Source organism: Capricornis sumatraensis, chromosome 15, assembly GCF_032405125.1.
Source record: "Capricornis sumatraensis isolate serow.1 chromosome 15, serow.2, whole genome shotgun sequence".
Classification (NCBI taxonomy): Eukaryota; Metazoa; Chordata; class Mammalia; order Artiodactyla; family Bovidae; genus Capricornis; species Capricornis sumatraensis.
Window position 1 is genome coordinate 79,703,292 of NC_091083.1, and position 60,948 is coordinate 79,764,239.

At 44.9% G+C, this 60,948-nt stretch overlaps 1 non-coding gene across 1 annotated transcript; it reads right to left on the reverse strand.

Moving 5' to 3' along the window:
* Positions 1 to 49,275: 49,275 nt before the first annotated feature.
* On the reverse strand, positions 49,276 to 49,348 carry TRNAK-UUU (transfer RNA lysine (anticodon UUU)). Its single transcript has one exon. It is a non-coding gene; the product is annotated as a tRNA-Lys (tRNA).
* Between the last annotated feature and the right edge of the window lie 11,600 nt (positions 49,349 to 60,948).

The following is a 60,948-nucleotide window of genomic DNA, read 5'->3' on the forward strand; positions in this document are numbered from 1 at the left end:
AACTCCCAGAGTTCACTCAGATTCACGTCCATTGAGTCCATGATGGCATCCAGCCATCTCATCCTGGGTCATCCCCTTCTCCTGTCCCCAATCTCTCCCAGCATCAGAGTCTTTTCCAATGAGTCAACTCTTCGCATGAGGTGGCCAAAGTACTGGAGCTTCAGCTTCAGCATCATTCCTTCCAAAGAACACCCAGGGCTGATCTCCTTCAGAATGGACTGGTTGGACCTCCTTGCAATCCAAGGGACTCTCAAGAGTCGTCTCCAACACCACAGTTCAAAAGCATCAATTCTTTGGCACTCAGCCTTCTTCACAGTCCAACTCTCACATCCATACATGACCACAGGAAAAACCATAGCCTTGACTAGACAGACCTTAGTCGGCAAAGCAATGTCTCTGCTTTTGAATATACTATCTAGGTTGGTCATAACTTTCCTTCCAAGGAGTAAGCGTCTTTTCATTTCATGGCTGCAGTCACCATCTGCAGTCATTTTGGAGCCCCCAGAAATAAAGTCTGACACTGTTTCCACTGTTTCCCCATCTATTTCCCATGAAGTGATGGGACCAGATGCCATGATCTTTGTTTTCTGAATGTTGAGCTTTAAGGCAACTTTTTCACTCTCCTCTTTCACTTTCATCAAGAGGCTTTTGAGTTCCTCTTCACTTTCTGCCATAAGAGTGATGTCATCTGCATATCTGAGGTGATTGATATTTCTCGCAGCAATCTTGATTCCAGCTTGTGTTTCTTCCAGTCCAGCGTTTCTTTCTGGCATAGTTCAGTTCAGTCACTCAGTCGTGTCTGACTCTTTGCGACCCCATGAATCACAGCACGCCAGGCCTCCCTGTCCATCACCATCTCCCAGAGTTCACTCAGACTCACGTCCATCAAGTCTGTGATGCCATCCAGCCATCTCATCCTCTGTTTTCCCCTTCTCCTCCTGCCCCCAATCCCTCCCAGCATCAGTCTTTTCCAATGAGTCAGCTCTTCGCATGAGGTGGCCAAAGATAACAATAAGAGACAGTAGAAGTTTCAAATTAGATATCTGACTTTCATACAAAGGTGCCAGACAAAACAGGAAATGACCAAAAACCAAGCCTTGAAAAAACAGACGACAGGGAAAGACCTGAAGAAACTAGGTTTGATGTGACTGGAGATAAACTTTGAAATAATTATTATTAATATATTAATTTAGAAAGATGTACAGTTGAAGTAGTTTATCAGAGAAATACAATTTATATAGAGAATCAGATGAACAGTCTAAAATCGAAAAATAAGAGTCAAGATTAAAAACAGAGATTGGTATAACAGCAATTTAGACAAGGAAGAAAACAGGTTTGTTGAAAATCTTCATCCTGAGGCATGGGGGAAAAATTCATCATATGGGGGAAAAATAGAAAATATGGAATATAGTGAAAAGGTCTAAAATCTGTGTAATCAAAGTTTTTAAAAGAGAGGAAAGGGAATATATTGCAGAATATGAAGAGATACTGAAGTTTTTTTCCCCAAAGATGATAAAATACACCAAGATGCAGATTCAAGAACTCCCAGCATGATAAAACCAAGGAAATAATACACTTAATTACATTGTAATGAAACTGCCACTTGCTAAACACAAAAGGGGAAATCCTAAACATAGCCAGAGGAAAGCCGCACATCTCCTCAAAGGAGAAACAGGAAATACTACTTCTCTATTGAGAGCCATAGGGTCAGACGGCAAGGCAATAGGGAGCAGAAAGAAACCAACTACCAACCCACAGTTTTATAACCATCAAAAATATGCTTTGAAAGTGAAACCGATATAGAGGCATTTTCAGAGAAGCAGAAACAGAGAATTCTTTTACCAGCAAATCTGCTCTAACATAAACCCTGAAGGGAGTCTAGACAGAGGGAAAATGATTCTAAATGAAAGAGCAGAAATGCACGAAAGAATGGAGAGCAATAGAAATGGTCCTCTGTGGGCAGATTTATTGAGTACACAAATGAGTAATAATTACAATGTCCTGCTGGCTTTATGATATATGTAGAATTAAACTACATGATGTGACAAGTTGTGTCTGCCTCTTTGGGACCCCATGGATTGTAGCCTACCAGGTTCCTCTGTTCATGGGATTTTCCAGGCAATAGTATTGGAGTGGGTTGCCATTTCCTCCTCCAGGGGATCTTCCTGACCAAGGAATCCAACTCACATCTCCTGCATTGGTAGGTGGATTCTTCACCACTGAGCCACCTGGAAAGCCCCCCAAATTACATGACAGTGATGACATAAATATCCAGAGGGATGTTAAGTGGAATTACTGTATTCTAAAGGTCTTCATTCTTTGGGAAGTGATAAGGTTCTAGCGTCAGACTATCACGAGTTAAGGATATATGTCCTATTCCCTAATATATGCATTAAAACAATAGTGAAGGCATCAAAATGAATGACTGAATTGAAATTTACTAAATAGAATAATAACAATATGAAAGGAGGCAGGAAAGGAGAAGAGTGATACACATAGAAAACAAATAGTAAGAAAGTAGATTTAAATCATAAGATTACATTAAATAAATGAATTACATTCCCAAAGAGAAGGACCAGTCTTATTCTCATCTTCAGAGAAACACAAATAATTCTCAGCTTTGTGAACTGTGTCAAAGTTAGTTAGATGTGCTTTTAAGTCACTCGAGGAGCTTGTGGAAATGTCTGATGCCCTGTGACCGACATCAGTATTTAGGGGTGAGATTTGAGAAGCTGCATTTTTATTAAGCCCCTAGACTGTCTTTGGGGCTTTCCAGGTGGTGTTAGGGGGAAAGAACCTGCATGCCAGTGCAGGAGACGTAAGAAATGAGGGTTTGATCCCTGGGTCAGGAAGATGCCCTGGAGGAGGGCACCAGCAACCCATGCCAGTATTCTTGCCTGGAGAATCCAATGGACAGAGGAGCCCAATGGGCTACTGTCCACAGGGTCACAAAGAGTCAGACACGAGTGGAGTGACTTAGCATGCTTGCAGACTTGTCTTTGAGAGAAATAACCTGTTGTGTAAATGTGATGCACGAATGAGGACAAACTGACAGCACGTAGTTTAGTTCTTGGAGCACACCCAGTACATGTGATGAAGTGCCTACAAAATGACCGTCTCAGTGAGGACCTTTGCCCTCGTGCAGATAGCCCAGAGTCAGAGGTCTGCCCTCATTTTAATCATTCCAATCTCAGCAGCTCTGCACAGACCAGTTGCAGGTAGGATCCAAAGCAAGCAAGTGTCCATTCACATGCTCGGATATTTACTTTCAGGTCTAGCTCTAGTAAAGAGAGTTACACCAGGCTGGCTGCATCTGGTCCAGGACACCGGCTCCCCTGGGCTGTCTGTGCGCTGGGCCAAGGCCCTCCTGGACGCGGATCACAGATGGGGGAGGCGCTGTGGTTTCAAGGCCAACAGCAGCTGGCCTGTTCACTGACTCCTGGTCTCCCCAAGAGTCCTGGCCCTGGTCAAGCAAAGGTGAAATGGGGAGTTTTTCCCGGAGCAGGAAGGGTCCTGCCAGTCCTGTGGTGTGAAGGCCTCTTTCTGTGACAGCCCCTCCGTGTGCTGGCTGTGTTCTCTGGAGTTACAAAGGGGGACCTGAAAGGGGTCATGAAGGCCACACGGGGGGTGATTGAAGACCTGTCCTGCCTCGGGCTGCCTGAGGGACATGCCCATGGCTTTGAGGGTCTCCTGACAAGCCCTGTGGTCTTGGAGGGGCAGCTTCAGAGTTCCCGATCAGCATTGTGGCCCAGAGTCCCAGGACTGAGCCCAGGAGGCGGTGGTGGCAGGGAGTCTGGCCACTCTAACATTGCTTATTGCACCAAAAAAGATAAAAGAAAAAGAAGAAAGGATACAGGTAGTAACTTTTCCCTTTTATCTTTTTCCATTTTTACGTTGTTAGACTTTTTTTTAACAGTTTTAGCTTTATAAAAAAAAATTGAGCAAAAATTACAGAGAGCTCCCAGATATCCCCTTTATCCCCTCCTCCCTCTGCTTTTCCTTGCTATTAACCATGACATTAGTGTGGAACGTGTTACAGCTGATGGGCCAATATTGGCACGTTATTGTTCACTGAGGTCCATAGCCGACATTCGGTTCATTCTTTGTGTTGTATATTCTGAGTTTTCAGTCATAAAATAGCATTATCCACTTGCAGTATCGTACAGAATATTATAGTTTCACTGCCCTAAAAATCCACTGAGCTCTGCCTATTCATCACTCCCTCTCCCCAAACCCTGGCAGCCACTGATCTTCAGATCTACACTCTCCACAGCTTTTATCTTTTCCAGGATGTCATATAGTTGGGATCATACAGTATGTAGTCTTTTCAGATTGGTTTCTCACTTAATATATTTTTTAATGTTTCTCCATGGCTTTGCGTGGTTTGATAATATTCCATTGTCTGACTGTACCACAGTTTTTATCCATTCACTGTTAAACGGTATCTTTTGCTTGCTTCCAAGGTTTGCCAGTTATGAACAAAGCTGTAAACATTCACGTGCAGTGAAGTTTTCAGCTCTTTTTGGGTAAATTCATGGAGTACAACTGCTGGATCGTATGTTGGGAGTGTGTTTAGTTTTGTAAGAAACTATACCCAACTGTCTTTCAAAATCTCTTTTGCCTTTTTCAGAACTTTGAAATTAATCTCTATTGTACTTTCTAGACCCCCACAGTGCTTAGAGGGCTTCCCTAGTGGCTCAGATGGTAAAGAATCTGCCTGCGGTGTGGAAGACCTGGGCTTGATCCCTGGGTTGGGAAGATCCCCAGGAGAAAGGCACAGCTACCCACTCCAGTATTCTGGCCTGGAGAATTCCATGGACAGAGGAGCCTGGCAGGCTACGCAGCCCGTTGGGTTGCAAAAAGTCGGGTGAGACGGAGCAACTTCTGCTTTCACAATTTTAGAGATAGGCAATTAGAACAATTTTAAAAAACAAAACAAAAAACTGGTGGCACTGGGAACGTCATTGTGAATTCACAAAAGTCCAGGAGAAAGAGTAAAACTCTAGAAGCCTCCAGAGGGAGGGAGCTGATCTCAAGCTCAAGACCAGGGACTCAGAGCACCTCCCTGGAATGAAGTAGCACCTTTAAGCTTGGGAGACTTACTCCCAACAGGGAGGGTGAATGACAGGCTGTGTACACAGCATGCTGCTGCTGCTACTATGTCGCTTCAGTCGTGTCAGACTCTGTGTGACCCCATAGACGGCAGCCCATCAGGCTCCCCTGTCCCTGGGATTCTCCAGGTACACGGCATAGGGCAGAATAAAGACCTTTTGGACCTGCAGGGTCACAGACCTCTTATCTGAGCCCTTTCTCAGGAAGTTATGGGAGGAGGATGTGCTCCACCAGCAAGGGGTGGGGCAAGAAAGCGGATGCCACGGGACACCTCGACCAGGATGTGTGAGATCCTTTCCAAGGGAAGGGGCAGAGGCCCCAGGTTGGATTTGGGGCACAGAGGAAATTCAGAGTCATGGCTCTGAAGAAGGTCTTGAGGGCAACTGTTCCCAGAGGGATGTGGCCAAGAAAACCATAAATCGCCCCTTGCGTGATGGTGTGACCATTCTGAGAGGTGGGTTTAGGCAGGGCAGAGAATTTAGGGATAGATTAGTGATTGGCACATAGAAAGCTAAGGAAGTGGGAGAAGATCAAGGTAATTACTCATTATAGAGTGGGGGGAAAAACCCAAAAATTTTAAAGAGAGGCAGTTAAATTTCTCATCACACAGCTCATCTGGGATTTTTTAAAATGTACTATGAGGTTTATGATATGATTCTACCAGGTTGATGGGAGAGAGTGAAGTGTGAGTAGGGCTGGTCTAAGAATGAAATCCTGAACATTTTTCTTTTTGCTTTAGGATTTTTGCCATTAAAAATTTTTTTTGAGTACAGTTGCTTTACAGAGTTGTTAATTTCTGCTGTACAGCAGAGTCAGTCAGCTATATGTAAATATATATCCCACTTAGGTCGCCGCAGAGCACTTGAGTTCCCAGTGCTATACAGTAGCTTCTCAGTAGTTATCTCTTTTATACAGAGTAGTGTCTATATGTCAATCCCAACCCCCGCTTTTGCCCCTTCATAATTTTGTTTCCTAGTAGGAAGGTAATGAACAAAGAACAAGTGACCGGGTAAGCACTATACTTTAGAAGATAGAGGTAAACACTCACAGAAACACTAAAATTGCTGAAAACTGTTGTTCCTGGAGAGTAGAAATCAGGTGAGGGGCTGGGTAGGGACCTACAGTTTTTATTTATCAGCCTCTAATCCTCTACAGCTTTGATTTAAAAAATATAACTTAAAAAAAGGTATTTTTTGAGTAGATTTTACATCTGTTACCAAACCAAGTTCATTTATTTCACTTGGTGTGCAGCAAGCCAAAACACTGAGTCATCAAGGTCTGTAGCAAAACAACATAAAATAAATAAAGCGAGGGGAGGTTCTCGCAAGGCAGCCAAGCGAGGACACCCAGAGGCAAAGAGCTGGGGTATTTATGGGATAAGGAATAAAGCAGCAGGGCGAGCTGAGCACGGGGAGCGTGGGGAGCGGTGATTGAAAATGAGAAAAAGGTGCAGCCACCACTGTTCTGCGCAGGTGGAACGAGGCCAGAGGCCTCTGCGCAGCCAGAGGGCATGAGGCTCAGACACCGGCGCTTGCCCAGCTGGAAGGCCGGCGGTCCCGTCCAGCCTCAACCAGCTCAGCGTGGACTAGGCACAGCTGGCTCCAAGTTCCTGGAAAACATCTTGAGCAAACACCGTATTTAGGTTACAGGCAGCTTGGAGGACAAGCAAGGTTTAAAACGACCTTGTTTAGTGAAGGCAGGTGTAACAGATTGAACCCTGAGTTTCACAGATAAAGAAATGCTTCACCATTTTCCCAGTTTCTTTCTTACTCAATGATATGTTTTCGAGATTCACGTTAGAAACCGTTTTAAACTTCTGTTCGCTGCGCAGTATTCCTTTGTAATGTTACTGCCGCCTGGTTTGATAATAGGCATGTGGGTTGTCCTCAAGTTTTCCCTCCTACGGGCGAGTCTGCTACAAGCATCTTCCTGAGTGTGTTCCCCAAGTTAGATTCCTCAGACTGCCTTTGCTGGGTCAGAGGGATTAGCTGCTTAGTTTGTTTTGTTTTTTTAATATTTATTTATTTGGCTGTGCCAGGTGTTAGTTGGGGCACTCGGGATCTTCCATCTTCATCGCGATCTAGTTCGTTGACCAGGGATTGAACCTTGCCCCCTGCACTGGGAGCGTGGAGTCAGCCACTGGACCTCAAGGGAAGTCCATTGCCTCTTAGTTTTAATAGATAATGCCAAATTGCCAAGTACTAGTCCAAAACAGCCATAATAACAGCAGGTTTTTTAAAAAAAATAATGTATCTGACTCAAGGTTGATTTTCTTTTCTTTTCTTCCTTGTTTTTTTAAGCTGAGAATTTTCTGGTTGATCGCATCCACCATGTGTCTGCTCAGCCTCTCTGTGCCCGCAATTTCTCCCACAAACACGGAGTGATTGCTCAATTCTCCAGGCCCTGGCTGTGACACCACATGGTGACGGAGGGTCCAAGCCCTGTCTCAAGAGCCCAGAGCTGGGAAAGAGATGCGCGAAGGGATGCTCAAAGTACAGGGCAGAGAGGGCCGTGGGGAAAGAGGTGGAGCTGTGGGCTCACACGTCTCAGTGACCGGCTGGCCTTCTTCTCAGGACATCTTCATCTTGAACTGTCTTCCTTCCAGAAGCTCCGTCCGGGAGCCTCTGAGCCACTCATCTCTCCCTGCTCTCTCTTGGTCCCTCCCCAACCCCAATCTGGCAGAAAATCGCACAGCCTCCTCCTTCAGAAAGATCCAGAATCTGTCTGCTTGTCAGCACCACAGTAGTCCTGACCATCCCTGCCTCCGCTGTGTTCTTGTAGATGCCTTCTCCCTAATTCCTTCCTTCTCACCTAATTCTTCCCTGGCTACCTACAGACTGTGCCTCACTGGGCCCCACAGCTGAGTCATATCTCTCCACTCCTAGCTCAGAGTGGCTAATGGCTTTCCATCTCCTCAGGGTAAAAGGCTATGATATTGCAAGCAGTTATGGACTGAAGGCTTGTGTCCCCCCAAGTCCATAAGTTGAACCCCTATCCCTAACAAATGGCATCTCTGGGAGGCGATTAGGCTTAGGGGAGGTGATGAGAGCAGGGCCCTCACGAATGGGAGCTGTGTCCTCCTGGAGTCCTGAGTGAGCTTGGGTCCCCCCAGGCCCCCTCCAGGTGAGGATATAGGGAGAGGTCGGCAGTCTGACACCCGGAAGAGGGCTCGCGGCAGAACTCGCCCAAGCTGCTTCCCTGACCTCGGACTTCCAGCTGACAGAACTGTGAGAAAGAAGTGTCTATTGTTTGTAAGCCATTTGCCCTTGGGGCTTTGTCCCAGCAGCCCAAGCTGACCACAAGCCAGGGGGCTGCAAGGCCCTGTAGAATATTCTTCCTCTCGCATTCTCTACCTGTCCTGGAGTCCGATGCCAGGCTAGTGACGAAGAGAGACAAAGAGAGACACTCTAACGACCAGAACACGAGAGGAGTTGCTCCTCAGACATAGAACGGCTGAGGCTCAGAGCAGAACATTCTTCTCAGCCACCAGGTGCGTGCAGTCCCTGCTATCATAGTCACGGCCAACGTTGGTATTCTCCAACAGGCAGCAGGTGGGATGTCCCTGGCTTGTTTGGAGTTTGATACTGAATTATCATACTGTTTTGAGTGGCATTTTTATATCCAGGAAGCAGGTTACAACAACTTCTTGTCTCCCCAGGGGGAGGGAAACACAGAATGACTCCCCTTGGTCACCCGACTGGTGAAATGAGGGTGGACTCGACTCCGTTAAAGACAGCCTTGGAGAAGTCAGTCTGGGCTGGATGGAGCGGTGTGCGGCTGAGAGGGCCTCGACGACGCTCCCAGACGGGCAGGTTCGCCTGCTTTAGGTGCGGGGTCTCGGCTGGCAGGGAGCAGAGACAGGGAGGCTGAGGACCAGGGGGCCTCCCGACAGGCTGTCAGGACCAGCCTTCTTAGTGTGTTTCAAGCTCCAGGCATGCAGACTGCAGACAGAAGACAGAAAGCCAAGCAGAATTTTTCAGCTTCCGGCTGCACGTCCAAAGGCCCCACATGCTTCCTGCCTTTCTGTTTTCTTTCTTTGTTAGGGAATGTTTTGTGTTAAGTAAAGCCGACTTCCAGCGATGTGGATATTTTAGACTTTTTTTTTTCAAGTTTTAGTTTTAATTTCACAAGTTATACAAAAACACATTCTTATTGAAATTGAAACAGTTTGGAAGTTTACAGGGTAAAAATATTCTCCTTTCCCACAATTCCTGCCCCCCTTCTCATACGAAACACTGATTATTTCCATATGAATTCTTCTAGACTGATTCCTATGCATGTACCTCTATAAATATTTGCATGCAAATATATACATGGGTGTATGTAAGACATGCATACGTATAAATGTTACTGTTTACTTAATTTTTCACAAAATAGATGTCTTGGATATAATTCTCTGCAAGTACATCCTGACCTATCTTCTTCTTTTAAATGACGGTGTAATCGTATACAGAATGGATAGGCCACATTTGACTTGACTGCATTGTAGTTATGTGGATATTTCCCATTTCTTTGTGTATTGATTCATTCATTTACTTTTGCTGCTATACATAACACTGTAGAGAACATTTATCTTTAGAGAGCATATATCTTTAAATTTATAATGTTATCTTTGTTATGCAATAATTTTTAAACAATGTAGTAAATGGCCAGACAAACTTAACTCTAATGGATTTAAGCAAAAGTAAAGTGTTTTGATTGATGTAACTGAACAACTCAGGTAGAGCTCCAGGTACCAATGCATTCAGGGGCTTAAGCAATGTTATTGATATTTCATTTATTTCAGCTCTGTTTGTGAGAGTGTCATTCTTGGGCTCTCTGGGGTGGTAGCTCTGGAATCATCCATATTTTTAGTACACTTAGAATAATTTGACTAGACTAATAAAACCCCTATCTAGAAAGTGGCTTAAATACTAACTAGTTCCCTCCCCACACCCAACTCCACCCACATACCGAACACGAAGACTAAAGTTAGTTCCAAGTGACTAACTCAGGATCGAAGGTTCTGGGTATATTTTTTTTGTGATTCTCTCAGTCTTTCTGATACAGTCTCCCAACAGCTGCTGTCTCTAAGTATGTTTATTCAAGAGCAGCAGCCGATGAAAGCAGGTAAGGCAATGTGTGGTCAAGGACATCTCTGTTTTTCCAGAAGGGCCAAATCTTTTCCAGGACCCTTCCTACCTCCCCACCAACACCCCACAATAGATGCTCCCTTGGATCACCGGCTAGGACTTGGTCTATGTACATATGTGTGTACTCACTCACGCCTCACTCTTTGTGACTCCATGGACCATGGACTTACCAGACTCCTCTGTCCATGGAATTTTCTAGACAAGAGCCACTGTAGTGGGTGGTCATTTCCTACTTTCAGGGGTCTTCCTGATCCAGGGATTGAACCCACATCTCTTGCATCTCCTACACTGGCAGACAGTTTTTCTATCACTGCACAACCCAGGGGTCATGTGCCCACAACTTGCTGCAAAGGAGGATGGGAAAGCAAGTAACACATTCTCTGCCTCTAGAGAAAAGCTAGGCTTTGCTGGCTGGAATAAGGAGTGGGGGAGCTGCTGGGTGGACTTCCAGCAGTGCCTGCTCTAGAGAACATCTCTCCTGCTCACTCCCCTTCCAGGGACAGGAGTCACTCTACTTGGACCAACTCTTGTCCTGTGCTCATCCTGAACCACTTCCGGGTGTGGAGGATCTGCCATCTGATTGGCCAGGCCAGGTCACATGCTCCACTCAGACACGGTACACATTCTGAATCCCATGGATGGAGAGTGGAACATGATTGTTTATATATCAGGGTACTGTTACTAGAAGATGGGAGTGGGTGTGCCGGAAACTCAAAATGGGAAATTTACACTGAGAAGTTACATAAGTGTATAGGAAACATTGTATAATGTCTAATAAACATGTATGGTGTCAGTTCTGAGAGTGAATTTCTGGTGAATGCTGAACTTTTGCTAAACTTTCCATCCTCTCATCCTCTCTAGATGAATGGTGAAAAGGACTTGATAACGAGCTCTTTCCCTTTCCATCTGTGTTTCCCTCGTTCTCAATCCTCCCACCTGTGCCAGTTGCCCCTTTGGAAATGATTGTCTTCCAAGTGAGAATTCAGGGAGCTCAGGTCTAGACCAGAGTTGTTGGCTAAGCTGAGTGCCCACTAAAGCCACAGGTGTCTTTAAAGATCTCACTTCCAGCCCATGTCCCCACAGAGCCTCCCTAGAGGTAGGTGTCTTTGTGAAGGTGAGGATATCTCATCTTCCATTGGACATTCTATTTCTGTGGTCCTAAATGGAAGACATCCAATCTTGGTTTACACTCTCTACATACCTATTAGCAGCTTATGAAGAATCAGAGGGACACAAAGGCTTGAAATTAGTATGTTCCAGCATGAGCTTGGCTATGTAAGCGATTAGAATGTTCACGGCTTTTAAGTGACTTGGCAGTCTGTCTATAACACATCCGGTAGCCTGAGAAGGAGTGACGCATGGACTAAGGCCTGCATATATTAGTGATCCATTGATTGTTTCTGGAAGTAGGTAACCTTTGTGAGCAATATGAGAGACCAGCTCAGACCTGACCAATCAAAGCAGCCGTAAGAATCCTGCCTGGTCCACAGGCCGGCTCCATCTTGGGTTCCTGGGGAGGAAATAAAAAGAGAAAGGATTTAGTCACCAACGCAGGGAATGTGCAGACATGCTGGACAAAGGTTGGGCACTGTTCATTGTGCTGGTGGTTTGTGACTTTCCCTAACCCCCTCCTGGGTTAATTGCAGGGGAGCAAAATGCAAAGTGACATTGGGGCTCTGACACCTGCAAGGTGACTGTCCTGCCATTTCCTGCAGCTGCGGATCTAGATGCAAGGGAGGAGGCATGTCTGCCATCTGGGCAAATACGGGGTGGGGTGAGGGAAGCTCGGGCTTATCTCTTCTCAGTAAGGAGGGCTTGTCTCTGTGAGCTCCTTCAGGCCAGGTCTGAGGACTCCCCATCCTGGGCTGACAACTGGGCTGGATTCAACAAAAATGTCTGTAACACAGCCTGTGGCCCACTCTCTCCATGGGGAGAGTGGATGGCAGTTACCTGGAGCTTTTGCATTAAACTGGGAGGGATGGATTAGTGAGTGGTATCGTGTATTTAATCTTAAGACATTTCAGAACTTTTCAATGACATTTTCTTTAGCAGTTCATTTTCACTACTTTAAAAAGAAAATGATCTTGTAGGAGGCATCCTGTGTTTAAAAATCTAAATTTGAAAACCACCCGCACACATCAGAGATGTGGAGAAAGAGGCTTGTTGAAGCCTTGTTTGTTTTACAAAAAGCATCAGGAGATGCATCAGTTACCTATTATTGTTGTAAGAAATTACCCCAAACTTAATGTCTTAAATACAAATTCATTCTCTTACAACTGTGGAATCGGATGTCCAAAATCTAAAATGGGTTCGCTTGATGAGAGAATCTATTTCTTTGCCTTTTCTGGCTTCCAGAAACCACCTGCCTTCCTTGGTTCACAGCCTACTCCCAATCTTCATACCTGAAAGTGTAGCCTATTCTAACCTCCATCAACCTCTGTGGTCACATCACCGGTTATGACCCTGACCCTCCTTCCTCCCATTTAGAAGAACCCTTGGGATTATACTGAGCCCATATAATAATATCGGAGTAATCCAGATTAATCTTCCTGTCTCAGAAACCTTGACATGATGACGTCTGCAAAGAGCCTTTTGCCAGGTAAGGTAGCATATTCCTAAGTGGTTAGGACTGTATTATTTGTGGGTATTACAGGGGTTAGGGGTGAACAGCTCTGGGGGCCTGTTCCGTTGAACACAGAGGAATTTGCATCTGTCAGGACAGACAAGATGCTGCTGCAGAAACAAGCAAATCCAGCTATCACCGGAGCACGAGAAGGAGCCGCCCTCACCCACGTCCCTGAGCAGGGGTTATATAGAGCAGACCCCCAGCCTGCCTGAGAGAGACATGCAGTGTAAGGGAGTCAGCCTTCACCATTTAAGCCCCTGGGATTTGGACAGACTTGAAGAGTATTATGCTAAATGAAATAAGTCAGACCCAAAAAGACAAATACTGTTTGATAGCACTTAGATGCGGAACCTAACAAATAAAACGAATTAGTGAGTATAACAACAACAACAACAACAAAAACCCAGCAGATAAAGAGAGCAAACACTACAGTGGTCACCAGCAGGGTGAGGGAAGCAGGGAGGGGCAAGATAGCATAGGGGTTTCAGAGGCCAAACTGCTACAGAAAATAAATAACCTGCAAGCATATATTGTACAACACAAAGAATACAGTCTATATTTTATACTAACTCTAAATAGGATATAAACTTTGAAAATTGTGAATCACTGTTCTATACCTGAAACACAACATTGTATGTCAACTGTACCTCAGTAAACAAAAATCCACAGTGGAATAGCAGACAATACTCAGAGGAATAGTCCCTAAGTCATTACCTTTTTTAAATGTTTAAAATTTTGCAATATGAACAGATAAAAATAAGCTCAGCAATGTGTTAAAGAGTTAGACAAGAACAGGCTGATTAGGAAATGCTGAAAGAACACCACTATATTTAAGATGCATAACCAACAAGCACCTACTGTAGAGCGCAGGGGACTCTGCTCAATGTTACGTGGCAGCCTGGATGGGAGGGGAGCTTGGGAGAGACTGGATACTTGTACATGTGGGGCTGAGTTGCTTTGCTGTCCACCTGAAACTATCACAACATTGTTAATTGGCTATACTCCAATATAAAATTAAAAGTTAAAAATAAATGAATGAAAAAGTTTCCTCCAAAAAACCCAAATTGATATTTATTGCCAAATTGCCTTCAGAAATAGTGTACAAATTAACATGCCTATGAGCAGTGGCTGAGTTCCCTTCACCACAGAAAACACTGGTGTTACCTTTCTTTCAATATTTGCCAACTGAATTTCCAAAAGTTTCTTACTATTTTAATTTGCATTTCTTGGTTTAATTTTAGCATTGTAATATTTACTGGCCTTTTGATTTATAAGAGTTGGATATGTGATAAGTATATTCTTTATTAAAAACCATTTATTCTGCAAATATTTTTCTTTTTTGTCATTTGCTATTTATCTTTGTAAAATTCTTGAAGTAGGATTTAAACTTTATAGTTCATAATAATGGAGAAGGCAATGGCACCCCACTCCAGTACTCTTGCCTGGAAAATCCCATGGATGGAGGAGCCCGGTGGGCTGCAGTCCATGGGGTCACTAAGAGTCGAACATGACTGAGCCACTTCACTTTCACTTTTCACTTTCATGCATTGGAGAAGGAAATGGCAACCCACTCCAGTGTTCTTGCCTGGAGAATCCCAGGGATGGTGAAGCCTGGTGGGCTGCCGTCTATGGGGTCGCACAGAGTCGGACACGACTGAAGTGACTTAGCAGCAGCAGTTCATAATAATAATAATAAAAGAAAAATTGAAAATGTCAAACTCTGTTAAGCTCTGGTATCCTTATAAGATCCTTTTAAGAAAAGCTTACTGTGAAGAGTTTCTATAATTTCATAACTCTGGAGAAACAACTAATAGAAATGGTGTCTTCCTCTTTCAAAAGAAATAAGTGCTTCCACCCCTGGCCCCACCCCCTTCCTCTCCAGCATTTGGGATCTTGGGAAAAGTACACATCTCAGGACCTGTGGAGAATTCCTTCTCCACCATCACACGTAGTCTGTGTCGTGTGACCTGGTCTCTGACTCAGGCTGGGACAATGGCCCCTCGCTGTGGCCGTCCTTCAGCAGTGGATGCTGTGCTTTGGCTGAGCTGGGCCCATAGTGTTTCCATCCGGCCTGCCTCTGGGTGGGCCTGTCTGGGTTAACCAGTCTTCCTAGCCTCTCTGAGCTGCTGGGGCAACAACCTTTCCAGCCCTGTATGCAAGGCTCAGGGAATGGCCACAGCTCACATCTCAGACCTCAGCCACTGATGATAAAGAGTTATGATAAGACTAATTCCCATAGAAGCAGACAGGCTGGTGGTGGTGGAGCTCAAGCCTCTCATCAATGCTGTTCTGCTTTTACAGTGTGGGGAGAGGTCAGAGGTTACACAGCTGGAGAGAGAGCAGCTGGACGGAGCTTGACCGACTCCGCCATGAATTTTCCCAAACCCGAGTCTTTCCCGCTCCCACCCATGCTGATCTTTCGCTCTGAAATTAATAAGTAAATAATGGCATCAGCCCGAGCTGGTTGGAAGCCCTCTGCTCTATTTTCCAGCATCTGTTTCATAAACCGCTGGACGTCCACATTTAGTTTTCCTTATTGCTCTTAACCTCTCCTTCCAATTATGCAAAATGTTCCAGCAGAGCAGCGCTTATTACAGAGTCCGACTTTGGCTGACATTTGGCGCTGTGGATCTTGGCCTTGACTGACAAAGGCAGTGACTTCTCACACTAGCCTCATTTTCTCCAAACTGTAAACGACCCCACAGCCAGACAGGCCTCTGGGGGACCTAGGAGCTCCAGTGACTGCTGGCCAGGCAAAGAAATGCTTATTTAAAAAAAATAAAATTCAAGGCTGAGGAAAGTGTATTAACTTGGTTTCTTCCCAAAAACATAAAGATTGGGAGGTACTTAAAAAAAAAAAAGGGTTTCATAGAACTCTGCGGTTTTGACTTTTTCTGTTCTATGGGCATTTTTAAAGTTCATGCAGCTTATTTCACTTGTCATTCGGGGCTTCCATGATCACTCTGTTTTTTCCAGTGAAATCCTGGATCCCTCATTCATTCATTCATTCAAGAAGTTACTGAGCGTCAGTGATATGTCAGGTACTGTTCTGGGCGTGAAGTATGAAGCGGGGGCTCAGTGAGACTCCTGACACTATGGGGCCCACCTCTGGTCAGGGATGATCAATAACAAGAGAAAATGTATCTGGAATGAACCAGGAGGTAACAAGTGCTAAGAAGAAAAGTGAGGCAGGGAATGGTGGGGTTGAGGTGAAAGGGGGCTCCTCAGAGGACATTGACATGAAACAGTGACCTGAAATCCATGAAGTAGGGACACAGGCTAATATCTGGGGGGAGAGTGTATTCTAAGCAGAGGGCACAGCAAGTGCATAGGCCCTGAGGCAGGAGCCTACCTTGCATGCTTGATCAGCAGGGTGTGAACAGTGTGGCCAGAGCAGAGTGAAGGGAGGTGAGCAGGCAGAGAGAAAAGGCCAGAGAGATGGGGAGACCAGACCACAAGGAGCTATTGTGATGATCTAGGCTTTATTTGTATGAGGTGGAATTACTTTAGAGACTTTTGAAAGGAGGAGAAGGTTTTCATCTTGTATGACTGTTACAAATGACCACAAGCTTATCAGCTTAAAACAACACAAATTCATTATCTCATAATTTCTGAGGGCCAGGAGTCATGCCCATTTAAGCTGGGCACTCTGCTCAAGGATTCATAGGCTGAAATCAAGATATTGGCTGCCTGAGGCCCATCCAGAGGCTGCCTTAGGAAAAGATCCATTTCCAGCCCCCTGTAGATTGTTGACAGAATTAAGTTCCTTGTGGCTGAAGGACTGAGGTCCTTGTTGTCTTGCTAGTTGTCAGCTAGACACTGTTCTTAGCTCCTAGAGGCCTCTCTCAGGTCCTGGGCCATGCAGCTACCTCCATGACTCCTTTAGGAAGATCCTAGTTCCCTTTGAGGATTCACCTGATTAGGTCAGGCCCATCCACATACCTTCAGTTTTGATCCATTTAAAATAGACTGATGAGTCACCAAATCAAGCAGGTGAAATCCTATGGTATTTCCAGTTTCTACCCATGCTCTAGCAGAAAGGATTACATACCAGGGAGCAGGAATCTTGGGGCCATCCTGGAAGCCTGCCTGTGATGGTTTGACTTGTAGTGAAGGATCACTCTGCTGTTGTGTTAAGAGTAGCCTGGGGGAAGGGCTAGGGCAGAGGGCAAGAGCAGACGCCAGGAGGGCAGAGAGGACACAGTTTTAATAGGCCTTTGGCCAAGGCGCGAGCCAGGGGTGAGGGCGGGGTAGCAGAAATGACAGAAGCCTGGTTGAAATGGTTGTAAAACAGGATGTTTTTGTAAAATGGATTGAATGTGAAAGACAAAGCCTTGGCTCAGGTCTCCAGGATGGCTCTGACTTTGCTGGTCTGAGCAACTTGAATTTTGAGCTGGGACGGCTTATCAAGTAATGCACAGGTTTCCAAAGAAGTAATTTTGAGTTTGCGGAATTAATCATAGACACATTGTCCTGATTTGAGGTTTCTTCATAAGAATAACAATTATCTATGCAGATGAAACTTGTCTCATCGGGGTCCCATGTTGCCACTTGCATATTTTGCTTTTTATTTTTATTTTTTGTTGACGTATAGTTGGTTTCCGGTGTACAGCAACGTGATTCACGTTGTCTATTCTTTTCCATGATGATTTATTACATGATACTGGGTCTCGTTCCCTGTTCTGTGTAGCAGGACCTTGTCATTTACCTATTTTATACATAGTCATGTGTATCTGCTAATCCCAAACCCCTCACTTATCCCTTCCCAACCCTCTTCTCATTTGTTAACCATAAATTTGTTTTCTACGTCTGTGGGTCCGTTTCTGTTTGTAAATAAGTTCCTTTGTATCATTTTGTGGCATTCCACATTTTTGACTTTCCAGAAAACAACATAGAAAGGAAAATGAGATCTTCTGCAACTTTATCAGTTTTTTTTTTTTTTTTCAGTTATTGGTTCCTAAAAAAAAAAAAAAAAAATTGTAGCACAGGGGAATCAGTGACAATAATTTGTGGAGGAGTTACAAATCGGCAGGAATTGGCCCGCTTTTACTGGTTTTGACTTGAATTAGATGGAAGACAGATGAGGGGAATCAGGCTGTTCTGTAGCAGAAAGTATTACAGTGTCACATGGAGCAATAAAGGTGCAAAAATTGAGCAGAAACATATGTTCTTCAGAAATTAGCTGTTAGCTATGCGCCTTTCTCTTGTTGATGTTATCGGTATGAAATCCAATATTATCCCAGGGAAAGGAAACAAGGCCACTTAACTGTTGGATGACAAGCTGTCTTACACTTCATCAAATCCGCTCGTTAACTTGACACATGGCTTGTACAGCTCAGAAAAACAAGAGAAATTGTATCTCTGCTCTCCCTCGTGGTGTGTTACAGAGGAGATGCCAGTCGGTGTGCTGACCACAGCACGTGTGGCCGTTCAGTGTAATGGTCTGTATTTCCCCAAATACAGAAGACAGAGAAATGTCGCCAGCGCCAGGCTGCTGGACTCCAGTGCCCAGGGCCTCTCGTCCCCCAGGACTAGGACATGTTCCCGGGCAGAGGAATGGTATCTTCCTCCTTTTTGCTAAACGATGCTCCTGTTTGAAGATGAAAGTTGTTGAGAATGCACCCTGGTGATCCACTCCACATCACCAGCAGGTCTTATCAAGAGTGGGTATTGCCTGAAGCCTCTCCCTGTATTTTCTGCTCCCACCCCCGTCTCCCCCACCATCCCCTCGCCACATCCCTCACTCCTGGGAGCTTTCAGTGGGAGGGGTGGAGGGGGAGGCTGAGCCTTCTCTTTGTTCCATCCCCGCTGTCTCTTCCTGACCCTAAGATGGGGGCTTTCCATCTCTAAGCCTCTTGGACTGAAATTCTCATCATTGAGGGACAGAGAGTAGCTCAAATATCAAACCACAGATGGCCTGCTGTTTTTCCTTGAAGTGCTGGAATTTTTCAGGAAATGCCGGAGGAAGGGAAGAGGTCAAGTCAGTTGTGCTCAGCAATCCGTCATCGCCAGGTTTTACTGAACAAAAGCAAACACAGAAAACGTGCTCACAATTCAAAGTGGGCAGCTGGGCTGACAGGTTTCGCCTGAGGTCCCTCCTGCAGCATCGGCTGCTGCCACTGTGGTATCAGGTGCTTCTGTCTCCAAGGCAGAGCGCATGGCCCTGTGCCACCTTGCCTTGAACATTCCTGGAATCCTCCGTGTCCAGCCTGGGGCTAGCATGCAGGATGCTCGGTCCTGAGAGGAGTGAGCATATGTCCTGGTCTGAGTGGTCTCCGTGAGCTCTGTTTGCCTCCTTTGTTTATTAATAGCAGCCTCTTCCAACCTTACTTTTCTCTAAGCCTCAGAAAGGCCATCTAGATAACTTAAGCAGGGGAAATTCCTTGTAAGATACAGAGTGCCTTTATGGAGGGGGAACTTCTTGCCTGTGTGATAAACCAATCATTTGTAGGTGGGGTGGGGGGCCCTCAGTTCAGTTTGACCAGCATGGTCCTCATTTATGCCTGTTGTTCTGGTGTCATAGTGAAGAGGGATTTCACTCTCACACGTGTCCTGGGCTGGACAGTAAGTTACATGGTCATCTTAGGTCCAAGTCAGGACCACTTGCTTCCCGGGGGGCTCAGCGGTAAAGAATCTTCCTGCAATGCAGGAGGCACAGGAGACATGGGTTCAATCCCTGAGTCAGGAAGATCCCCTGGAGGAGGGCCTGGTGTCCCACTCCAGTATTCTTGCCTGGAGAATCCCATGGAAAGAGGAGCCTGGCGGGCTACAGTTCATAGGGTCATAAAGAGTCGGACACGACTGAACAATCTTAGCAGGCATGCATGCAGGACCAGCTAAATTCAGATATAAAATGCAGTCATCATCAGTATGTGTAGGTCTTGGCTTAACTCTTGGGGACAAGATGGTTGTAAAATGGCCCCATTTTACTGAGGTCCTCAAACACTGGGCTAAGGTCACCAGTCTTCCCGTAGCTTTTGCAAAAGGCTGAGATGAACTCTGATTGGATCAGCTTGGTTCATGTGCCTACTGGAAATGAATTCCTGTTGCCAGGGCAACCATGCTAGTGCTGTTCAGGTTTAACTTGGATCAGAGTTACTGCCTCCTGAATCTGGGGTGCCTCTCCTGTGTGACGGAGCAGGACCCTATAAGACCTTCCCCGGACAGACCCCTTTCCGTATCCTCTGTTCTAGCTCCTATCTGAAGTACCTAGATAATAGCATCTGCTGTACACTTCCTGAGTTGTCTTACAGATGCTAAAACCCTCACTAAAATGGAAGACATTAACTACTTGATGACCATGAGTCTGAAGCCCCCAGACCCACTGGGGTCTAAGGACTGATAAGATTACCCCAGGACACCCCCCTGCTACCTCACCATCAACCAGTCAGAGAAATGTGTGTGAGCTTATCACCTACCCTGGGATGCCCCTACCTCACCTTGCCTTTAAAAATACTTTTTGGGAGTTCGGGTGTTTTGAGTGCTAGTTGCCCTGGCCTCCTAGCTTCATGCCCTTCAATAATTAACCTCCGATTAAAATAAATAAATTTATTTAAAATTAAAATAAAATAAATGCTGTACTTTCCTTCACACCCCAGTGCCAGTTGATTGACTTTACTGCACATGGTTAAGTGGACCCAAGTTTGGTATAGTAACATCTGCACATCATATCAGTTGGACCTGGGAAGCTAGAGTTTTCTAAAATTATTGCCCCTCACATGAGTCCTTTTGAGGTGAAGATTTTTGTCCATTTTGTCCAATGCTGTTTTTCAAGCATCAAGAACAGTACCTGTTCATAATAGAAGCTCCAAAAGTGAAGAGGGACTAAAAAGCCTCCTGATGAAAGTGAAAGAGGAGAGTGAAAAAGTTGGCTTAAAGCTCAACATTCAGAAAATGAAGATCATGGCACCTGGTCCCATCAGATGGGGAAACAGTGGAAACAGTGTCAGACTTTATTTTTGGGGGCTCCAAAATCACTGCAGATGGTGACTGCAGCCATGAAATTAAAAGACACTTACTCCTTGGAAGGAAAGTTACAACCAACCTAGATAGTATATTCAAAAGCAGAGACATTACTTTGCCAACAAAGGTCTGTCTAGTCAAGGCTATGGTTTTTCCAGTGGTCATGTATGGATGTGAGAGTTGGACTGTGAAGAAAGCTGAGTGCTGAAGAATCGATGCTTTTGAACTGTGGTGTTGGAGAAGACTCTTGAGAGTCCCTTGGACTGCAAGGAGATCCAACCAGTCCATTCTAAAGGAGATCAGCCCTGGGTGTTCTTTGGAAGGAATGATGCTAAAGCTGAAACTCCAATACTTTGGCCACCTCATGCGAAGAGTTGACTCATTGGAAAAGACTCTGATGCTGGGAGGGATTAGGGGCAGGAGGAGAAGGGGACGACAGAGGATGAGATGGCTGGATGGCATCACTGACTTGATGGACGTGAGTCTGGGTGAACTCCAGGAGTTGGTGATGGACAGGGAGGCCTGGCGTGCTGCGATTCATGGGGTCACAAAGAGTTGGACATGACTGAGCGACTAAACTGAACTGAAGTATCTGTTGAATGAATAAATATTGAGAAACAAATGGCAGGTTTTCTTGCTGCAGTCTCTCATGTGAAATATGATACACTTCATGGCAGCAAATGCTCCATGAATGCTCACAATAAAGGTAAGCACAGTGATCTCCCCCAAGATAATCATCCTTTGGTGCTGGAAAGACATATTTGAGGTCACTGACCCGTGGCCTATGTCTCTCGTACACTGATGACATTAATGCTTTTAATATCTCCAGTGCGGGACCCAGTCGAGCCATGTTTACAGGAATTCTAATGCTGGACTCAGTCAAGTTGTGTTTATAGGAATTCTGATGCCTGCCTTACAAAAGGGATGTTTCTTCTCCCAGCAAAGTCAGGGTCCTGGGCTTGAGAACACCTAGAGGAAGCCGGGTCTCCCACAAGCCTCCACAGGATAGAGTTACTTTTCAGATATCTCCTTCCTTCCTGTGTGAAATGCACATGAAGGGAGGATTTCCTCAATTGAGCTAATGTTGATGGACTCTAGTTCCCCTGGGAGTTTAGCTGAATCATTTCCTAGAAGCTCTCCTAGGGTGGGGATTACATCATTCACTTCCTAGCATAGTTCCTGGCTTTCGGAAGGGGCTGGAAAAGGTGGCTTTGTGTCTAAGAAGGTGAGTTCTTCTAGCTGGGATTGGTCCATCTCTCAGAAGATCCATGCCATGGTGCCATCCCCAGGGTAAGGACAGTGAATGCACTGGGAAAGGGGCTGCAGTTGGGGCTGCCAGGCTTGGATCTGCTGCAAACCCTCCTACATGTCATCCTTGGCACACTCCATTGGTGGCTATAACCATCAGATAGGATCCTCGGGTTGCTTTGGAGCAGGAATCTGTGGAAGGATGTAGGGTGTACTCTGGGGACAAAAGGAAGGGTGGGGGACCAGGCTCTGGAAGGATAAGACTAGGGTCAGCTATGGGGTTTAGGGACCAGGGACTACTGGACAACCTCTTTAGGGCTTATGTTTTGGGGGTGATGACCCATCATTTTTGTTTCTTATGTTACTCATTTCAAGAGAGAATTCCCCAGAAGTCTGAACTTGAGCCTCATGGCCACCCTCTGACCAGAGCACCTTGATCGTCCATTTACCAGGATTGCAAGAAAGTGGGCATGGAATCCTTAAAGGGAAATGGAGGTCCCAGGTGCAGAAAAGCCCCAAGTATTGGAAGCCTACCCCAGCCAGTTTCCACAGGTTACCCATCTTGAGATTTCTGCAGCCTGGGATGGGCCTGGTGCTTAGTAGGTCTTCACTAAGTGTGGAACTTGCCCAACTTACTTCCTGTGCCACCAACCGCCCCCCTCCACTGAACACAGAGGCAGAATTGCTCCTTTCCCCATCCACCCCACAGCACCTGGTGGTTATTTCTCTTAATCCAATTAAAGTACTTTGTTAGAGCTGATTTCATGTTCTTGCTTCTTTAAGTCAAATTGGTATCTAATTTATTTGTTTCCTTGGTAGCCAGCTGAGCAGAACAGAATGGAAGCCCAACAAATGTTCATGGAATGGATGAATGATTGGGTACATGCGTTCAAGGGGCAAAACCCATGGTCAAACCATCATCTTTGAGATACAGGAGAAAACTTCATATGCTTTAAGAAAAAAATATCCAAAACTTGGAAGCAAAGTATAAAGATGATTGTGAGACCTTGCAGGGTCAGGGTGGAGGACAGTGTATAAAGCCCATGGACAGGACGGCTGACTTTCCAAGGAGATGAGACTTTGCCTGACTTCCTGTTAATATCGGGAAGGGCCCAGACAACCCTGGAAAGTTAGAGATTAACATGCAGAAAAATTGTAAAGTACAATACTTTTCTGAAAGTACTAAAGATAACCCCAAAGTTATAGGCTTATTGCCAGAGAAATACTAGTAGTATTTGTGTCTGACTTAGCAAATGTTGATCTTCCCAGGTGGCTCAGATGGTAAAGCGTCTGCTTACAATGCCTACCATGTGGGAGACCCGGTTTCAATTCCTGGGTCTGGAAGATCTCCTGGAGAAGGAAATGGCAACCCACTCCAGGTATCCTTGCCTGGAAAACCCCATGGATGGTGGAACCTGGTAGGCTACAGTCCATGGGGTCGCAAAGAGTCAGACACAACTGAGCGACTTCACTTCACTTCACTTAGCAAACGTACTGTGGCATTTCTTCTTTTCCATTGGCTACATAGAATCTTTGCTCTCATAACCTATTTTGTATAAAAATATGTGAACTGTGAAATTCCAGATGTTCAAGCTGGTTTTTAAAAAGGCAGAGGAACCAGAGATCAAATCACCAACATCCGCTAGATCATCGAAAAAGCAAGAGAGTTCCAGAAAAACATCTATTTCTGCTTTATTGACTATTCCAAAGCCTTGACTGTGTGGATCACAATAAACTGTGGAAAATTCTGAAAGAGATGGGAATACCAGACCACCAGACCTGCCTCTTGAGAAATCTGTATGCAGGTCAGGAAGCAACAGTTAGAACTGGACATGGAACAACAGACTGCTTCCAAATAGGAAAAGGAGTACGTCAAGGCTGTATATTGTCACCCTGCTTATTTAACTTATATGCAGAGTACATCATGAGAAACGCTGCGCTGGATGAAGCACAAGCTGGAATCAAGATTGCTGCAAGAAATATCAATCACCTCAGATATGCAGATGACACCACCCTTATGGCAGAAAGTGAAGCAGAACTAAAAAGCCTCTCGATGAAAATGAAAGAGGAAAATGAAAAACTTGGCTTAAAGCTCAACATTCAGAAAACGAAGATCATGGCATCTGGTCCCATCACTTCGTGGGAAATAGATGGGGAAACAGTGGAAACAATGTCAGACTTTATTTTTTGGGGCTCCAAAATCACTGCAGATGGTGATTGCAGCCATGAAATTAAAAAACACTTGCTCCTTGGAAGGAAAGTTATGATCAACCTAGATAGTATATTCAAAAGCAGAGACATTACTTTGCCAACAAAGGTCTGTCTAGTCAGTTCAGTTCAGTCTCTCAGTCGTGTCCGACTCTTTGTGACCCCATGAATCGCAGCACGCCAGGCCTCCCTGTCCATCACCAACTCCCGGAGTTCACCAAAACTCATGTGCATCGAGTCAGTGATGCCATCCAGCCATCTCATCCTCTGTCATCCCCTTCTCCTCCTGCCTCCAATCCCTCCCAGCATCAGAGTCTTTTCTAATGAGTCAACTCTTCGCATGAGGTGGCCAAAGTATTGGAGTTTCAGCTTTAGCATCATTCCTTCCAAAGAACACCCAGGGCTGATCTCCTTTAGAATAGATTGGTTGGATCTCTTTGCAGTCCAAGGGATTGCCAAGAGTCTTCTCCAACACCACAGTTCAAAAGCATCGTTCTTCAGCACTCAGCTTTCTTCACAGTCCAACTCTCACATCCATACATGACCACTGGAAAGACCATAGCCTTGACTAGACTGGTCCCATTACTTCATGGGAAATAGATGGGGAAACAGGGGAAACAGTGTCAGTCTTTATTATTTTGGGCTTCAAAATCACTACAGATGGTGATTGCAGCCATGAAATTAAAAGATGCCTACTCTTTGGAAGGAAAGTTATGAATAACCTAGATAGCATATTCCAAAACAGAGACATTACTTTGCCAACAAAGGTCCATCTAGTCAAGGCTATGGTTTTTCTAGTGGTCATGTATGGATGTGAAAGTTGGATTGTGAAGAAAACTGAGTGCCAAAGAATTGATGCTTTTGAACTGTGGTGTTGCAGAAGACTCTTGAGAGTCCCTTGGACTGCAGGGAGATCCAACCGGTCCATCCTAAAGGAGATCAGTCCTGGGTGTTCCTTGGAAGGACTGATGCTGAGGCTGAAACTCCAATACTTTGGCCACCTCATGTGAAGAGTCAACTCAATGGAAAAGACCCTGCTGCTGGGAGGGATTGAGGGCAGGAGCAGAAGGGGACGACAGAGGATGAGATGGTTGGATGGCATCACCGACTCGATGCACATGAGTTTGGGTGAACTCTGGGAGTTGGTGATGGACAGGGAGGCCTGGTGTGCTGCGATTCATGGGGTCGCAAAGAGTTGGACACGACTGAGTGACTGAACTGAACTGGCCATCCTATTAGTCCCTTATTTATTAGTTATGTAGATTTGACCAAGGCTCACCATCTAGTTCATGAGAATTATGTTTTCTATCATTTTGAGATTTGTGGTTTGATACACACACATACACAACACATGTCCCTAGGAAACTAGACTCTTTCTCTTCTAAAGTGGAATGGTTTTCATTACATTAAAATAGCAAGTTCATGCCAGAAACACCTTTTCCTAGAAAAACATCTGGAATTTATATTGTGCCTTTTCTCTCCCAAGCATTGGCTTCCCCCTCCCAATTTCTCCATCAGGGAGTCAGGAATTTAACAGTGCATTTTTCATCCCTCCTTTGCCAGTTTCTAAAAGTGATGTAACTGTGGTCAAGATGGGGGCTAAGATACCTAGTCTGATAGAATACCAGGCGAGTGGACATCGGTCATGATTTGTGGTCTTCCAGAAGCTTCCGAAAGCCCTCTACGTTGTGGGACATGCCTGCCCATCCTCAAAGAAGAAGCCAGAAACCCACCTTCCCGGTCGCCCTTACAGCCAGAGAGTGGGCACATGGCACGGATGCCACTGATCAGATGAAGACAAAGAAGATTCAAGGCAGAAGAGAGAGACAGGTGAAGCTGCCAGCCTGCGAGTTCATTATGAGCAGGGGACTGCAGAGCCATGGGGCTTTCAGAAGCTGCTGGGGAGCCAGAGGGCCGCACCCTTGTCTCTGTGCTCGGGGTCAGCAGTGGGAGCGCAGGGTCTGTGCCCAGCACCTGCGATGAGCCTGCCTTGTCCCTGGTTATAATCTCCAATCTGATTCTCTTGCCTGGCAGTTCTGGGAGCCACTAAATAGATCTCTAGTTGACCAAAACATGTAAAGGAGATTCAGAACAAACCACCCTCAAAATATGCCACTTTATCATTTGGTTCTTTTGAGGTGAAGACACTTAAGAAACCGCAGATGCAGGAAAGGCTGGCTGATGTCCCATTTCTACCTAAACATAAAACTTCTCTTGAGAAAAGGTGCCCTCCCTCTGCCAGGAAGCGAAGAGTGATCTTCTCACCAGTGACTGCGAGTTGACACCAAAATGGAAAAGTGCAAGCAAGCCTACTGAAATACCAGGATCTTCCAATACTTTTTCCTATATATTTTGTTTCCTCCTTTGTTTTTTTAATTGAAGTATAGCTGATTTACAATGTTGTGTTAGCTTCTGGTGTACAGCAAAGTGATTCAGTTTTATATATTTCTTTTTCATGCTCTTTTCTGTTCTGGTTTATTATAGGATGTTGAGGACAGTTCCCCGTGCTGTACAATAGGACCTTGTTTATCCATTTTCTATGTGATAGTTTGCATCTGCTAACCCCAAGCTCCCACCCCGTCCCTCCCCCACCCACCCCCTCCTTGGCAACCACAAGCCTGTTTTCTATATCTGTGAGTCTGTTTCTGTTTTACAGATAAGCTCATTTGTGTCCTGTCTTAGATTCCACATATAAGTGATATCATAAGGTATTTTGCCTTTGTCTGACTTACTCAGTATGATCATCGCTATGTCCATCCATGTAGCTGCAAATGGCATTACCTCATTGCCTTCTTCGGCTGTGTAGTATTCCGTTGCACACACACGTACCACATCTTCATTATCCATTCGTCTGTCGATGGACATTTAGGTTGCTTCCGCATCACGGCTATTGTGAACAGTGCTGCTCTGAACACAGGTGTGCATGTATATTTCTGAATTAGAGTTTTGTCTGGGTGTGTGTCCAGAAGTGGGGTTGCAGGAACATTCCATATGTTTCCTAGTCACTGTCCCACAGTGTATTGCCCCAGCCCAAGCCACTTTGTCTTGTCATAACCCCCAAGTCACTCTTTGTTTAATAAGGATATGAGCTCTGGAGCCTAACAGCTTCTTCAGGTTTTTTATTTTCCTTTTGAAGACTCCCATGTGTACATGAAAATGTAAAATAAAATTTGTCTGCTTTTCTTTTGTTAATCTGTCTTATGTTAGTTTGATTCTCAGGCCCAGCCACAGGCTATAAGAACATAGAAGGAAGCTTGGCCTGCCCTACGCTAGAGTAGATTCTGTTGATTGCAGTTCAGACCCATACCTGATCCAAACTGTGAATAAATGAGGTATGGGAACCTCAGAGATGTTTGGATCACAGACAGCTGGGTAGAAGGACAGGAATCTTCCCTGAGCACGTTCTGGAATATCAGTAGTTTTCCACAAGGCTGAGAAAAGCTTTGCAGTGCCCATGTATTCCTTTGCTGACAATGATTATAAACTTTTGTCCTATTACATAAGCAATATCTCAACTCTAATTATTCTTGAAGTTCCATCCAGCTCTTTGATTTCCTGCATCTATGATACTTCTTGACAAAGGCATACAGCTGAAGGTTATCTGGAGTCTGACTTGTATTCCTCTTAGAAAAACAACAGTGAAATCTCTAGGGATTAGCATACTCACCAACTGGCATGCCAGCAGGAGTTGCAAATTAAAAAATATATATTCAAAAATTTGATGATCAGGAAATTACTCCTGAGATGAGTTTTCTTGCTACTGACTTCAAAGGAGGTTTTGTTCGGATGAGGAAATGAAAATGACACATTATAACTTGATGGTTTCCATGAAAATTGAAAAGCAGCAGAAATATCTGTCTTTTTAGGTCAAGGAAGGACCTACCTGGAAAGAGAAATGTATACACTGTCACATCATGGAGTGGCTTGTTATGGGGAGTAGAAAAATAGGGATAATGTTTCTTGACCTTTGCTGTGGCTACATGTTACAGAGACCCTCAACCCTTCCTTAAATAACTTAGAGGCTTATTTTCCCTCTAAAAAAAGTCTAGAAGCAGTTAACATATTGGCTAGCATCCTGGCTTCATGGTAACACCAGGGACCCAGTCATTTTCTGACTCTCCACTCCTGCATGTTGGCCCCATCGTCGTGCTCTCAAGACGGCTGCCAGAGTTCCAGCCAACGTGACAGGCAATGGAAAAGGGCACCCACCTGCTGAGTCAGCTTCTTTAATGAGTTTCCCGGAAACTTGTGTTGAGTAACCATTGGCTAAATCTGTGTCACACGAACACCAGATGCGAAAGAGCCTGCGAATTTCTAAAATCTGGGAATAAAACTTCTCCAAATAATATTCAGAGTTCAGTTAATAAGGAAGAAAGATGTCTCTTTACATAGAGTTTTCTTGAGGAACTGGCAGAGCTTTTCTCTTGACTTGTGCCTTTCCTCCTTGCTGGTGCCCCCTTTATCATCTTCAACTTTTAAAAAATGTATCTTTTGAATTCTGTGAGATAAAAGGGGCGGCAGAACCAATTTCTGCCCCACTGTATTCCTTCCTTCCATCCCTTAACCGTTTATATTATATAGGATCTGGGTTACAGAGACTCCCTTGGTCTCTTATCTAAGAGACCACAGAACAATCATAAATTCTGCAGGATTTGAAATCTTAGAGCACTATGATGGAAGATCAGACTTAGAAATCAAGCACTTCCATTTAAAAATTGCATTTCCATATCTTCTGGGATGTGGCTCCTGTACATACACATATAGTTATATAAATGAATATTTTTAGTCACCCAAATTGAACTAAATACCCATATGAATGGTGCTAAGTGGCTGGAATGCCATCAGAATGGACACTATGTACATTACATTTTATCCCCTGACCCCCTCCAAAAAAACAATCAGTTCACTCAAGAATCGAATATGCATATCTTCTTTAATGCTCCAACTTTAACAAAATGATACCAATTATCTTCCAAAGGGCTTCTGATCCAAGCCACCTCATGCGAAGAGTTGACTCATTGGAAAAGACTCTGATGCTGGGAGGGATTGGGGGCAGGAGGAGAAGGGGACGACAGAGGATGAGATGGCTGGATGGCATCACCGACTTGATGGACGTGAGTCTGAGTGAACTCCGGGAGTTGATGATGGACAGGGAGGCCTGGCGTGCTGAGATTCATGGGGTCACAAAGAGTTGGACACGACTGAGCGACTGAACTGAACTGAAACTCAATTTAAACCAAATGAGTTTTGGAAAAATAGTTTTATTTTTAAAACAATCCTACAAAGGAGAAAAGGAAAGATATTCCCATTTGAATGCAGAATTCCAAAGAATAGCAAGGAGAGATAAGAAAGCCTTCCTCAGCGATCAATGCAAAGAAATAGAGGAAAACAACAGAATGGGAATGACTAGAGATCTCTTCAAGAAAATTAGGGATACCAAGGGAAAATTTTATGCAAAGATGGGCTCAATAAATGACAGAAATGATATGGACCTAACAGAAGCAGAAGATATTAAGAAGAGGTGGCAAGAATACACAGAAGAACTGTACAAAAAAGATCTTCATGACCCAGATAATCACGATGGTGTGATCACTCACCTAGAGCCAGACATCCTGGAATGTGAAGTCAAGTGGGCCTTACAAAGCATCACTACGAACAAAGCTAGTGGAGGTGATGGAATTCCAGTTGAGCTATTTCAAATCCTGAAAGATGATGCTGTGAAAGTTCTGCACTCAATATGCCAGCAAATTTGGAAAACTCAGCAGTGGCCACTGGACTGGAAAAGGTCAGTTTTTATTCCAACCCCCAAAAAAGGCAATGCTAAAGAATGTTGAAACTACCACACAATTGCAGTCATCTCACAAACTAGCAAAGTAATGCTCAAAATTCTCCAAGCCAGGCTTCAGCAGTATGTGAACAGTGAACTTCCAGATATTCAAGCTGGATTTAGAAAAGGCAGAGGAACCAGAGATCAAATTGCCAACATCTGTTGGATCATGAAAAAAGCAAGAGAGTTCCAGAAAACATATATTTCTGCTTTATTGACTGTGCCAAAGCCTTTGACTGTGTGGATCATAATAAACTGTGGAAAATTCTGAAAGAGATGGGAATCCCAGACCACCTGACCTGCCTCTTGAGAAACCTATATGCAGGTCAGGAAGCAACAGTTAGAACTGGACATGGAACAACAGACTGGTTCCAAATTGGGATAGGAGTACGTCAAGGCTGAATATTGTCATCCTGCTTATTTAACTTAGGTGCAGAGTACATCATGAGAAACGCTGGGCTGGAAGAAGCACAAGCTGGAATCAAGATTGCCAGGAGAAATATCAATAACCTCAGATATGCAGATGACACCATGGTGGCTCAGATGGTAAGGCGTCTGCCTGCAATGTGGGAGACCCGGGTTCAGTTCCTGGGTCAGGAAGATCCCCTGGAGAAGGAAATGCCAATCCACTCCAGCACTCTTGCCTGGAAAATCCCATGGACAAAGGGGCCTGGTGGGCTATGGTCCATGGGGTCGCAAAGAGTCGGACATAACTGAGCGACTTCACTTTCACTTTATGACAGAAAGTGAACAGGAACTAAAAAGCCTCTTGATGAAAGTGAAAGAGGAGAGTGAAAAGGTTGGCTTGAAACTCAACATTCAGAAAACGAAGATCATGGCATCTGGTTCCATCACTTTGTGGGAAATAGATGGGGAAATAGTGGAAACAGTGTCAGACTTTACTTTTGGGGGCTCCAAAATCACTGCAGATGGTGATTGCAGCCATGAAATTAAAAGACACTTACTCCTTAGAAGGAAAGTTATGACCAACCTAGATAGCATATTGAAAAGCAGAGGCATTACTTTGCCAACAAAGGTCCATCTAATAAAGGCTATGGTTTTTCCAGTGGTCATATATGGACATGAAAGTTGGACTGTGAAGAAAGCTAAGTGCTGAAGAATTGATACTTTTGGACTGTGGTGTTGGAGAAGACTCTTGAGAGTCCCATGGACTGCAAGGAGATCCAACCAGTCCATCCTAAAGGAGATCAGTCCTGGGTGTTCCTTAGAAGGACTGACGCTAAAGCTGCTGAAACTCCAGTACTTTGGCCACCTCATGCGAAGAGTTGACTCATTGGAAAAGACCCTGATGCCTGGAGGGATTGAGGGCAGGAGGAGAAGGGGAGACAGAGGATGAGATGGCTGGATGGCATCACCGACTCGATGCACATGAGTGTGAGTAGACTCCGGGAGTTGGTGATGGACAGGAAGGCCTGGCGTGCTGCGATTCATGGGGTCGCAAAGAGTCAGACACAACTGAGCGACTGAACTGAACTGAACTAAACAGTAAAATAATTCTTTCATGGGTGGGCAGGTCTATGGATTGTAAGACATGAATAGATTTTTTTGTGTCCATCATCATAATCAGGGTAGAAAAAGGTCTTACAATCTGTTTCATAATCTGTGTAGCCCCTTTGCAGCCAGCCTCTCTTCTGTCCCCAACTGTTGGCCACCACGGATCTAACCCCCAATCCCTCTAGTTTCTGTTTCAAGAATGCCATGTAAATGGCATTATTCAGTATGTGACTTTTTAAGTCTGGCTTCTTTTGCTTAGCGTAAGGTTCATTAGGGGATGGTTTATCCCAATAGTTTGGAATACTATTTGGCAACAAAAAGGAATATATTATGGCTACACCACAGTTTTTTGTTTCTTTGTTCCATCCACCAGTTGGGTGGATATTTGGATTGTTTCTACTTCTTGGCTACCATGAATAATGACGCTGTGAACATTCATATGCACATCTTTGTGTGGACATATGTTTTCGTTTTTTTTGGCTTACAACTGCAGGGTAGGCAGTGGTCTCCTGGAAAATATATGCAGGATATTTTGTTACTAAAAATAGTGTAAGTGTGCATGGTGGGGCCAGAATCAACAGTTGTCTATTACATTTAGCCAAGTTTTTTGGTTTTGCTTTTTTTAAAGAAATAAAGCCATTTTTGGTGTTTTACGCTTACAGTTCACCAACCCTCTTTCATATCTCACTCTCTGCTGGAACAAAAACAGTTGGTTCTCTTTTGATTTTTGTTCTTGTGTTGAAGACATGTTGACCCGCCTCTCGAGAAGAACATATTTCATCTAGTTTTTCCTCCTCTTTTTAAATAGATTTAAGATGTAATATACTCATGCTACTGACTGGGGTTCTTGGCCTTCCCTAATCAATAGAAATTGATTGCATGTCAGACAAGAACTTCAGGCAGGGGTTTATTGGAGCCCCTGCTCCAGTCAGGGGTGGCGGGAGGCGGGGTGGAGGGGAGGGTAGGGAAATCAAGTAACAGGCTCCCTTGGTCACTTCTCCAAGGTGGAGGGTTGGGGCTGGGCAAGAAGCTGGTTCCTTATATGGGGTTAGGTAGGGGTGTGTCCAAGGCTCGGGTGGGAGGGGTGGCTTAGGTGGTTTGCCAACCCCTCTGGTGGTGTTGAGTGCAGGGGCGTGCGTAGTCCCTGCTTTTGCTCCTGACATTGTGTTTTTTGCTGCTGGCTTTTCAGAAGTTGTGGTTGGGTTTTTTGACCTTTTGATATCTTATTGTCCATAATTTGCTCCAACTGCGGATTCACGCATTTAGGTTTTGTTCTTTATAGTTTCTTTATATTTTGTTGCTCGAAGAGATGTTTGTCCAGCTGCAAACACTGCAGCTAAAGGTCCCAGGTCCTAGCCAGTCTTACTTATAATATAGATAACAATTATGTAACTCAAATAACCCCAAATGGCACAGCTCCCAAGTCCCAGTGGTTCATTTCTGCCTGTCAGTAGATTCTTTCTATGCCTAAATGTAGATCTCCTTTGATATAACCGTTAAAGTGTCCATCCCTAATGTCAGCACTTCTATATGCTTCTTTCCCTTTCATCAGATTCAGTATTGGGGCAGTAGTTCTGACTTGCTGAAGACAGTCTCTATCTCATCTACAACACTTCTGATTTTTGTTTTGTTCTGGGTTTTTTTGCCCAGAGGAATTTGAACACCAGTAATCTTTTGTATGCACATTTAGAGAAAGTCGTGAGCTTTAAATGTGTCCATCTATACGACATTCTGGTGGAAGATATTGGGAATATTAATCAGGATTTCAGTAATGTACAAGATAGAAATCTCCGTGGCTTAACATAACAGAAGTTTTCTCACATTTCATGTCCAAACATGGGTTGTTTGGGGGGCTCTGTTCATTGTCGTCATTGAGTGATCCAGTCTGAGGGAGTCTGTACCGTCTCAATACAGACCCACCCTGACTGCGACAGCATGGGAAGGGAGCATAGCACACACCTTCCAGCTCCTCCATGCATCTGCTTAGACTTGGCACCTGTCAGTCTCTCTCAGATTTCATAGGCCAGGAGTGGTCACGTGTCTGTGAGACTATAGCAGGTAGGGAAGTCTGATCCTCCTGCGGATCTGGAAGAAGTGGAAGGTGAGGGATATTGGTGAGCTCTGGCAATGTCTATCCAGAGGAGCAGGAGAGTAGGGAGGAAAAAATTGACTTAATAAAGAACTTCACTCATGTGATGGTTTTCTCTTCAACTCTTAGAATCTCCTCAAATTATTGGTTCTCCCTGTTAATGGAGTGAAGATAAGTATCATTTGAGGTTGGGCGTTTTTTGCACTCAATCTCTCTATAATCTTATTTTTGTCTGCATGAAAGCATTAGCATACATTTTCTGGGCTCTGAGCCAAGATGAGTCATTTTGTCTGTTTCTTCGTCTCCATGGAGCCCTGGTCTTTGCCAGAACCAAAAGGCAGCCCCAGTCAGGAAATGCTCCAGGGATCTTGAGCACCCCCCTAAGCCTGGTGCCCGGTAACCCCTCTTGCTTACTTGGTGGAGCCCACCCTCAACTAATGCCGCCCCCCCCTCCCCTCCAACCCCGGACAGGGCAAGGGGCCAGGGACAATGCCACTTGGAATCTGAGAAGTCATGCTTGGGGCCATGCCCAGATCAACTTTTCATCGCCTTAGAAAAGAGATGGGCCTGGGACATTTCAATCTCTACTGGAGCCCTCAGGCATCCCTTTGTTATTACTGGGCGGGATTGTTGTAGAGTACTAGATGGACACACCCCACCTTGGGCTGCGTGAAGATGAGACAGGGTGAAAAAGCAAAATGAGAATGTCAGATTTCTATTGGGGATTAAGAGGCACTCAACTCTAGCAAGTTTTACTTTTTTTTCCGTTCTAAAGAGGGGGAAAAAAAGTGCACCCTAAATTCTCCCCTTCTCTGCGACATGCTGTAAATTTGTGATTTAGAAGGAAAAAAACCTGAAATCAAAAAGAAACAATTTGGCAGGATTTCTTTGCCTGAAATGTTTTAATTTTCTATGACTTTGAGGTCAGCACACCCAAAAGTTTCTAAGACTCATCTCTGGTGTGAATGAAGCATTGATCCTGGAGACAGAAGCCCCCTAAAAGTGAGAAGTAGAAGAAAACACAGGCTATTAACCAGCCACAATTTATCCTATCAGCTATAAAAATTTGGTCAGAATATTTGCTGAGTAAAATAACCATGTTGACCAGATCTTCTTACACTGGAAAAGGCACTTTTGAATGCCCATAACTCCAATGTAGAATCAAATAGTCATTCTCAACTATTTCTAGATATAAACATTTTCACCAAAGAAAACACTTGATAAAAATTCAACTTGTGAAATAGACTAGAAACTGAGCTAGGATGGAGGTGGGTCCTGCTCTCAACCCAGACCAATCATTATGTCTGAATCTTATAGATAGTTCACTTGTTTTCCGAATCCTTGGTGCAGACTGGGGGTGGCGTCACTCATTAGAGAGCATTTGAAAACACCTAGGCTGCCGTCTATGGGGTCGCACAGAGTCTGACACGACTGAAGCGACTTAGCCGCAGCAGCAGGGGAGATTTGGAGAGTCTTAATAACTGATGCTTGATGTCCTTTCCAGCCTTTGGTGGGGCCAGGGATGCTACTGTGTGACCTGTAATGATATGACAGCCCTCAGGAGAAAGAATCATCCTGCCTAAATGTCCATATACCCCCCAGGAAGAGACATTCTTGCAGGGACAGGAGCTAAGGGTCACCAACCTCATTTCCCTCTCAGGAGGAGCACGGCATTTTCCAAGTCTGACCTATGCAACAGAAGAGTAAATTTATTCTGGGGTCTAGAGAATCTTCTAGGAAAAACATTCATCTTTCATAAAATGAATGCACAAGAAGAAATTCTGTTTCCTGGCTTTGAAAACAGTTAGTTGAGGACAGCCGGGCGCTGGTTCCAGTGGCGCTGGAACCCAAGCCCCACCATGTGAGCGTTAGGAGACAGGCTTACAAGGCAAGCCGATATGGTGGGAAAGACAGAGCAGGAAGATGGATGTGGTTGAGCTGAACTAATCATTGCTTCTGTTAGAGGGGACAATGCATCTGATTCCTTAGGTCTTTGTTAATGAGCTCTTTGACTACTGACATTCAGACACGTTTTAGTAGATACGTTTTCCCACTTCAGATTCATCTAGAACCAGGGAGCAGAGCTCCGAGGAAATATTCCGCACACAACGACCGGCACTTTGATTTTCACTAGGGTTTTTCTTATTGACTCAGGGTCTGTGTAAATCTCTAATTCCCTTGATCTTCCACTTCTGCCTGGGGGTGATTATCTGTGTTCTGTTAAGTAGAGAGGGAACTTCTGGTTATTAATGGACACTCTATACTTTAATTCTTCAGAATCTCTTAGGTCCACCTCAACACAAGCAAGAATACCCAGTGATAGGAGGCGATACTGAGATAAAGCAATTCTCCTTCTGCCTCACACCCACCCTCTCCCCTCCCCAGCATAGATTTGTTAAGCCCTCAGTTAAACCAAGAGGATGGAAGCTTGTGCAGCATCTAGTGTGAGGCTTTCTCCCCTCCCAGTTCCCCTATTATGCCCTCAGTTCCACCCCCAGAGATAGACCCACACTGCCTTCCAAGAAAACCCCGCTACAGTATAGGCAGACAGAGCCCCACCTGCCACTCTGCCAAGGCGAAGGGGACTGACGACCCCAGGGACTATGCAGTCTGTGGCATTCTCCAGGCCATAATACTGGAATGGCTAGCCTTTCCCTTCTCCAGGGGATCTTCCTAATCCAGGGATCAAATCCAGGTCCCCCGCATTGCAGGCGGATTCTTCACCAGCTGAGCCACCAGAGAAGCTGGGCAGAAAGCCACAATGGAGGAAAGCTGATGAACTTCCAGGATGAGCAGACTCGGGGAAGGAGGGGCGGAGATGAGCCCCGGTCAGTCTCAGTGGGGAGGATTGAGGATTCTGCCAGTCCAGGCTTGGAGATGGAGGCAGGGCAGGGGCGCCTGTGGATGTCAGACCTCCCCTCTCCCCATCTGCCTATTCCTGCCCAGAGCTGGGGGCCCACGTGGATCCCAGCACCGAGCTGACCTGACCATTGATCTCTTGGTTGTGTGCAGCTGGACAATGTCCAGGGCCCTGTGGGCACCCCTGCAGCTCCTTCCTGAATCCTGACTGATCATCAACAGAGAACTGACAATGGGACACGCGCTGTGGGGACGGGGCATCCTCACTCCCCGACAACACTGCACAATTCTAAGGGGATCGTGAGAGGTGGAGCAGGGGTGAGCTGCCACTAAGTGGACCAGTGAGAGTGCTCAAGTCTCTGAGGTTGTCCAAGAAGACGTGCAGACTCCTGGGGACAGAGACCATTTCAGGGCAGAGCCAGCAAGACCCTGGGGGAGGGATGTACACTTGCAGCTTGGTTTTTCCCTAAGGAAGTGTTTTATATGCACAGAAAAGTGCTAGGCCACAGGTTTCTGGGTCTTCAGCACTCTATCATGAGATTTGACTTCAGACATGGTTTTCAACCTTCCCCACACTGCTCTCCCATGTAGTTCCTTCCCACTCCCCAAGGAGTAACCATTCTTATAGCTGCTTTTTAAAGGTATTTTTATGTGGACCATCTTTAAGTCTTTATTGAATTTGCTACAATATTGCTTCTGTTTTCTGTTTTGGTTTTGGTTGCCAGGCACGTGGGATCCTAGCTCCCTGACCAGTGATCGAACCCACACCCTCTGCAATGGAGGGTGAAGTCTTAACCACTGGACTGCCAGGGAACTGTTTTCTTACCACGTTTACTAATGTTATACTTTCAGTGAACTTATTCATACTCCCCCCAAATATACATATTACTTGGCCTATTTTGAATATTTATATTAATGACATTTTACTGTGTGCATCATTCTATAAGTTGCTTAGTTTTATACAACATCATCTTGGATTGTTATTATCTACTTTTCTAGTTTTTTTTTTAATTAGGAAAAAAACTAGTTTATTTTAACCTCTGTAACCATCAGATCGTCTCAGCCCACAGATATTCTAGAGGCCACCATGTTTTTCACTATCACAGACAAAGCTGCAGTGAACATTACGAGGTATGGGTCACTGGGCGTTTGTCTAAGACTGTCTCTCAGGTCTCTAGATTACAGCTGGAAATTGTAAAGATTGGGACTTGGGGACAGGGAGGCAATTGTTTAGCTCCCAGATGCTCTGCATGCCTGCGAATGGACCACCTCTTTTGATAAACACCTGGATTTTCTTCTGAAGGATAACTCTTCCCCATCAGGTGAATTCTTGGTGTGACTATTTGATCAAGATGGGCTTTCTGTCTCCACCCTGTCCAGGGTGGGCATGAGATCCAAGCTAGATTAATCTCTCCCCCCAACACACACTCTCTCTCTCCCACTCATATATGAATCTAGGGAGAAATAAAATGCAGCCCAGGAATGCCTGGAACCCACTGGGGTGTCTTTAAAAAGCTGCTTTATTTCCTCTTTGTGGAATCTCAAAGAAAAATCAGGTTTTGCCTTTCCTAAGGCTAGTTCTTCATTTTTTGAGCTAACTTACGTTCTTTCAGAAACTTATTCTTTTTCTTGCTTAATTTAGCTAGAGTATGTGTCTATGGGACGCAGACGAAGATCCCTGACTGATACAGCTGCCCAGGGAACATGCCAAGGATGGCAGGTAGGCAGGTTTTCGGGGTACCCAAGACAAGAGATGCCCTTCCTGTTCTCTCTTCCAATGTGTTCACACCCCCTGCATGTTGGACCATCTGACTCGGAAAAGGGTTGGGGGTGTGGCTGTTTCTTGTGGTACCAACCCCTACATTGGAATACACATTTTCAACTATCAAGTCATGTGCTGCAGTCCATGGGGTCACAAAGAGTCAGACACAACTTAGCGACTGAATAATAACATATAAAGATATCCCCTTAATGGATTACAGCCTTGTCGTGGCAAAGGAGCTTGCTGACTCACTGGAAAAGATGCTGATGCTGGGAAAGATTGAAGGCAAAAGGAGAAGGGGGCAGCAGAGGGTGAGATGGTTAGATAACGTCACCGACTCAACAGACATGAATTTGAGCAAACTTTAGGAGATTGTGAAGAGCAGGGAAGCCTGGTATGTTGCAACGCATGGGACCACAAAGAGTTGGACACTACTTAGCCACTGAACAACAGTGTGGAGCCAGGCACTGTATTGACATGGAAGACATATTCTTCATCCTTGAAGGGGCCCCAATAAAATCTTAAATTCTTGAAAGGGACCACAGTTCATCAAAATGGACATAGTGAGATAGGTCTCTTATATGTGCATTTTATACGGGAAAGAAATACACATCTAGGTCATTGTCTCAATTCCTTCTTCTACAGAGGTCTTGTGGAAAATGTGGTTCCTATTGAAGGATTGTTCTGCACACTGGCCTGCCCCCAAGAATGGGGCAGAAGGAATAGTCCCTTCTTTTAAGGCAAATAAACGTGTGGCTTGACCTTGGCAACACGTGAACTCATTAGCAGTGGCTGGAGAGCTCCTCCATCCAGTGAATCAAAAGACCCCATAAACCATAGGTCAGTGATTTCAAATGCATTTTCCAAAGACAAACAGATGAATCTGAAAGACACAGATGACACTCTGGAAGAGGTCACTGTGGGTTACACGTGATTTGATTGCTTCCAATTTATATAAGAGAAAAACCGAACTTTTCTCGCATAGTAGCCTGGGTATTGTAAATAGTTGTTTTTAACCCCTGCACCTCTATCACTTTATTCTGGTAACAGAACACTCTTAACCCCTCCCTCATTTTCTTTTGGAAAATCTTTGCTCCCCACCTTCAATTCATGGGATCTGGGAGTCAGACGGCAAGCCCAAGATTCAAAACTGAGGCAATCAGCAGGTAGCATTTCTAAACCTAAGCCAATCAGCAGGTAGCATTTCTAAACCTAAGCCAATCAGCAGGTAGCATTTCTAAACCTAAGCCAATCAGCAGGTAGCGTTTCTATAGCGAAGCCAATGTACATGTGGTGCGCCCAGCAACAGTGACTCACCAGGGTGAGCACAGGACCTAAGGTGACCCAAGCAGAGTGAGTCTCAGGACTTGCCTGGAAGCTCCCCTGCTCTTTTTTGCTGGGTTGAACTTGGAAGATGAGGCTAGGTTGCCGCAGCCAGCTTGCCACCTGGAGCCTGGGAATGAAGTGAATACAACTGGAGATTGCTCCAAGGCACCAGAGAAAAGTGAATCTCTTTGAACTGAGTTCAGAATCTAGCCGTGCCTGAAACCAGCACAATACTTAAATGTTTTGTTTTAGGAGCCAACGAATTCCTTTCTTGCTGAAACAAGTTGGGTTTGCATTCTCTGTTGCTCGGTACTGAAGGGAGGCATTCTCCCTAACTCCGCGCATGTGGCAGAGAGGCCAGAATATCCAGGCCTCCATTTCCTCGTCTCTGATGAAGAGGAAGTGGATTTAGTAAGTTTCAGCATCCTCTTCCAGCAGCACCATCTCGGTTCTCTAGTTTGGGGTGTTTTCCTCACCCAGTGGGAAAGATTTCCTCTTCTGGGTGAGTGAACTTTGGAACAGACTGCCTGGGTTCAAATCTCAGCGTCCCCACCACTACTGTGACTCCGGGCAATTTACTTCCACCCTAGCGTTCCCGTTGTCTTACTTGTAAAATGGAAGTAAAGACAATATGATCATCATAAAACTGTCGTGAGACGTGAATGTGTTAATGCATGGAGAGTGATTGCGGTAGCAGCACACAGCAAGGCCTGTATCCGGGGTGGTTTCCATTATCGCTGTGTTGTTATTTATATTGGTGATCCCTGTCTACACATCTCTGGCTGTCCTGCTGGTTGCCTCTATTCCCTAGTACCTTGCCATCTTGGTGACTACTCCACCTTAGGACATTTTACTCCTTTTTATGGACCAGATTTCTTTCCCTGTGTCTCAACTCTAGGAGGTTTCTCTTTCCAAGGTCACAGGTACCTAATATGAGTAGTCAGCCCAGGTGAATTAATTCATGGATTTCCCTTCAGACAGGATAGGGAAACTTTGTTTCTGTATATCCCACTTCGGTTTATCAGTCTCTTTAATGAATATGATTTTTGTAATGTACAGTATTTTTTTTTTTGGCAATCCAGAATCCATTGCACCACCTTCCACTATCCAAACCCCAGCTCCTCTAGAAAAGCATCCCTCAAATGGCTTGACAGGCCCTTCATGTCAGGTGGACTAAGACATCAGGGCTTTCCTTTTCTGACAGCTCTGGGTGGTTTAGGGATGGGCGGTGACAACTCAGGACCATCGGAGAGAGAGGAATATCTCCGCCCCCACCATGAGTGCTTGTGGCTGGTCTAATAATTAAATCAGCACAAGATAGATTAGCTGGAGAAGAAAAAAACAATTTAATTCCTACACGCGGAGGTCTCAAATGAATGGTGTCCCTGAAGTGACCAAAGCAGGCTGTTTGTAAACCATTTTTATACAAAGAAACAATTATTTGTGAAGATTTAAGGAAGGGGCTGGTGCTTGGGGTAGCAGACTAATGAAGAGGTAACAGTTAGTTTATGCAGCTTTCTTAGCCATGAATTCCCTGACTCTGTTGATAAGGATGCTGTCTTTCCTCCTGGTACAGGGAGAATGCCTTCACATGGGAGATTCATTTCCTGATTTTGAGGGAAAGGTGGTGGTGGGGGTCTCCAGTGTTTTTTAGGTTATTTTTTTCCACCAGCTATTTCTCAAGTAACTTCATATCCAGAGTCAATATGCCATGGAAGCGTATTTGAGGGTAGGCTGCTCTGGACCTCAGCAGGACCAATGAGATGCAATGAGAATGTTGTCATGGTTTCTGGGACTGAGGCAGGGACTCTTTCTCCACTGGACTCAAGTCTGTCCTGCAGTCATGACAGAGAGTTGCTAAGAATGGACTTGAGAGGGAAAGGAGGAAGTAAGAGACAGGGAGACCTTAGTCAGGACCTGATGACACCATTTGAGCATCTAGACCCAACTGTGCCTTAAACTAACAAACTACTCCTTGTATTTTTTAGTTATCCGATGTTGCGCGTTCCTTTAATTTAAAGTTGTTTAACTCCAGTTTTCTATTGTATACAGTCAAGGGTCCTGACTGGTACAACCTCCCGGTTATATGGTACCCAGTGTCCCAGCCCAGAAGTAGTGATCCATAGGATTGCAAATACACAGCAATGGGTTCTACAGGATCTCTAATGTCATCCTAGAGAGCTGGTTACTAACTGCTCAGTCTCAGATTCAGCTGGTTCTGCAAGAAGAATCCTCAAGTTATCGATTCTCTCCTGTCATTCCTTTGGAAGGTGTCCTCTGTCTCTATAAGGTGACATACAAGTGACTTAAGATAGCTTTAATGAGCCCAACAGTGAAGAGACTGAAAAAATAAATTAATTAAACCCAGAGTCATCGGAATGTGATGATGTGTGGCTTAATGATGAGGCGAGGCTGACGTCATTCAAGACTTTGATGCTGGGTTGGGTGCTCTGGTTTCCTTCAACTTTGAGGAATGCCCGACTGCTGGATCTGCCAAGACCTCAGATAGGTGGGGAAACATTTCCGTACCTGGAGGGAAAAAGCTCTTTCTAGTTACAAAGTGAGAATTTCAGTTGCTTTTCTACCATTGATCAAGAAAATCATTGTCTAAGTGGAGGTTTAAAAAAATGAGTGAATGCGCTGCTCGGTTCACTTAAAGGAGCAAAGGTTCGCGCCAGTGTCCGAGCAGGCCATTCATCAAGCGGCCCGGCACATGCAGCATGGTGTCTGCGTCTGCTCGGGCATTAGTGGAACAGCGAGGGTTGTGCCTTTTGACTCACTAATCAGTTTCCCTGAGTTTTCTGGGATAATAAATCACTTTCCCTGGTCTCCATTGAGCTGCACATGGTGTTTCTGTTAGAAAGAACATCATATTTTCTTTCTTATTTGATAGCAAATGTTGATGGACACCAGGCTTCCTTGGAGCCTCTGACCCTGGGTCAGAGTAGGAAATGGGATTTTTGGAAAAATGTCACAAAGGTCATAGGAGGCAGGAGTAGAGAAAGAATCACAGAACCGATGCTTAAGAATCTATGGGAAGTGGCAAAACTGACAAGGTAGTTACATTAGCTGGGTCTCTCCAGAGAAACAGATGTGCGTGTATGTGTGTGTGTGTTTATAAAATTTATTGTAAGGAATTGGCTCGCATGATTATGGAGGCTGAGAAGTGCCCTGATTTGCCATCTGCAAGCTGGAGACCCAGGAAAACCAGAGACATAGTTCTAGTCTGAGTCTGAAAGCCCAAGAACCAGGGGAGTCAATGGTTAAGCCCTCGTCCGGAGGGCAGAGGAGAAGCTGTACATCTCCACTCAGGCAATCAGGCATAAAGAGCAGAGCCTTCCTTCCTCTGCCTCTTTGCTCTATTCAGGCCCTCAGTGGATTAGAAGATGCCCATCCATGTTAGGGAAGCAATCTGCCTTACTCGCCTCACCCATTTAAATGCAAATCTCATCTGGACACTCCCTCAAGAACACACCCAGAAATAATATTTAATCAAATATCAGGGCAGCCCATGACCCAGTTGGTTTGATATGTAAAATTAACTATCACCGTGGTGGATTCCTGGGTCCTTTCTGAAGGCAAATCAGAGGAGAAAATGCAAATATATCTGTGTGTGGAATTTATTCCAAGAAGGCAGATGCAAAAATTCCTCTTGATGAAAGGCTGCAAGCTTTGTAGATGGAAAAGAAATGGTTACAACAATGATCTGAATATAAATTGCTTTGCATTTCACAGATTCAACATTTGAAGTTTCGGCTGTTAGCAAATGACCCTCGCTACAGGGTGGGTGAAGTCATGCTGCAGTAACAATGCTGAAGCTAAATCGCTTCAGTCGTGTCCGACTCTGTGTGACCCTATGGACTGCAGCCCACCAGGCTGCCCTGCCCATTGGATTCTCTAGGCAAGAGTGCTGGAGTGGGTTGCCATGCCCTCCTCACTGCAGTAGCAAACAAGACCAAAATCTCAGTGGCTGAAAATAAGAAACAGTTCCTTCTCATGAAGGCTGCATTGTCACCTCAGGTCAGCTGGGACCTCTTTATATTGGGACCCAGGCTCACAGATTCCATCGTGGCACTTCCTTCTAGTAGCAGGCGGAAGGAGGCATGGCTTAAAATGTTTGCCCAAAAGGGACACTACCACTTCCTCCCGCATGTCACAGACAATGTCAGTCACACAGCTTCCAAGGGGAACAACCTGGGAAGAGACAGGAAATATTCAGTGAACAGGACTTGCATCCGCCGTACCCCATGACAGGCAGCAATGGGCAGCTTTGTGAGGCACGGAACCATGAACCCCAATTTCCTATGGTGGAGCCAGTGGATGGGTCAGGCCCTGGGATGCTGAGTGAGGCCCATTCACTGGCTGTTCGGGCTCTGGATGCCAGAAAGGCCTGTGCTTCTTGCTCATCCTCTTTGCACCGTTCTCGTGAACTGATACAAATTCAAATGGAGTAAAAAAATCAGCCCCACAGAGAACATCAGTTCTAGTCATGGAACAAAAGAACAGAGAAGAGGCTCAAAAGACTTGGGTTCTTAGCAAACAGCTCTTCCTAGAAAAACTAGCCAAATGCAAAGAACAAAACAAAGTTGTGTAAATGACAGAGTAACATACATGCTGATATTTTGCAATAAAACAGTTATGTCATCTTTCAAAATGTATCTAATTCAAGCTAAACAGCATAGTTGTTTAATATCCATATTCCTTTCAAAAGGATACATTACATTTTTCTTAACCATTAAAACGATGGATCATTCCCTTTTCCCTGATAATTTGATCTCTTCCCCTCCTCCCTGATAATTTTTATCGTCTTTCAATATATTTTATCCTATAAATGACTTTACTTATGAATTAACTATGTTTAGAATCGGATTTATCATTGCAATTTCCAACACCCAAGTGATTGATATAATGCATTTGGATAAACAATTATTAAACATCAAAGCAACATTTTATTGGAAATACACGTCTTATGAGGCAGATGAAGGGGACCAGGACGTCTTAAATGAAAGGACACTTGCCCCAGCCCCCAGTGTTACAGTTGCCCCCTTGTTGAACCTGGGGCGGCCCTGCCAGCCCTGAAGCAAGGCACTATGGGGAGGCTCGCTGGGTGAAGATCACACTGCTTCTCTAAAATGAGCAACACCAGTTGTGAAGGGGAGATGGGAGCAGCGGGTGGTGAGAGCGTTTCCAGGTAGGTCAGTCGGGAACGTTGCTGTATGGAGTTTGAAGATCAGCGCCCACACGCTCTTTGGAAGGGCATTCGTGCCCCCAGGAGTAAGTTGGAGTCCCTTTGAAAATCCTTCCTCTGCTCCCTGAATGGCTTCCCCTCCCCCGGCTTGAGCAGGAGTAACTAACGTTGTGCAAGGAGCGTTGGACCCTTTCCACAGCATCCGTCACACCACGTCTCATTCGTCTTCTCACAAGACCCAGAGATACTCAGAGCAGCGAGTGGTTCCCACCCGCATCCCTGCACACTGCTCCCTGCCCGCCCTCCCCTTCAGTCCCCTCTGCTTCCCCCAGGACCCCATCTCTGCCCCACCTCCCTCTTCCTTGCCTCTCCCTCCCTCCCTCCTCCGTTACTCCCTGCTCCTTGTTTCTCGCTCTTCTGTTTCCTTCTCTCCTCCAGTTTTCTTTCTCCTTGAAATCATCATCACAGAGCTAAGCCTGGATGTTATTTGCATAAAACCATTACAAAGCGCGGAAGAGTGACGTTTCTTTATGGGCCTGGGTGCAAGCCTTTGACAGATGGAACTGGTATTGGAGAAAACAAATTGTTAATGCCCTACTGAAATTTCACTGCGGGCACTCGATAGTTGCATGGGGGAACCAAAATATACTAGGGTCGAAGCAAATAAATTCCATTCCCAAACCACTAAGATGAAAAGGCAGCTGCAAATTAGGTTTGAAATGGCCATCCCTGTCCTCAGAGATTTCGCAGTGACAAATGGATTAGTCCCCAAGTGGAACACAAACCTACTTTGCTTTCATAGAAGCAGAGAAGACTAATAAAGGCTGTGTCTCTACGCAGTCCTGAATCAACTGGGGCTCCGTCAACCTGTTTAATAGCATCGCAGCTGAGCTTCTTAATTAAGCCGCAATAAGAGTTGGTCCTTAAGAAACTAGTAAACACCCGAGTCCTTGAGTTTATTAATTAATCTTTAATTTTCTTTCATTTAAAATGAAATGTGTTTAATTATTACATTATTATTTTTAAATGAATAGTGGTTTCAAGGAATAGTATAGAGAAGGATACTTCAGTGCCCTCCTAGCATCTATCAGTGTTCTCAATGCCATCAATATGATGCTAAGAAACATGTTTCCAAGGTCAAGTAAAACCATTTTTAGGCAATGGTTTACTATGATCTAGCTGGGACACACACTCCAAGCGGCAAGTGTGAGGTTTTGCAAATTCAGGATTAAGCCAGTATCCTAACCTCATTCCTTGCCCCAGGCTCCTATCAGTCAGGAAAGGTAACAAGTAACCCCTACATTGCAGTTAAGGTTCAAGGTTTATTTTTCTTTCTCGTGCAAAGCCGATTGCCAGTTGAGATGGTCGTGGAGAGCAGTGTTCTTGGTGTTTCAGCCAGCCGAGGGCTTCCGTCAGGCAGTGTCAGCCTCACCATACCTGTTTCCACTGCACAGGGCATGGTTGTGAGATCTCCCCTCCTAAGGAAATTTTAAGTATTGTTGACTGTGGGCAGAGAACATTTGATTTTGGCTTCAAAGTGTGATGGGTGGATTGTAGACTAATGGAAAGCCTGTCTGTAAACATGGATTCATGAATACTAGATAAGTCAGAGAACAAGTCCCTGGGAAGCTGTATCATATTAGTAAAGACAGGATTTTCCTGGGGGGCTGGGAAAGAGGGCTGGTCACCGCCAAGGAGACTCTGTGCCCTGGTCCTTAAGATCCATGGAAAAATGGATCCAGGAGGTGTGGGATTGGGCTGGAGAAATGGATCCAGCCCAAGGGGAAAGGAAATGAGAGGTGCTTTGGCAGACTTTGGAGGTTCTTCCCCAATATCTGTGCTTTCCTTCTTTTGTATTAGTAGCCCAGATATTTTGCTTGGCACAAAACCACGTAGGGGAAAACCTACATTTCCCATTTGGGCTTGCCAGTAGGTGTGGTCACATCACTAAATTCTAGTTAGTGCTATGTAAGCCTAAGTACTGTGTTCAAATTCTGAGAAACAGCTTAAGGAAAGAGAGAGCTTCCTCCCTGCACTGCTTTGTTCCTGCTTCTTGTGGCTGAAATTCAGACTCAGGTGTCCAATGTAAATCAGGCACCTAGAGTTACAAGTGAGAAGCCTTACACTGAGCATGGCAGAGCAACAAGACAGAGGGCACCTGAGCCCTTGATGTCTTGGGAGCCACTGTACTCACCCTCGACTGTGCACATTTATATAAGGCAGATATACATCTTTATCTTGTTTAAGGAACTGTTCATTTGGGGGGAAACTCTAGCTGAATGAAATATCAAATCTCATCACAATGGGTGCCGTTGAGCTAGAAATCTTGGGGCAATTCAGAAGGTAACAGGCAGAGCCCATGTACACTCTGGAAGCACAGTGCAAAACTCCACGGATGGGGGAGTGGATGGTTGACAGGCTGGAAGAGATTTCTGGGTTCCGAGAAAGGTGGACTCTCGAAGGACTGGCCAGGATAAGCTGGGTGTGGGAGCCGGGTATGGGTAGAGACAGGAGCGTGAGGGAGAGGAGAGCAAAGAGAGGGTGGTTCTCTTCCAAGTCTTGGGATGGGAAGGCAGCATCCTTCCAAGGGAGAAAGGGAGAATCAAACCCCACCAGAGTGGGGTTCTACAAGGAGATCAGAGCAGTGAGAACTCACCAATAGTTGAGATATCTTGACAATTCTATCTAAAAGAATCAGTTCACAGTCGGCTGGAACAGTTACTTGCTGAATGAAATGAAGAAGGGATGACGGTGTGAATAGCAGCGAGAGAAGTTTAAGAGAAGCTGTGCAGAATAGCGGCTGAGAATGGGGGTTATGACCCCAGAATCCATACCTCTATATCTCAGACCAGCGCCTAAATGTAGCGTTCAACAAGTATAGACTGGTAATATTACTGCTGCTGCTACTACTGTTGCTCTTGTTATGGCTGGGAGTAACTGAGTGTCCACAGGTGGATCTGATGGGTCCACAAGCCGCTGTCTCTTTCTAATCTTCCCTGGCAGTTTTTCCTCCATAGTCTCAGATGCAGTTCAAGGTTCCTTCAAATCCTGGGTTAATTTCTGTTCCTCTAGGACGTCAGCTGTGATCTCCTTGATCCACAGCGATCCCCTGTTCTGACAGCACGTTATTACCTTGTCATCAGGCAGCTATGATGTGCCATACTGGATGGATTCTACCTTGTTTTTCCAGCATTTGATGGGCAAATAAGACCCCTCAAAATACCTGAGCCCTGCTTGACTGTGAACTGATTCTTTTAGATAGAATTGTCAAGATATCTTAACTATTGGTGAGTTCTCACCTGCTCTGATTTCCTTGTAGAACCCCACTCTGGTGGGGTTTGAGTCTCCCTTTCTCCCTCATCTTGCAGCGTTTCCTCCCACTTTGAAAGCCCTGTCCATACTCTCACAATTATTTTATGTCTAGTTATCACGTTTTATTAAATAGATGTGTAGTAATCATTCTTCTATTGTTATGCATTCACTTTCCCCTTTGTTTTCACTATAAGAGCACTGTTAATACCTTTGAAACTATATTTTTAAAATATTCATAATTAGTAGCATTCTTAATGAGACAGTCAGATAAGGTGTGAAGAATTCGGAGCTTCTGATAGGGAACTTCTCACATGCTCTTTTAAAGTTATCGTCTAAACTTTGTATCATAGGCTTAAATACATATTTGAATATAATTAAATAAACTATATGCACTTCCCAGGTGGCACTAGTGGTAAAGAATCTGCCTGCCAGGGCAGGAAATATAAGAGACTCAGGGTTCGATCCCTGGGTTGGGAAGATCCCCTGGAGGAGAGCATGCAACCCACTCCAGTATTCTTGCCTGGAGAATCCCATGGACAGAGGAGCCTGGCAGGCTACAGTCCATAGGGTCGTGAAGAGTCAGACATGACTGAAGCTACTAAGCACGCACACAGGCAAATAAATTATATAGAGTGTTAATATATCAGTAAATCTTAAAATAGAGCAAATATTTTATATATAAGTAAACAAAATTTATATAAATGGATATAATTTTTGACATGTAGATATTTGCATTTTAAAAGAAAAATATAATGTAACTTTCAAAAGTAGTCCATTGAAGCTCAATTCCATTCTGGTTCAATATCCACCACCATGGGTTAAAAAAAAATACACATACAAGCTTTGCTTTCTTAGGAATTCTGCACTGTTCTTTTTTCTCCATCAACTTGTACACCCCTGGCAGAAATTTAGTCTTAATATATATTTTTATTCTTGGAAGCCTTTTATTAATCAATTTATCACCTATCACTGCAACAAAATGTGCTTAAAATTGAAATTAAAATGCTTTTCATTGAATACAAGTCTTTAAATTTTAAAATAAGTTATTTTAAATTCAATTATCACTATGGTGATTAGTAGAATACAGTTGTTTATTTATTTATTTATGGTGCCTGGACAGGGAATTGAACCCTGAGCCTTCAGATTAAAAGCCTAATGCTATACTAGCTGAGCTACCCAGACAGTAGAATATACTGATCAAAACAACTTAAACATGTCACAGTTTGTGATAAAGACTGATTAGTCCTTAAAAAAGTAAAATACTCTGGGATACACTTCTCTTAATATGAGAGGTGGGACTTTCTTCATTGAATATATTCATGAATGAATATTATTAATTTAAAAAGACAGGCTTCGGCATCAATGCCATTCACACCATTTGTTATTTTTGGTATCAGCGCTGAGAGCTGTTCAGGGAAACAAACAGATGGACTTGGAAGGGCTTCTGTTGCCTGCAGTGCAATCATTTGGTCTCTCTTCAAGTTATATGCCAAACATTACATAGTGAGTTTTGATAATCTGTGAACTGACATTGGTACTAGGTTCTCCAATTTCTGTGACAATGAAGGACTGAAAACAGTCCTTCGGTAAAAGGAGGTGGTTCTCAGTTATACAATAGACATGCTGCTGCTGCTGCGTTGCTTCAGTCGTGTCCGACTCTGTGCGACCCCATAGACGGCAGCCCACCAGGCTCCCCCGTCCCAGGCAAGAACACTGGAGTAGGTTGCCATTTCCTTCTCCAGTGCATGAAAGTGAAAAGTGAAAGTGAAGTCGCTTAGTCGTGTCCGAGCCTCAGCGACCCCATGGACTGCAGCCTTCCAGGCTCCTCCGCCCATGGGATGCTCCAGGCAAGAGTACTGGAGTGGAATAGACATGCTACCTGGCTATCAGACATTCACGTTCTGCGCTGAGGGTGAGCATTTCAAAATGTGCCTCTGCTTAGCGCCCTGAAAGACATTTCTTTTTTTCTTGGAGCAGGAGCAGGGGACTGCATCTCTGTAAGATTCAGAACGGGTGATGCCTTTTCAGCGGGGTCTCTCATCTCCCACTGCTCTCTACCCTCCTTCCGCCTTGGACACTAACTGCATGGACCAATCAATGGCTTCCGGTTGCGTTTGTCCAATGGGGAGCCCAGCGTTGGTGGAAGCGAGGAGGAGAAGAGAAAAGGTTGGCTGGGTATTTATGCGGCTCATCTGCAAAGTGACTCAGGGCACCTCTGCATTTTCTCCAGAAGGACACAGCTCCTTCGCACTTTATACAGCCTGTCTCCATGTTCTAGAAACCTCTCTCCCCTGACCCTACTCAGGACTCCACCAGCCCAAAGGCTTGTAGCTTTCTTTACTTCACCTACACCTTTATTAATATTTCCTCCATCAAACACTCCTCAAATAACCATAATATTTTGACTGCGCTGTTTCCTGTTGGCGTCCCTGCTGATAAACTTATTTTTTATATAGTGGAAGAAGGACATGTGTGAAGGAAGAAGTGGCAACTAGGACACGAGTTAAGTGGAGGGTCTGGAAACTGGCCCTCTTAGGGCCGTCTGTGCCTATGAACCCTTGGAAAAATCTTCATAATCCCCAGGGGCCCGGGCACTTCAATTTGATGATGGCCCATCTGGTACCTGACCATCCCTGTCTGTCCCTTCCGCTGCATAAGCGTAAGGACGCAGTTGGGTGCCAAAGAGACATTAAAGAAAGCTGGGGTGCTTTCTCTTGAACATCAATGGATACAGGTGAATCCTATCAGGCTTTTGATGTGCATCCAATGCCTTCCAAGCTCTCCTGCTGCTCAGCCACACCCACCACTGACCTCACTTGCAAGAGAAGCAAATGTCCTCCTCTGAGCTGGGGTATGGGGCCGGGTCTGGTTTCACAAAGCTGGGACCTCATAATTGCCTGCTGGAGTCTGGCATCAATCACCCATGACAGGGAGCTTGCCTGGTTTTTCTGCCAGCCTCTCCATAGCACTGATTTAAAAATTCCAGACAACTCATCGAGAGTTCTTTATTGCAGCGGCGGGCAACTGATGTACAATAACATGTAAAAAGATAGGGGTCCCCAGGCAACAACAGCAGCTGCCGTTTGAGTTGAAATTGGAGTTAAAATGTGTGCTGAATCCACCTGCTGGGGGTGGAGCAATGACCTTGCACTTTCCATCCTGGAATGGTCTAGAAGCCCCTGGGGGCTGTTGCTTGCTGCCACTGAGACTTGAGACTGCTGCTATTAAACAGATGGCTGTAGGTGTGTTTGCATTAACTGCTACTATGATTTTTTTTTTCTTCATAAGGATATTTCAGATTCTACCATCTATATTTCTATCTAGGTGCCACGGCTCAGTTGATAATTTGAATTCTTGTTTAGCAAATATTCACTCTCTTCCCATCACCGTGTAAGTGGGAAGTGCTTCCTTTACACCCCCTTTGATGTGGGTGTGGCCCACTGCTTTGCTTTGACCAGCTGAACGTCAGTGAAAGAGACAGACCAAAGACATTCAACGCGCTCCCGCAGCTTGCTTTCCTCTTGCTCTTGGGATAAGCTATGAGAAGAACATGCCCAGATGGCTGCTTCATCTCAGCTCATGGAGCAAGCCCCATAGAGCCTGGCCAAGATCAGCCGAGCCATGGCGGCCCCACAGACCTGTGAATGTGGACACAAGCGCTGCTGTCCACTGCTGAGCTGGGCTGGCAACTCCTGAGAAAAGACTGCGTTTGAAGCTTCTGCTCTGCTGAACACAAGGGAAGCAATGTTCATGTCTCTGCTCAAAACCAGGCTTCATTCATTCTGGCATTTATTTACGAATGCACTTATTTATTCTGCAAATATGTTTTTATCACTCTCGATATTAAGCACTGCACTAGAGAGACTCATGTGTCTCCGTGTGTCTGGGTTGTCCCTCGATCTTCGGGAGAGAAATGAGGTTACACAGGTGCACATCCGTAAAGTGCTTTGAAAAGAAGAAAGAAAGTGAAGCCACTCAGTCATGTCCAACTCTTTGCAAGTCCATAAACTGTAGCCTACCAGGCTCCTCAGTCCATGGAATTTTCCAGGCAAGAGTACTGGAGTGGGTTGCTATTTCCTTCTCCAGGGGATCTTCCCGACCCAGGGATTGAACCCAGGTCTCCCACATTGCAGGCAGTCACTTTACTGTCTGAGCCACCAGGGAAGGCACACTATAAATCCTGCCAGTTTGCCAGCCCTTTTCTCCAGCTTTGCTCAGCTGCATGACCTTCTGAGGCCAGGCTGGAGTGCGGTGAGTGGAATGGAATCCTGCTCCTGCCTGGACAGGCTTAGATGATCCCCAAGGGGCGGAAGGTAATGCTCACCATCTCCCCTGCGGGGAACAGGTGTTCTCACCTCTTGCCTGGGTTACTTGGCTCAGCCACTTTGTGCTTAATCTTGTTTGTTTTCAGGTAAAGAAACGAAGACTCAGAGAGAGGTAATAACTCACCCAATCATTGGCAGAGAGCAGGAGCAGTAAGTGTTAATTATTGTTATGCCAAGTCTCCATGATTAGAGATGTGGAAAGACCACCTTAAAGATTGAACTCTTGAACATCTGTGCAGAAGAGAGTTGCCATAGCAGGCCTGACTGCTCTCTTTTGAAATCCCTGCTTACAGGGTTGGCCCTTGGCTGGTGTATGGGAACTTGGTTGTGGGGAGGGTTTTCAACACTCTGGTTGATAAGAGGAACCCCCTGTGCCTAAACTGTTTATACAAAACAGTATGGTTTATGGTGAACACCTGCTCTCCTTCTGGGAGTCTGGGGTGTGGGTGCATGCTAGGCAGAGGCTGCTTCAGGCCAGGTCCGCAGTAAAAATCCTGGGCACTGAGCCTCTAATGAGCTTGCCTGGTGGGCAACACGCACACATGTTGTCACATCTTGTTGCTGGAGGAATTAAGGGAGACTTGCGTGACTCCACTGAGAAAGACTCTTGGGAGCTTGCTCCTGGTTTCCTTTGGGCTTCATCGCATGTGCCATTTCTCTTTGTTGATTTCCTTTGTATTGATTTTCCATAACAAATCACAGCCCTGAGTATGGTTATACCCGGAGTCGTATGAGCGTTTCCTACAGCCCCCACCCCAAATCAGCAAGCCTGACAATGATCTTGGGGTCCCCTAATGCAACATCCCTTCCATTTACTTGACTCGAAGCCTTGGCTGTGGACCCCGCACCCCAGTTCCAACACCATCCTTGACTTTTAGGATCATCTTACTCATCCATAGGACTCAGTTGAAGTCTCACCTTGATCATGAGTTGTGAAGGGTTTTCACCTTTCTTGTGACTCCACAGCATTAACGTCCAGAATCATCCATCAGGTTCTGAGTCTTAAATGATGATCTGTTTCCTTCCAAAGAACTGAGTTTTGACTTTTGCGGCACGTGTCAGTGTATCACAGCCCTTAGCCTGGAAGCTGAAATAAAATGGTATAAAGTGAGTGTTTTCACATTGGTTTGCCTTGTCTTCCTTGCTCTGTGTTCACTGAAAAGAAGATTTTTGAAGATAGGATCTTAATAGATGCCAAATTATTACTTAACTTCAAAATATTTTGACAGCTCATAGACACAGCTATAGCAAATATGTCTCTCAGTTATAGTGTCTATAACTGGAATTAGCCTTAGGACTGTGAATCCTAGTTTTAAATGTGATTAGAATTTTATTCCTTATAGGTTGTTTTAACTTGTTAATCCAGTCATTAAAAACTGATGGAGTGCCAAGTGCCACTAACTGAACATTGTGGAAATTACAAATGGAAAAGACTCATTCTATTCTTTGGAAAGATGTGGGTTCCGTGGTGGTTTTTGTGGGTATTTTCCATGCCCACCCAGGCTCTGGCCACCCATACCCCTGCCATGCAGTAACCTCAGGGTTGGTCGTGCTCACCCTCCTCCCAAGTCATCCATGTGTCTCAGGGAAAATGACCCCATGCCTAGTGTCAGTGGGACTGAACATTCCAAGCTAAGCAGTATAATCCCATCCTCTTTCCCACATGATTGGTTCACCAGAACCATACCTAAGCCAGTCAGCATGTAGCAGGCTCAGGGTAGCTCAGTCAGGACAGAGTTCAGATTTTCCTTGGATATGTCACCCTCTGGTCATATATGGAAGAATTGGTGATTTGAATCTCAAAAATGCTGGGCCATTTTGGGAAGCCATACTGAGGAGGAGGAGAAAGGTACCACCATGAAAAACAAAAGATTAAACGGAGAAGAATCTTAAGCTACTCCTGATGTCTGAACCTCTGAATGTATTGCTTATGTGAAGAACATATCATTTTGGATAATTAAGTAAGGGTGAGTTAGTACTTTTAAGGTTTGCATTCAAAATTAATTTAAATGATTTAGCTCCAGAGCATCTGTTCACCTATCCTTTCTCCCATTGTTTATACTCTGATTTTCCTTTGGAAAAATTCTCTCTCGTATATTCCAAGACACATGTTTGGACTGATACCAGAATCAGATCCATAGGGGTTGCTTGTGCAAGCTTATGCCAAATGGCACACTCTGCCATTTTGGTTTTGATGATTGGATTAGGAATAGGCTCATAACTCAATTTGGGCTAGCAAAAGGATAAAAAAAATTTAAGACTTGTGTATTAGATACTATGAGATCCCCTTTATTCCACTAGTTTGTGTGAAGGTCTGTGTTCTAGACTCCCAGGAGCAATTCTACTGCCTCTTGTTGAGAACCCAGAATGGCCAGAAGATAAGAGTCCAGGGATAAAGGCAACATTACAGAAAGCAGCGGTGAATGAGAGAAACCAAATCATTTAAGATCCTGGGTTTGACCTGTCATCAGGCATGTTACCTCTGGACCTCTCTCTTATGGGCATCAAACCCAACCCAACCCAGCCAACAACAACAAAACTGTTTATCAACTATGAAACTAGTTTGAGCTGGTTTCTCTAACATTTGCTACACTTACTAAACTTTTCTATGTCATTAGCCATTAGGGAAGTACTAATGAAAGCCGCAGTGAAATACTACAACACATCTGTTAGAGTGGGCCATTGTGAAAACTTGACAATACAGTATGTTAATATATAAGCTATATATATATACAGTGTTTGTATGTATATATATATAAAAACTTGTGGAGCAACTGGAACTCATGTGCTCCATTTAGAAAAGCAAAATGGTAGAGTTATTCTGGAAAGCAGTTTTTTAGATTCTTATAAAATTAAACACACACTTACCAGATGACCCAGCAATGCCATTCCTGAGTATTTACCCTAGAGAAAAGGAAACTTATGTTCACACAAAAACCTCTACCCCAATGTTTACAGCAGTTCTCTTCATAATTGCAAAAATATGGAAACCACCCAAATGCCCTTCAGCGAGCTAATGGTTAAATAGCCTGTACATTCACATGACGGAACGCTACTCAGAAATAAAAGGAATGAACTATCGATATACAGAGCAACTTCTTTGAATCCGGAAGGCTTTATGTTGAATGGGAAAATAAGTCTCAAAAATTACTGTGTATTTCCATTTATAGGACTTCCTGGAAAGGGGGAAAAAAACCCAAGATAGAGAACAGTACAGGGCTGCCAGGAGTTATAAGAGAGGGAGAAATTTTGACTAGAAGGGACTAGCAGGAGGCTGGATTTTTTTTGGTGGGGGGAGATGACAGCACTGTTCTCTATGCTGATTTTCATGAGGATTACACAACACATATGCATACATTAAAATTCATAGACATGTACACTACAGAAGGTCAATTTCACTGTATAATGTTTTAAAAATGACGTTTAAAGTCACATAGGCAAACTGATGCCTCTGAAGGCAGAACTTGAATTTCCCTTAGAAAAGAGGAAGATTCTACCACAGGCCCCACGCTCATCTAGATATGGCCTGACTTTCCAGAATCACATCCCAGATCCCTGCAGGAGGATGGTGCTGGAACGCCTTCCCTCAAAGGTGGCATCAAGCTCTGCCCGCCCACAGAAATGTAGGACTGCTAAGGTTGTGGGCTGAAGGCTCAGGCTTTTTCCTTCTCCTCCCAGTTCTGACAGGCACATGGAAATAATGTTGGAAATGTAAACTCTGAGTGTGAATGGGAATTTTATTTCCAGAGATGTCTAACTTTTTTTCTTCTTCTTATGGGCTGAAAACTTCATTCATACCTAAATAAATTATCTGGGGGTGTTGATAAGAGGATATGTCTTAGAGGCTTTTCACAAAGCTCTGTATTCAGAAAATCAGCCCTTCTCAGGGCTGAACTTTTTATAGGGAGTTGGGGGTGGGTGGGTAGAAGGGTGGGAGGGTGTATGGCAATCTGAATATGCTGTGTTTTCCTTTCCTTTTTGTGTGTTCACAAAGCTCTCTGATATCAGGGAACCACAAGTTCAAGGTGGGAAAGAAGATAGGTTTCTCTGGAGACAATTGCCTTTCAAAGCACACACAGGAATTCCACATATTCAGAAGACCTGCTGGCAGCAGTCCAGTTTAGTTTGCATTTCCTAAGATGGAAATTGGGAAATAGCAGCAGAGAAATAGGAGACGCTTGTTGTCTATCTTTGTCTCCAACGGTGAGTGGCCAGGGACTCTGTTTCAATGGCTGAGTGGAAATGGACATACGAGATAGAGGGTGGGGAACATTTTAAGGTTTTATACAAATACTATGATTTTTAATTTTCTATGTTTCCCCCCAAATTTTGATAGCCGCTATGTGTGTTAGTAGCAGGCATTGGCTGCAAATGGTAGAGATCCAAAATTAAACTAACCTAGAAGACAAGGGGAGAGGGCTCGTTAAAGTGAAAAGTTTGGAGGAGGATTGCAGACTGGTTGGATCTAGGTGTTTTTTTTAATTATCAGTTATTCATTAGTTACAAATAGAACTGGGCCAGGAGAAATCAATCCAATATAAATGTTAAAGGTTTATGTGGCTTATAGGATATCTGGGAAGAGCGAAAAAAAAAAAAAGGATTTGGTGGATCTGAAATCAGGAGTGAAATTCAAAATTCAAATTGCAGAGCTGCTCCAGAACACAAACCAATGTCCCCACTCTTGGGGCCATTGCAGCTAAGCCCAGGCACCAGCCCTGGAACCCCCACATTGATGCCAACAGGAAATTGTGTGTCCTGGGGGCCGCTTGCCAACAAGGATCAGTGTGGCATCTTCTCCAGGTGACCAGCTTCTGGATAGTATGGCACATTTGGCCACTGAACCAGGCCACCTTCTCGCACCCTGTAGGGTGCAGGAAACCATGTTTGTGACTTCTTTGGGGAAACATGAGCCCATAAGATGGGACGTTCTCTAAGTATAGGAGGAAATTTAAGGATGTTCCGGGACAAACAGTAACAAAAACGACATCATCAACAGCAACAGCTAACACATGTCAGTAGTTTAAGATGTGCCTGACAGCCTTCAAAGTACTTTACAGGTATCAGTTGATTAAATCGTCATAACGTCCCTTTGGAGATGAATATTCCTCAGATGAAGCGTCTGAGATAAAGAGACTTAAACAATTGACCCGGTTCTATTCCAGGGTGACTCTCCATCCAGCTTTGCCTGGGATGGTCCCCAAATAAATATCATGAGCACCCCATTTACTCTCAGAAGTGGTCAGATTTGGTCAATGAATTCTACGGTCATTCTACCAGTTGTGCCGCTGGGCAGAGGAGAAGCCTGGATGGCAGACGGCCACTTACTGGGGGCTGCTGCCGCCACCAGGCTCCCTCTTCTCATTTCTCAGCTCTGCCCTCCTCTGTTGGGGTCCCTTCTCCAGGGGTCAGCGTTGAGAACCTCCCACTTCCCAAGCCAATAGAAATAGTGGTAGGCCACCATCCCTGCCAGAGAACCCACCTCCATCAAGTTGTGTTTTTTTTTTTTGCCAGAAATCACAGAATTTCAACTCATTGGCTTAGTGGGTTTAGAACTCCTTTCTGGAACCTGGGCTGATGCCCCAGGAAACTCAGGTGCCAAGAGTTGGGGGGAGGCATCACAAATGGAGACAAGGCTGCTGTGGTGCAGAGAAGCAGGCGGGTGCTATGCAGAAACAAACATTTGACTTCCTGTTTACCTGTAAGAACCCACTGTTTACTGTGACTATTGTAGGAAAACCTGGCTGGCAGAACTGGATTCTCCGTGTGCCCCGGAATCAGAGAGGACTGATTCTAGCCTGATGCAATCAAATGTTGCCATTGGAACCCGTCACATGAGAGACACAGAGATGGAACAGAAGGCCCTCCCTCAATGCCTTCGGATCAGCAAATTTATTCTGTAAAAGGACCAGATCAGAAATAGTTTAGGAGTTGCAGGCCAAGTGTGGTCTTTATCACATGTTCTTGTGTGTGTGTGTGTGTGTGTGTGTGTAGTGTAAAAACCTCTTTAGTTCAGGGGCTGGACAAAAACAGCCTTTGCGGCTGGATTTGGTCCAGGGCACTTGTTTGCAAGCCCCTAACCGATCACAGAAGGCCAGACGCAGATGTGTGCGGAGAGGGCAGGGACAGCCTTGTGTCACCAGGGCCGGCTCCACCTGTGTGTCTGTAGGGATCGCATGCAGGGAGGGGTGAGTGTCGCGCGGGTTCCTGGAGGTGACCCTTGAGAGCAGGCTCGGCGGCTGCTGGAGGGGCCTCACTAGTTCAGCCATTTGGAGTGCGTTTCCCTTCCTGCTGGCAGCACCGGGTGTTTCTCTGGAGAACCACGGCTGCCCCCTGCTCAGTTCAGACCTCAGCCCGTCAAGATTGCACGTCGTTCGTCTCAGTGAAGATCAAGGAATGAGCATGTGGCCCCTCAGTCACATGCAGAATAAAACTCAAGTCCCTCCCACGACCTGATGGGAGGTTCCATCTCTCCCATCTCTCCAGCCTCTCCAGCCCGCCTGGAGAGGGCTGCCCACCTCTCCAGCCTCTCTCTCCCATTACCTGTATCCCCAGCCACCCTCATCTCCTGTTTTTCCACCGACACCACACCGTGCTTGGTCCTTCCCCTCTGCCCCTACACTTTCTGGTCCCTCTGCTTGATATGCTCCTCTCGCCACTGTTCACCTCCTTAAGAGGCCTTTCCCAACTTTAAAAAATCGTCCCTCTTTATTTCCTTGCCTCTGGCTGTTTATCTTCGTCACGTTTGCCACACCTGACATCTTCTATGTTTATTTCTTAATCCCTGTATTGTCTGTTACCCAGCCAGGCTGTAAGCTCCAGGAGGGCAGGAATTTTTGTCTGATTTGTCTCAGGAATCCTCAGCACCTAGAAAAAAATCTGGAACAAAGTGATACTCCCTGAATGTTGGCTGAATGAATAAATTAATGTTGGAACAAAGATACTCCCTCTTTCCCAGAAGCTTTGAGTCTAAGAGGTGAAATGTACTACAGCCACAAAGGGAAAATCTATTTGAGGACAGAATCAAAAAAGAGAGAAACCAGATCCTGATGGTATCCTTTGAACACCTCGATCAACCTGTACCTGAAGCCAGGACTCTGTTTTCAGTTACGAAAGCCAATGCATTCCCTTTATGCATAAACCATTGTTCCTTGTCTTAAAAAAATTTTTTATGTGCATAAAGCATCTTGAATTGGAGATTTTGTTTCTTGTAATAAAGGAGTCTTCAGAGTATGATTTGGCTGGTCAGAGAGAAGAGAATCGGAAGAAGAGAGCATGTGCTGAGTGGTTAAATGATACACCGGGGGATGGAGCGATTCCAGCCTCTAATCCAGAAACATTCTCTGTGAGCCTTAGAGAAACCCAGCAAAGTAGGAGTCAAAAAGGAATGCAGAGGGAAATGTTGCAAAATTGAGGTCACTTAGCACACTAATTGAGCTGGGCTTATTTAGAGCACATTCTCACTACAGAGCGGGGATAATGTGGATCCTACACAGACCTCAGATGCCGTGGTCAGGTGAGCTGTGAGGTGCTCACACTCCCCCAAGCCTCTGTCCACAGTGTGGCCTCAGGTAAGTGCTCAAACCTCAACTTCCCTTCTGGAAAAATGAGATGACAAAACCCAATTTCAACAGGGCTGTAATGAGGACTAAATAAGGACATACATGTTAAAATACCTGGATTAGAAGATGACCCATGGCAGTTATTCAATAAATGAAAGTTGTGATTATCATGATGGAGTCTGGATTGTGTGCTAAGTCACTTCAACTGTGTCCGACTCTTTGTGACCCCATGGACTATAGCCCTCCAGGCTCCTCTGCTCATGGGATTCTCCAGGCAAGAATACTGGAGTGGGGTGCCCTGCTCTCCTCTAGGGGATCGTCCCAATCCAGGGACTGAACCCAAGTCTCTCATGTCTCCTGCATTGGCAGGTGGGTTCTTTACCACTAGCATCACTTGGGAAGCCCTTGGGGTCTGGATTGCCTGGATTCAAACTTGCACTTGAATTTGGAGAGCTGCCCAAACTCTGCTACCCCCAGAATCAAGGGTGAGGCAGAACTGTTCCACGGAAAAAGCAGAGCATGTGGCTTCTGCAGTTTGTGAAGCTATATCAGCTCCATCAAGCAGCAAGCAGTGAGGATCATGAAAAACACTCACTTTTACATGACATATCGTCCTGTGCAATTTCTTGCAAAAGTCTGATGAGGCTCATACCTCCGTCCTTCCCACCCTCCGCAGTTGACAGAAGGCTTTCACATTCACATCCACTCTCACAGAGCATCCAAGGAAAGAACTCAAATGCTTGTGGACTACACAGAGACAAAGGTACCGTCTTTTCCTCTTTCCACCCTTCTGGTTAAGCCAAGCAGCAAGTCTCAGGTGAGTATTCAGAATGCCTTATCACCTCTCCGGGGGTTTCTAATCTCCCAACCTAGTTGAGCATGCTGTTGAGGCAGGAAA